Below are 51,596 nucleotides of genomic sequence, written 5' to 3' on the forward strand. Positions count from 1 at the left end.
GAAGCATAACATTTCAAAGATGAGAAGCATGCAACTTACCTGTTCGATGGTTAGGCCATCGAGCTTGTCTTCTATATGCGAAGCAGTAATGGAGCTCTGCGTCCCTTCTCTTCCAACAGGTGGAAACGTCTGTAGAAGATAGAGAGATCTTGTTCAGTCTCCTAAAATTCAAAGGTAGAAGGATGAAAGGAGTCCCTTTTGATCATAAGATGGATCTCTTCTTCCTACCTGTAAGCATCGGATAACAGCTGGGTTAAGCCCTGCAAGCATTTCTCTTCCAAATTCTTCATCAGTCGTCCATGCACTGTCATCAGCTACATGGTAGCACAAATAATTTGGTGAGATTATATATAAAAGACATGAAATCTATCCTTTTGTGCTGATGTTTGTAGATTTGCTTACTGGCAATAACCTGAGGAACTGGAAATTTAATTGGATTTTCCTTGATCACTTTACTGACTTTGTGATAAAGATCCTGCGGAAGAAAATCCTTCAACTTCTGCATCACGAACCCCTCGATGACACGGTTATGTTCGCCATGATAGAGGTCCTTCTTTATCTGAGCAAATGACTCAAAGTTGAGGAGATCTCTTTGGAAGAATGACTTCAACTCAGGGATGACAAAGTGCACGACGGCCTGGATTGAATTCCATATGAACTCTGATAGCTTGATGGGGCTGAAGTGCTCATCCGGCGGGACGTAGAAGTCAAGATTGATGATTTTGTTTCGAGTCTCGGTGGCCCGGTCTTGATTACATAGAGTTCATGTGAGTGCTTCGACAGTTCGAGAGGAGAAAGAAGGCATGCTTGTTGAAACATGAACTTGATATAAAATTCTGAAGTGCAGTGTTACCTTGCTTAAACTGGACACTGTGTTTTAAACTCTCTATTGATCATGTCATCTATCCTCAACAGAATAGGCTTGGTGTTACTAGAAAGAAAAGAACTCTAAGATGTTCCTCAATAACAGCTCGATGAAAGAAAGAGGTTTTACAAGATAATACATAACTCTAGGATGTTCCTCAACAAAAGCTTGGTGGAACAAAAGGTATTTCGGAGTTGGCCTGCTCTTCAAAAGATGACACAATCCTTTCTTTTTGTTTCTATTCTGGCTTATACACAACTAACAGATTGATACCTTTTTTGCTTTCTCATAGGTTTGTTTGATTACAACTGACACTTACAGTTCTGATCTGACAGACTCTCTACTTTCTATAACTCATCATCTCTGTAATTACCAATTCTTTTAATAAAGTCTTGGATAGTTTTTGCCTTCCTTAGAATCAAAAATAAATAAATAAATAAATAAATAAATAAATAAAATCATGTCATGTAATGGGGAAGTCAAGACTCTCATTTCTATTTATAATTTTTCAATAAATTTCTAGTGGGTTCCCATCTTTATTCAAAAAAAAAGAGAGAAAATATTAGCCCTTAAGGCTGGTTGTAGTCTATACTACCAAAGTTGTGTCTTTGCCCTTTTTTCCATCCAAATGTAAAAATTTAAAAATTTAAAAAATCTATAGGAAGAATTGCTCTATTGTTGGAAATACTGAATGTAGGGCAAAATAGTAATAATAAGAAAAAAAAAGTAAAGTTGCAATACCCAAAAATTATACTAAAATAGAAATTTTCGATAATCTTATGAAATGTAAAATAGCTTATTTGAAAACAAGTAAAAAACTGGCAATTAATTATGTTTTTTTTGGAACATCTTCAACAAGCCCTTAGTTTTTCCAGCTATTCTCTGAGATTGATGGCCGTTGGAAAGAATCAACAAAAAAAAGATCCATAATAGAAGGGGTACTGTTTAGCATGGATTAATTTCAGTAGAAGTGGTTCCAATATTTGACATGAAATAAATTTATAAAAGGAGTCTCTTGGATTTCCAAATAATATATAACTATAGTAGAAGCTCTTTATGATTCCTTTAACATCTCCAACTTTTTTAGTCAATGGACAACAGAACACCCCTTTATTCCATGTTAACTTTTGCTCCTCTGGTATAGATTCCAGCTTATCAATGGCAGAAACAAGAAAAGAATGCCAAGACACAACCAAAAACTTTTACAGAGGTTGCCAGAATTTTCATACCTTTACTACTAAGAGGTCGTCCTGTCCTGCCCCTGCGAGGGTATGGGTATTCCTTGGATCCCCCTAACACAGGCCTGACATGATCCTGGCCCTTATCCGGTTCTCCGAGGTCATTGTAACGGTCATAGTCATATATCCGTTCCCACTCCTTCCTCTCCCCTCTTCCATTTCCTCTCAAACTCAACAGCTCCTCTCGTCGGAGGTCTTCCAGAGACGGCGGCGTCTGGCTCGGTAGATAGCTCTGCAACCAAACACATTCATATCATAATTTCATCGGTAGATATGAATTATGACCACCAGAGCCATCAAGCCTCGTCAAAACCATATAAACTGGCTTCATGAATCCTCACAGTTCAACCATAATATATAAGAGTTTAAAACAAGCAAACAAGCATGGAAAAGAAGAGGGGGGGGGTCAGAACAAACAGCATTAGCGAAGAACACTCGATCGGCGTTGGTTTTTTTAAACGGATAGATCCATGAATTGCAATCAAAGTGGATACTGTGGATGTCGTACAACTCCAGTATCACAAATCTAAGGAAAAACTCGTTACGGTCCCCGTTTTTCACCACAATTGCACCTGGTACTCCAAAATCTTCCCCGAGGATGAAGGAAACCTGGTACGTCACTGTCTCGATAACACCATGCTTCGTTTTTTTACCTTTTCTGAGGCTTACTTCTCCAGGACTTAGCTTCCCCCTGCCTGTGTCTGTAGCATATTATAACAAAGAAACGAGCATCAGTTTCCTATTATTGTTTGAGCTAAGCTATAGAAATCTCTGAAACTACGTACTCAAATCAAGATGAGTTCTGCTATACAGCCGGAATGTAGTCTTTTTCCCAGGCTTCGCACATCCAGACTTTCGGGAAATGACGACCGTTGCCTTGATGGCATATGCGTCATGGTTGGTGCAAGGGTATAGGTGGCCAAACTGGGCGCGGAGTTTGGCAAGGCCTTGCATCATCTTCAGCCTTTTGGTTTGATGTCTGAAACTTTAGTCTGCTGCTAGATTTGGGAAGCCGTTGTGTGGTTTTATGGAGGGTACAAGGGTGCAGAGATTGTTTGTTCCTCAAGCAAGATGGGCATATTGGATTAAGAAACAGAAAGAAAAGGGGAGAATCCTGCTCGCTTTAGCTTTACCCTCGCATTGAGGAATTGTTCTGGCTTTAGCTTTACACATGCATCTGATTCTGGCGCTCGAGAATAAAGCCCCCAGTACCTATCCGAATGCTTGGCTTCTTGCTCTTCTGAGAGATTGGCGTTCTAAGCTCTCTTTCTATTTGTACTCTCTACTTCCTTCTTTGTTGGTTGGTGTATTCTTTTATTTTTCTAATAAATTTAGTGGGCCGGGCCCTCCACTCTCTTACAAAAGAGAATGGGAGAGAAGCATTTACGTGGTCAATTTATAACCCCAGATTTAATTGGACATAAACGAATTTAGACCAAGATCAAATGATTGGAATCCACATATTAAATGAGTTGGATTCAAGTTTAATCTATTTTGGCCCATTTAATAATTGGGCCAGATTATGACCCAATTCGTTTAACCTGTTTACAATATATTTAACATGTTTGAAACCTGTTTAACTTGTTTGAACATGTTTAACCCATTTCTAACTTGTTTAACCTGATCTGCTTAATCTGTTTAGCTTGTTTAAATCCATTTAATCTGCAGAAATTCGTCTAATTTGCTAAACCCATTTAACCTACTTGATAAATGGGTTATATAGACCGGGTCGGATTACCTGGTTGGATTCAGATTTGAAATTTTGACTCATTTGATAAACAGATCGGTTTTGAATTAATGAATTTTTGACTCGACCTATATCTAACCCGTCCCGTATTTGCCCCAACCCACTCCGATTACCACCCCTTGTTCTATGGGCCTCTTAGTTCATATCCTTCTCTCACCGCTTCCAACCATTAAAACTTAATATTATATAACTAATATACTAAAAAAAATACTACTTATTTTGATTACTTAAATAAATACTTATAAATATAAAATAATTATTATAATACTATATAATAACTAAAATATTGAATAAAATTATAAGATTATATTATAATAATTATTGTTATAATGCTGATAATGTGATTATATTATTATTATGATGGTAATATACTTATTTAGTAATGAGTCTTTTGTAATCTATATAATATTATAATTATAATAATTATATTTTAATAGCTATATTAATATTATCATTGCCAATTATTATAACAACACATATATATTCTAAATATATATTTTGAGTGGTTCCATGCTTAAAGTACTTTCTCAGTTTATTTATCAAATATATGTTAAAGTATCACAGTACTTTTAGAATGTAGTTACCAAACTGCAAACAGCTTTTAATAAAAACTCTACTTCCGAAAGCCCTACTTCCAAAAGCTGTACTTCTAAAATCTCTACTGCCAACAGGTTTACCAATCACGGCCTAAGGCCCAATAATCGTATCGGTATGTTTCCCTGTGCTATTTACATGCCACGTGGCATAGGATGACTAGCAGTGATTCCGTGATATATAGTCCAATCCTGTCCCGCCATGCGGCTGGCCAACGCGGCAAATAAAACCCAAAGTCCGCCACGTGGGATTTAGCCATTTACTATTTCGAGATAAAGATCACCCAATCTGGGACTTACTTCCTACAGAATACACCAACGATACCAGCCAGCGTTGTCCTCAGGAGCGCGGGAAGGCCCCACTTCTACAATCGAACGGGTCGAACGCTGCCACCACAGCGCCGTCTTTTTTAAACCGTCCGATCTGGATTCTCCATCGAACGGTTGGGTTCGGCTGATGTGATACGAGGACGAATCAGAATCGTACATTCAGGCTGGAATCGACTTCGCGGCAGCTGCAATAAACGAGATAAAAGAGGAAACCTCGAAGTCCTGGTTTTAGGATTCTCGAATCCGTGCGATAGAAAGGGGTAAAAGGATTCGCCAAAAATTATTGGATTTCTGCTTCAATTTTGATCAGGTAAGAAGAAAGAAGCTGCTATTTTTTCTTTAATTTCATCGCAGTTTTCTTGGCGGAATCTCTCGGAATTTTGTTATTCCAAGGGAGCAAAAAAGAAAACTCTCTTCCCCTGTGATTCCGATCCCATTTTGTTCCTTTTCCAACTGGAATTCAAGGGAAGCTCTAGAATTCGAGTTCTTGAGGTAGAAACCGGATTCCTAGCCTTCGGATTGAGGGATGTCCGAGGAGGTTTTATGGTGGAATCATCGAGGCTTGGAGCAGAAATGGAGCGGAATAGAGAGGGCCGGAGGAGAACGCCCTATTCCTTCCGACGTCGATCCCGGGGTGCTGAGCCGAGGGAGTCGTCAGGTAGTCTTTACAAAATAAGAAAGGAATCAATTTGATCATTCCTATGGTCACTTTCTTGATTTTTTTTCAACATAGAATGAGAAGTGTCTTTTTGAAGTTTCTTTTGATCATTGCTTTGCTGCTTGAATTTTTGTTCTAGGTATCTTGGATGTGGAACATATAAGGAACAATTCGATTAAAGAGAAGTTTGGCAGCAGGGAGCTGCGATCGAGCAGTAGGACAAGGCGAAGGCCGTGCTTCAATGAACGAAGAGCAAACCATGGGAAGGAAGTTGCAGATAGAAGCTCTGATGAGAGCTTGGAGGAAGGCGATGAGTGTAACCAGGGAAGGGCAAGCAGAGTGAAGCCAGAGTACAAGGTATATTGGAGACATTTGATTCGCTTCCCGTTTGGATCCATCACTACCTGATCAGTGGGTTTTACTTTTTAGGTCTCCAAAGAGATGATTGGGGTTTCTGTTCCTCGCAGGGCTCGCTCTGGCATGTTCTTCTACTCAACTTTCCTGTCTTTAACTTAATTTTGGACAAATTAAGAATTCAAAATTTTCATACTTTTTCTGAACCTTCGTGTTTTGTTTTTTTTAATTTTTCCATAACTTTACAGCTTGTGCTAAAAGACCTCAGGAATCTTTTGCTGTGCTTCGGCATTCATCTTGTTCCTCTCCTGTTCATAACGGTGCCACATCCAGTTCCTCACCTTCATCAAATGCATCAATGAAAGCAAGAGGGGGAATGGTCAGTGAGCTCCATCTCTTTTTACAATTTTTTCTTTTTTGTTCATAAAAGTATTATTTTTAGATGGATATGAATAGTACTGGTATCATAGAATCTATTTTTGTTTTATATGGGGAAGCAGAAAAAATTCGAACATCTTTATTGTTTATGACTAAATAATAGGCTTATGGCAATCAATTTTATCTATGGATAGTTAGTAAATCTTAAATTTGTGTTCCTTGACTTCCTAAAACTCCACCTTTATGTCACATTTTGTGATTAAGGGAGATAATCATTTTCTGCTTACTGATAGGCAACATGAAATCCTTTATAATTTTTTGCAATTTTTACCATTTAAACTTCCTATATTTCGTGGTTCTGAGCTTTGTGGATGTGCTTAAATTTCAAAGGTTTTCAGCTTTTCTGTCAATACTCATTATTTAGCTGAAACCGTAGTTTCTATTTGAAACAGTAAATGTTGCCATTATACAAGTTCCTTTTCTCCATAAGAAAAATACTTGAAAATTCAACTAAATCTGTATGACTAGTGCATTGATTTCAGTACTTCAATTAACTTTGAGAGCCTTCGCATCATCCAGTTCAAAAGTTCTTTTTCACATTATGTTCCATGGGCTTTATTGCAGAAACTTTCACCAACCACCCACAGGCCCTCAAAGATGTCACAAGTTGGTATTCATTATCTTTCTTTTTTTTTCATTTTTCTTTTATTGATGTTTCTATGTTTACACTTAGTGCTTGTTTATTGCAGCTATTATGATAATAGCTTGTCATAGATAATTTCTTACGCTAGCCAACTTGTCCACTATCATGCAGGTTTCAATTTCAGAAAGTGAAGTTGAAGTTGCACAGGTTCTCTGTGGATTGAAAAAGCCCCGTTCACAACATTCTCCTGCCAAATCAGAAAATTTTCAGAGTGCTCAACTTGATTTCTGTAGCAACCTTTCAGATGAGCGATATGTTTCAATTGTGTCAATAAGTTCATCTCTGGCATCAACTCCCATATCTCTGACTTTATCTTCTCAACCTACCTTTCTATCAAATCATTCAACTATTACCCCTGAAACTGGAACAGGTAAGAGAAATGAGTGGCTACAAAATTTTTCGTTTTTCCTCTTTCCTAGAATAATGAAGTTGTCCCCAATCAGTTTGGGATGATATGGGAATATTTTATTTAAATTCTATCTGGATTCAGTTAAAGCAGCCACTGTAGTCCGTAGCCTAGTTTCTAATTCCTTTTAAATTTTTAATTTTATGACTTCTTCTTTTTTTTTTTAAAGTTTTCTAGCCTCTCCGGGGTTCTAGTATAATCCCTTGTTATTGGTCCCTTAGTTGTCCTGGAAGCGTAAAAATTCAGAACATATGCTACAAAAAATGAGATGATAAAATGAAATCAAGTGAACCTCTTCTATGACTTAAAATGCTTGTTGAATTTTATTATTTCTTATATCATTCTGTTACTCATTACCTGACTTGTATTATTATTTTGCAAATATCAAAGATGCATTGGTTCAATATAATATGAGAGATTTGTTTCATATCAAATTTAAATTCTATTCAGATGGGTTGCATAAAACCTTTTTGTGTTATTTGCTGCATAAGTGGTTTCCCCCCAACTTAATCCTCCAAGTGACCTTTCACAGTTCCAAAGAAGAAGATGCCCAGGAACCTACAATCAGATGATGCTGAAAAACCTTCTGTTATGATTGCCTGCAATTCAAAGCCCAATGAAGATAGCATTGAAGAGAATGACGCCAATTCGCTCCATACTTTTTCCATCATTGAAAATCAAGAAGATAAGAACCTTCACATCACAGAAACGAGGACTTCTTTGCCAAAACTTGAGAAAGAGGTTTTGCCAAATGGCGATGTTTATTCCAGAATAGCAGGTCCATGGGTTCCTCAAAATCCCATTCTTTTACCTCTCCAAGTAGATGAGAAACCCAATTCCACCAATCCTGTATCTGTGTCACCAAAACAGAAGCCTGATTCTGATTTCTTGAAGAAAGATGATGGATGTTCAGGTACTAATTTCCAAGCAGCTCTGGAACAAACTAATCAAATGATTGAGAAGGAAGAAAATCCATCAAAGCAAAATTTACCGTCTTTTCCATCCCTGGATGATAAGCTTGATGTCCATAATAGGTTAGTTAAGACCATTAAAGATATACTTATCCATGCTCATTTCTATCTAATGGTTGTGAATACTAAATGATTTGCGCTTAAAATTTTCCTATTTCATTTGCAGCATTTCTCCAGTTTCTGCTTCTGTGGAGGGTGTGAAGGGCATTAAATTTGAAATTGATATGATGGTAAGCAGCTGTAGCTCTTTATACTTTCAAATTTGTGATAAATTTTGTCATTAGACAAAATCCTAAGAACTTGTTTTCTCCACGGGCTCCTCCTGTAAATACATCCCCAAATTCTAATGGTTTGATGCTTTTGTCCACGGTAACCCTCAAGTGTCGCAGAACAACAATGTGTGTAGATATCTGCATAAAAAATTGGATGGTGTACCTTCTGTCTGCAATAAGAAAATCAATGTTAAATAGGGACTGTTTCAAAAATTCAAATCCTAAGAGGGAAAATGACATAAGTTCACCTTTGAGCAATTAGGAAAACCTGGAAAGCAGAAATCTAATACTCCATCTGCATTTGTTCTTGATACTTATCACATGATTCAAGTTTGCTGTGACTGTGGCTTGTTTTGGTTTATCTTGACACTAACTTGTACAGCATACCAACTTCACAAATTTGGGGTCTAAGTTTTTCTTTCCTCGTGGAATTCAAATACAGGGCCATGTCACTCATGAAAGCCATGATAAGAGCAAAGTAATAGTCAATCTTGCTGAGAAGATGGCAATGCAGGGCCCAAAAGCAAAGAAGGATTCTGACATCATTGAACAGGAAAAGAAATCCCAGATTAAAAAGGAAGCTGCTGAGGCAGCAATCTTGGTGAAACAACCCCTTATCAGTGGAAAAATTAGATCATGTCATGATGTTCATAATCAAAACAAAGTCAATATGATCCAAAACCCTCAGAAAACACCTGAAGGTACCACAAGTCCAGCAGATAGGATGGGTAAGGATAGCGGTTTAATATATTAGATAACTTATCTTGACTGTTTGAAAGTTTGGTTTGGATTGATGTTCAATAATATTTCTCAGGAAAATCCACTGGGATCAGGACCTCCACTTCTACTCCAATTCCGATGACAATTCCTATATGGCCTGGCGGTCATCCACCATTCGGGTACGTGGGTAATAATTGGATTTTTTAAATAAAAAAAAAAATCCTCCTCTGGGAAATGGTTGGAACTGCCCTGAGAGATTAATTTTTCATAGGATAATAATTAGCTCTGGAGTTTGGAGAGAAAGCAGCTCAGCATGAGAGATTTAAGCTCACTCTGTCAGCTTTTGGGGTTTTTATTGCTATCCAAAATTCAGGGTGGTTTCATTCATTTTCCTTGATGCTAAGGGGGTTTAGGTAACAGCAAAGTACTTTGATCATCTTCTTTATGGTCACCATCTGTTCTGGTCTAGTGGTTTTACTGATTTTTTTCCAAAAAAAAATCATTTTCAGGTTTCTGGATTGCAGTTTGCCTATTCCTAGGGCACATCAAGAACCAGAGGAAGGGAAGTCTGCCATTCCATATGTAAAATCTAGGTTTCCTCATCCTGGATAGGCCTCAAACAATCGGCATTTCTTAGAGTTAAAAAAGAAAAATCATATTGATTTGCTAGCTATTATGTTTTGCTAGTTATTATTGTTTCTTTCTTGGTTTCAATTCCACTTCAGTTGAATTCTGGTATTCTATATCAGTCTTGTCTATGGGTGCATACATGTGCTTATATTATTTTGTTAACATGAATAATACCTTAATATAGAGACTACGGAGCAATTACTTGCTTTCCAGGTTGCATGCTGATAGCGGACTAATGGTACAAAATCATTTGTCTACGAACTATCATGCTCAAAGGAAGTATGCCATTTCATCGTTCTTCCTCTTGAATTTAGTGGGAGAACTTGTCCTTCTAAAGTAGATTTTTAGCCTTTTCAGTTGTGTTTGATTATCTATTTTTGAGGAACCAGCTGTGTTGGAGTGTAAGATTTTGATGCATAGTCACTTACGTTTCAATGATTTTTTAAATTAAACTTGTGGGTACTTGGGGAAAAAACCAGTATGCTGTCATTAATTAACTTTAGGCTCCATTAATGTTTGCAGTTGCCATTGTCTTTTTTAATCCAGTGGTGGCATCTCGAGTGTGAATTAGTTTCACCATTTCCATCATAGGCCTCAAACAGCATTGGTGAGGCGTCCTGGAATCAGGTCAGCTGTCATAAAGCAAACACAACACATGCAAACCCCTTAAACACTCGGGTGAAAGAAGAGTCAAGACACTGTTCTATATTAAGGAAACAATGGCACAGTAGGATTCTGAGAAGCACCACTTATTACTAAGGCCCTGTTTGGGGGAGCTTTTGGAGGGCCAAAAAGTACTTTCTGGCCCTTCAAAAGTACTTTTAGATAAAAAATGGTGTTTGGTAAAATTTTCGGAAAGCTGTTTCAGCTTTTGCGGGAAGCTGAAAACAACTTTTGGGAAAAAGCTCCAATTTGGAGTTTTCCGAAAATGTTGTTTTTAGCTTTGTCGGGAAGCTATTTTTTGGACCAAAATATCCCCATTTAAATCTCACTTTTTTTTCAAAACCCTCATCCCACCTCTTCCTTTCTCACCCATCCTCTCCCTCTCCCTCTCCCTCTCTATCTTCTTCTTTCTCTCAACGCCGCCGCCTCTGTTCCTTCTTCCTTTTCTTTTTTTTTTTTTGTTTTGGGAGCTCATGGCTGCCCATGGTGGCAACCACCATGCCGGCCACCACCCATGGCCGGCGACCCTTCTATATTTCAATAAAATAAAATAATAAATAAATAAATAAATAACTAAATAAAATAAATAAAAAGAAAAATAATGAGTCAGTGGCAAATAATCTGATCTAAATAAATAAATAAATAAATAAAAATATTAGTAATTATTTAACCAATTTTATCACTTAGCTAGAAAATTTGTTAGAGAGATAAATGGTCATAAGGATGAAAAATTAATTTACACTAATAATTATAATATTTTATATATTTATTATTATATTATACTATAAATATAATATTATATTACATTATATCATAATACATTGATATGTTATGTTAAATAATTTAATATTATATTAAATTATTATTCTATAATACATAATGTTATAGTGCTATATTAGAATAATATTATATTACATTACATTAATATTATATTATATCATATATTTATGTATTAATACGTATTATATTTTATTATGCTCTGTTGTATAATACTGGTAATGTTCTTTATGGTCATTTTTTGTCACACAAAAGTACTTTCTCAGTTTGTTTACTAAATACATGTTAAAGTGCCACAGCACTTTAGAAATGTAGTTACCAAACAACAAACAGCTTTTTATAAACGCTCTGCTTCAGACAGCTTTACTTCCAACAGCTCTACTTCCAAAAGCTCTACTACTAACAACTTCCCCAGGGCCTAAATAATGAAATAAACCTTGTTCTTTATGTTTCTTCACTTTTAGTATGTCAAAACTATATTGGTGGAAATATGTCTCTTCTCATTAATTAATTGGACTTCATACGGTTTCTAATATCAGAAAATGATAGCGTGGTCAAATTGTTCTTGGCATCACTATTGTTGATCCTACATTTAATACTGTCTCTCCTTGGCAGATGCCTTTTGTTATAATACCACCAAGACGACCGGGTCATTGTACCACACATTGCTTCATTGCCCAATTCATATATTTCCAGCAACAGCTAGCCAAGATCAATCCCCTGTGGCATGCTACTGGTTCTTCTCTCTGTAATGCTAGACCATGTAGCTTAAGTATCATGCCACAATCTGGCACTTCATTTCTTGGTGGCCCTGTTGTCAAGAATCTGGACTTTCTGCCCCAAAACAATTTTGGTCCCACATTTGGTGGTCCTGTTGTCATGAATCCGAAAGCCATAGGAGATCCTAAAATATGCCAGCCTTCACTTCCTCATTTAGCACACCAGGTGAGTTCTTTGGGGTTCTTGAATCTTATATTTAGCCACTTGATTGGAGATTTTATGATTTTATTAGAATGCCTAAAAACAATGAAAAAAAATCTTTGTCTGACATTATTGCGATTTGCAACTCTACTTTTGTTGGTTGTTATTGGATGCTCAGATTCTAGATTGCAATTGGTTTCCATTGGATGTTCAAATTCTATATTGCAATGAATTTTCCTATTATTCAGTTCTTCTGTCTCATTTCTTTTTTTGTTTTGTTTTGTTGGAGAACCTGTTAATTTTGGAGGTTTTGGATGGATAATTCATCAGCTTGTGGTTTTTTTTCTCTTTTCTTTGGGTTAATACAATTTTTTATCTTACATGATACTTATTATTTAAAAAAATCAAGAATTTAAACTGGAAGATATCACTGACTAAATGCTTTTCTTGTTTTTGCCCTTTTCCAACTTTCCAACTGATTTGTGAAGATTTTGCCCTCAATGTCATCTTATAGTACTAATCCCCCCCCCCCCCCCCCCCCCCCAATCCCTCTTAACTACATTCTCCTGTCACCGTATGTCATACCAGGGTGCAACCTTCGTATCCCCAATTAACCATTCCAGAGCAGCAGGACCAAAGGATTCAGAAGATTTTAGTTCGTTTTCTACATCCGGGGCTCCCTGTGCAGCTTCATTTTCGGCAAGTAGCAATTTCAGCAACTTTGCAGCAACGCGAGATCCTCGATACTTTACCATGTTTCAGAGCTGCCCTTTCCCACTCCCACCTGGCTACCATGCCCATCTAAGCCAGCAACAGCAATTGCCACCTCCTCCCTTGCCTTCCAATTCTTCTCAATCCTTTCAATTACAGTCTCAGTCTTTTCAACAATCCCAAAACTCGGCTGCTTCAATTGGGTCTTCATCCCTCATAAAGCACCTCAAATTGCCTCCCTGCTTCCCTCCATCGAAGCCTTTATCAGGGGCTTGCCATAATGAAACTGAAGATGAAGCTGACAGTAATGTTTCTCTTTCTCAGAAGAAGCTCCAACTTGTTACTCCCACTGCAAACATAGTAGGGAAACAACATGATCTAGGTGATTCCCAGATGAGCTTAAAAACTGTAAAGGTAGATAGGCCATTTGAGCCAAGGCAAGAGATTGGAAGTCATCACCATGACCAGCTAAGAAAGTTGCAAAAGCAGCCAACATATCCATTGAAAGCTCATAACAGCATTAAGTCATCAATGCCTAACAAAGTCCAGAAACAGTCTGCACCTTGCATGATATCCCCTAACTCAGCTCTTTCCGCATTTGTTTCAACTGAAGCATCAATGGCTTGCAATGACTGCAATGCACTTACCTACTACAACTCTAGTGGCTCTGTAGCTCTCCACAATACAAAACATGTACAATGTAAGATGCCACTTTCTCAAAAGATGCCAAATCCTGAAACTTCATTAGTGGATGTTTCTAGAAGGAAGGTCAGACCAATGCCACCTGTATCAACACATCCTGTTCAAGCTCAGAGCTCAGCAAAGGCCAAGCGGCCATTAATTCCAAAATCAGATCCTGGCAACCACAATTCAGCAGTGCATGTGATGTTTGCTGGTAGTTCGAAAACAAGAAAGCATATCACCAATCAGTAGTCTCAGTCAAGTTCATCAACAGGGCTTACTATGCCTGGTGCTGTTTCTCACCTTCCAAGCACTGCCAAGCTTCCTTCATTTGGTTCTTTGAGTAATAACCCTGTTGCTGCAGCAGCATATGCACAGGCAACTGCCGCTCTACCTGAGCAGAAACCAACAAAAGGTAAAGGTTTTCCATTTTTTCTTCATAAATTTATTTTGCATTTTGATTGTATCAAATAGTATACATAAATCTCATGGTCAAACAGTAATTATTTGACTGATGGTATGCTATTAAACTTCTAATCATGGATCTTAGTTTGTCTGAAGCCATCATGACTTGGATTTTGAGTTACTTTCTAGTAAAGTTTAATCCTGTAGGCATTGTCTAGATGTTTCTAGGTTCATACAATGATATTTAGTGTTTATTATGTACAAGGTATGCTGAACCGGGCTGAACCGTCTAGTTCACCCCATACCGAACCGAACCAGCGAGAAACCGTATCGGTTTGGCCCTAAATTTCAAAATCCTCCCGAATTGAACTGAACCACTCCGAACCATCCCGAACTAGGCAATTCAGAGCATAACCGATGCAAACCAAGCGGTTTGCACTGGTTTGAACCGGTTCGGCCCCCCTCCTCTTTAGAAGGATTGAATCATGGTCTATTGAATCGGGTGAACCATCCGGTTCACCCTGTACCGAATTGGTAGCCGACTGGTATGGGTCTCAGTACTAGTTTAGCTAACCTTGATTGTGTCACTGTATAGAAGAAAATAGCAGTCACTTTATAGAAGAAAGTAATAACATGTGTCACCGTTGGTTTCACACTATTTATATATTGTGCTACACAACACTAAAACCGTGCATCCACCTCCTTGCAAGCATACATTAAGATACGAGGCACTATCAGGAGATCCGTAGCTAGTACTTCAGTTACTTTTAGTTATCATCTAACAGGATATAGAGATGCTAATGGAAATGGAACACAAATATGTTCTGTACTCTGAAACACTATTTTTGGTCCTTCTAGACTAGTGCAATAACTTATTCTATAGAAAGCATGTTTCTTGTAGCTTAACATATTTTAAACACGTGTGCTGCTACACTATCTAAAGAAACATAACACAAATTATTGTGGACTTGCAATATATTGGATTGAACAAATAATAACATGTATGGCGGGAAACTCTAGGAAATCTTTTATTATTTGATATCAAGAGACACTGGTAGGGTTTCATATACAACATTGCGATTCAATCAATGAAATGATAGAGCGCAAGTTGAGCATTAGATATATGTATGCCATTATAGATCTACGTATGGGCCAATGTCCTAGCATACATGGATAAAAACTATGAGTCAGTACAACAAAGGTCGCTAAATGTTGATATATGACGTACACACCCTACCTTGTACTGACTCGTCAACAGCATATTAGGCATTTTGATATACAGCAAAATATAAACCAACATTTCAATTCTCGCTGTGCGGATCAAGTTTCTATCACCAATGAACAAATTTTAAATAAATCTTAAGTCGGTGTCTGATACATTGCTAATCACTGAAGCCCAAGAGCTTCCTGAGATGTATGGTTATTATATGTGATGGTCACCAGATCTTTTATGGTTCCAGTCATGCTTATTGTTATTTGGCAATCTCGGAATTCTGGATCTGTCCAATATCTTGATCTTATGGTTGCGATTGTGATTATTCACAAAGTATTCACAGCAAAGATTTCTTTGTATATACAATTAAGTCAAATTCTTCAAGGATATTTATGTAACTAATGAGTTATCATTTTGCTCGATTCATCTACCTGGATTTTATATAAGAAAAGGTAGTGTAATTCATTAACCTTTTTTTGTCAATGTTCTTTACTAATGCAGTTTGAGAAAGATGACCATGAGCTTTTGCTGATAGTAGGTCGAGATATGTCGTGCCCAAGAAAAGCAGAAGATGTCTGGAAAGGATCAAAGATTTATACTCCTAGTATGAGGCCACAGTCCTCAGGCTCATATGGGTTCTTAAGTTTATCGGATGCAGTCTATGTCCCATGTAGATTAATCTGTACAAATTTTGTAAAAAAGAAATTTGGTGTCTAAGTGATGGGTAGCTTCATGGCTGTATTAAGCGCGCCCTTTCCTCCCCAGTTTCTTCTGTAATGGATCCTTAAGTCATTTAATACTACATGATGGTTGCCCTGTTGCCTACAGGTGATTGATCTGTGACACTTGATTGTTAGACCTACGACATGGCTACTGATTCAGATCTCAGTGCTTTCTGCAACAAAGATTAGAATCCATGTCAAATTTTTTGGGTAGGTCCAGACTCAGAGGCTTCTTCCAGATCAGATACCTTGTTCCATAATATGTGGGTGAAACAACTTCACCCATTACTCCACTCTCCTTTGATTATTGTTTATCTAACAGTGCATTGAAGCCCATGCAATTCCTAATAGCAATTTTTCAGACCGAGGTTAGCAGTTGCAACAAATCAAATAATTTAACCTGTAAAAGAATTATGATATCCTCAGTTGATAGCTAGTAAAACCACTCTGTCAGCTTTGAGTAATGCTGCACTGAAGTGGCTTGCAGTAGGCTCATATTAGTAAGTGATACGACAAATTCTTTGGGCTGTTACTTACACGAAAAGGAGCAGAAACAGTTCAAGCTTCAAAAGTTAGCACAGGTTTTAAAGGCAACACCTGTTATAGTTACTCCTGAAAACGGCTGATATCTATCTGTTATCCTATTACTACAGCCAATATTTGGCCTTTTCATTAATCATCCTATCAAATAATATTCATGAATTCAGATCTCTTGATCGGGTAAAAAGTACTGTTTTTTATTTTATAAACAATGATGTAATCCGAACGCACAGTTATTTCATCAATCTTATCCATTGCTTTCCAATATTATCACTAATGAAGGATTATGATATGTTAGTTCCTTCCAATAAAGTCCTGTCAGAGGCTTGGACTTGGCTTAGGTGATTTGTCTCAGTTATTTCTGCTACAACGTTAAGTTACAGTTATGGAGGAACGCTTCGTTATAAGAAAATATTACTAATTATTACCATTAGCGAAGTCTCAACAATACCATCATCCCCTTTATTATGAATCCCTGTTGAAACTGTCATTGACCATTGCAACAGTTGCCATGCTTTTATTTACATAAATTTGTCTAGAATGAGGGATTATTCGGTATTAAGATGGTTTTAATGGTTGTGAACTTGGTCTCATGGAACATACTAGTTTTACCAAAAGGAAAAAGGAAAATAATGGTTAATAACAGAAAAGTAATGATAATATTTGCCCAGCTCTCTATTAATCAAATAATAGAATAATTTTTAACTGCTGGCCAAATAAAAAATATTTCTCAGTTGATATAAAGTTTGAGAACGCACAGGGTTTGGTGGTTGCATCCCCACCATGTTCCTTGAAAAAAAAACAACTACTATTTCATATTTTCAGTGCTTCAAGATTTTTTTTTAAAAAAATTGATATTAATTTCAAAATACAACTGATACTTATTTAAATATAAATTATGAAATGATGTTTAGATTAGCATATATGCCTTGTTCATATCTATGTCTGCATAGGACTGGATATTTCGTTTAGGGTGGCAATGGATTGCCATGCAGCCTGCTAACTTGATCCAAACTTAGCTTCAGATATATGATTGGGACTTGCAATATGAAAAATAGGCCCAATAAATTATTAGGGTTGGATTGGGTCCAAACATTATGGGCTCGTTTGGTTCGCGGGAAGCATTTTTCCTCCTAAGAATATGATTCCTGAGAAACAAATTCCTATGAAGAGGATGCCTAGGAAAATACTTTTGGCATGTTTGGTTGACCATGGGAAAGTGACAAATTTCCAAAGTGCTCATGTTTGGTTGGCCATCCACTTTCCTGGAAAAATTATGTATAATTCCTATTATGCCCTTAATAAAAATTAGGTCTTTAATGCCTCTTTAATGCTTCTTTAATGCTGAAGGGGCTTTTTGGGAAAAATAAAAATAAAGTGATTCTCGCCTCATGGGAAAGTAACTTTTCCATGTTTCTCATGGGAAAGACTTTCCCATGAAATGTGGGAATCATATTTCCATGGGAATGCAACTTTCCCATCTCTCTCCTTTGAAAACTCCAACCAAACAAGAGTCATCTCATTACTTTCCCATTGATCACACTTTCCCCCCTTCTTTTTCCGCAAACCAAACGAGCCCGAAATGTGGAAATCATATTTCTATGGGAATACAACTTTTCCGTCTCTCTTCTTTGAAAACTCCAATCAAACAAGAGGCATCTCATTACTTTCTCGTTGACCATACTTTCCCCCCTTCTTTTTCCGCGAACCAAACGAGCCCTATGTCGAAAATTTTATTGAGCAGGTTTTGGATAACATACAAAATGAAGAATTAAACCATAACTGCAACAAACCCAATTATGTTATACTTGTGCATATGTGAGCACCATGATATTATTATTCTTATTTTCTCATATCAGCTGAAAAACAATTTCCATCCCTCACTTTGCTCCTACAAGTTTGAGCTAATACAGATCTAACCACTGCACTTTTTTTAAGGTCTTATTTTGGGTGTTGTTTTATGATTATGAATTGATTATAGATTTACGTTTGAATTTGACATAAAATTTAAGTTTGCCTGTAAATATAATAATATAACCTAAATTCGACCCATTCGAAAACTTCAATATTGTATGAGATTTAACAATTATCATGTACCATGTGCTTCACTGAATGTGTAGGCTGGTATCTAGAATTTTGAAAAACTTGCATGACTTGAAACCTTGTTGAGTGAACAAATTAAAGACATCCGGGCATGATCCAAATCGATCGCTTAAAAATATCAAAACATAACAAAAAATAAAGATTATTATTTTACTATTCTACTCTTTAGGACTTGAATTTAATTATTGCTATAGTAAAATCTTGCATATTCCATGTCTTAGATACCAAAATCGGTTGGAGTGGTTTGTATAGGTAACAAAATAAAAATTACTAGGTGAATTAGATGTATCGTGGATCTAGAATGAAATAAATTCATTTAATAATTCCATCCTAATAAATTTATCTACAGTGATCTTGTGATCCGGTTCGCCTAATAATTTACCGGTGGCAGAAGCTGGCTAGACTGATCGAAGCATGGGAGGGAGTCACCTATGCCAGGAGGAGCCTAGGGACAAAGAGCCTCATTCTGGAGAGAGACTCTTTTACGGTGACCGAGTGGATTCGGGATGTTGGGCGACAAAGAGATGGCCATCCCATTTTCAGGGACATCTAAAGGTTACTGACGAGCTATCGTTCACTTCAAGTTGCTCTTGTGTTTCGAAAGAAAAACAGAACTGCAGAGTAAGTTACCTCTTTTGCTGCTTACCATTCTGGAGAGATTCTTTGGACTAAGTCCGACTTTTACCTTTATGTAGCCTTCTTTCTATTGATGCTGAGGGTAGTGTTCATGATATGAACTACCGTTGTATTAAAAAAAAAAACACCAACCACACGCGAATCCAGCCGTCGACGGATCATCTACATTTCGCTCTGAGATTTGTGCAATGGATGATCCAACGGTCCTTGGCGCGATGTACACGGTGGTGACCCGAAGAGAACGGGGGAGCCCAGAAAGCGCGAGAGAGAATTTGGGATCTAATACAAGTCGCACGACTGGACTTGTCGGGGTAGGGAGAGACACGGGTTCGGAGACGAGGCCGTTGGATGCCTTGAAAGCCGGGATAGCTTTCGACGGCGACGGAGAACTCGGCCTCACGTCGGAGATCGCTTCCGGGAGAGCCATCGGCCTCGTCCACGTCAACATTGTCAATCGTTTCTGCATCCTTGGCGCTGGCAACCTCGTATGCCTCCATTAGTCCCCTTTGTTTTCTTCCGCTCTTTGACTTTTCTCTTTGCTCTTTGATTTTTCTCTTTGTTTCGAATGGTTTCAAAGGTGCGAGCTTTGAGTTGTTTTTGGTCAAAAGTTGTGATCTTGTTCCGATCTAGAGCTCCTTTGGTAGTTTGAGGCCAAAGTTGGAGAAAGTCTCATCTTTGGTTCCCGCAAGATGTTTGATTTTTTTTTTTTTAATTTATCGTTCATACCGTTTGGCTCTTTTCGTATCACACTCCGAACCCGACCGCATATCTGTATAGCAAACTCCATTACTTATAAAACATAATTTTTATGGTTTGCCCAACCACTTCTTCTTCTTCTTTTTTCTCTTTTTCTTTTTTTTTTTTTTTTTTTTTTTTTTTTTTTTTTTTTTTTTCCAATAACATAGCACATAACATATTTTAAATAATTATAACATTAATATGCTTATGTTAACCAAGTATAAAACATACATCATAATTAATATTTAATCAAATAATTATTATTTTAACAAAAATTCGGAAAACATAATTTGAAGCATTAGATTACTTACCTTTCCTCGCTTCGAAAATTCTACTTCAGTCAAACAGATCATATGCCCCTATTTTAATATAATTAAAATATTATAAATTTCATCATCATTTCAAAAGTTAAACAAAGTCAAAATCAAATACTACTAAAAAACGGCCTCATGCTCCCAACTCGAGTCGGTCATATGACAATGCCCAACTGTCCAGATAAGAATTTAACTAGTCCGATGAAGATCAAAAGTAACTAAATTTCAAAAGATAGCTAGAACTATAGTAATAGACCAGTCTACCGCCTGAATACTGAGGCAATTTAGGGTTCAAACTAGGTCATCTTGGATCCAAGCAACAACAAAAATAAGACTTACATTAAAATTTTTGAATCTCTCTAGAGAGAAAAAGAGAGGAAAGAATCTCAGCTCAGATACAGTTAGGTGTCTAGATTTGGTCTGTCGATGGCACGGATGTTTGGCCCGAAAAGAGAGAAGGATTTGAAAATCTAACCCATAAATAAATAAAATAAAATAAATAAATAGAAATAAGGAATTAGAGCAGGAAGAAGAAGTTAGAATGAAGAGAAGAATGAGAGGAAAAAGAGGGAAGGGAGAAGAGGGAAGAAGGTCAGGCCGCGGCCGGGCCCTCAATAAATAATTAACTAGCTCATTCCCTAGTCCAGTTCTAATTCAAGAATTGCTCTGCAGACAGCATGTTTGAAGTAAAATGACAGCAGTAAGTCCTCCATAGATCGGTAAGTGGTAGGCAATGAAGGTAGCCACCAACCACAGGAAATGCAAAAAGAATGTTGTAGTTACTAGTCTATCAATCAATGGCCCTGCACGCCAGCCAACAAAGATTGCCATCTCATTACCCAAACAATGCTGTGTAGCTATTTAAGAATCAAAGTGCAACTCTGATGGTTTACCTAATTTCATTAAAATACTGGTACATACCTTGAATCAGACCATGGAAAAAAATAGAGGCACAATCTGTTTTCTCAGGGTCATTCATTATTACAACAACTGAGCATGCTGGACTCTGACTAAATTAAGCAAGGGAAGCACATACAGAGATAAATATATATACAGAGAATGAGCCGATGTTTCACTTGTTTCTGACCAGGAAACAGAACACTACATGAAGAGGCAGCCTTTGCTTCCTTCTTTTCCTTTGTTTTCCCTTCCTCTCTTTTCTATTCTACTTCCTCTGACACTCACAACCTAGAAGGTGATTAGCAATACATTCTTTCCAGCATCATGGAACATGATTCTACCAACAAGTCAGGCAAGTGGAACAGGTTAAGGGAAGAGGATTTTTACAGATAAAATGCTATCTGGATGTAGGAGGAAGCCCTAAGTGGCCTACCGGTGATGCTCGCACATCTGGCATGTGTTCGTGGACCTGGGGTTGGCATAGGTACAGTGATCACATGCCCAGAGATTGCTTTCATCCAAGCTGCGGCTAGGACCACCAGATCTAGAGCTGGTCCCACCGGCCTTTATCTTTCCACTCTTACTCTTGCCTCCCAGGCACTTGGAGCTCGAAGTCTTGCTGCATGTAGCCTGGCTATTGGAAGAGCCCACATCCTTCAAGCCAGTCTCCAGGGCTCGCACAAGGTTCTCAAAGTAGTTTCGAGTTACACTGTCAGGAAATGTTCCACAAGGCAAGTGAAATGTAAGCTTTCATGCCACAGACACTGTAAGAAAACATTCAGAAATATGAATGAAGGGACGCCCAGCATGTATGAGATGCAATCTTATGTGTCAAGCACACAATGCAATTAAAATTTGAGCATTCGTCTGCACCAAAAAAATTTCTCATAAAAGATCCTGCACTAATAGAAACGAATTTCTTGTCTCTCTCTAGATCATAATAGAAGTCAGAGAGATGGTAGAAGTGTATCTGTGAAAATTTTAGTATCACAATAAAAGGCTTCACTTCTCATGCAAGCTTCACCTGTGTTTTGCCATGATTTTCAAACTGATTCCCACTAATGATGAAAGAAGGGGCAAAATGAAGATTGAAGAAGAAAAGAAATTATGGCTCGAACTAAAATTTTATCCAATTCACCAAACAGCAATTCAAAGCATAGGTTACTTCAAGGTAACTGTATCAGCTTACCTAAACAGAGAAGAATAAATAAAACATCATAACAATAAAATTGCATTTGAATTTCAAGAAGGAATTCTTTAGCTATTGGTATTTGTTAAAGTTTGATATAAATCATTGACCCCTTCCCCAACAGCCTAAGCTTTTGGAGTCTAATGGTAAGTTAACATGGTATCAGAGCTAACAGTCATGGGTTTAATTTCTATCCACACCAATTTTGCCTATTTATTTTCTCGAGTCTTTTCTTGTCTTGACTTGTTCCTGGTTGTTACTTGAGTGGTTCTTGGCTTGCCATCTTGAGTCATTTTTGACTCGTTTATGCCTTTAAGTGCATGGTCCAAGCCTTCACGTGTATGGTCAGGTTGCACATGAGGAGAGTTGTTAAGGCCTAATATATATTATTGACCCCCTTCCCTAACAGATTAAGCTTTGGGGTATAGTGGTAACTAAACAGATATAACATAAAATGAGGAAGCATCCAATTTTTCAGTGCATTAACATATCAAGTATTCTATTTATTTTTCAAATCTATTGTTTCTCATCACATAGACATGAATTTCATAAAAAAAAAGCATTATCCAAGTCAAAAATACCATAATCAAGTTTTCTCGACATAGAAAATGAAGGTGGCTTACCTACTTTCTTGGTGAACCTTCTTGGTATAGAGAAGGAAACTTAAGATATTAATTTAATCACTAGGGCCAAACAGCTCAAGCATTCAGACTACCACTTACAATAATTCACAGATGAGATAGGAGACAAGATTTAAGACTGCATGAACGGTCTATAATATTATGTCTTAACAAATTAGTTTCAGTTTGAACGACAACTTATTGCAACAACTTCCAATCAGCATGGCAGAAAATTGTGCCAAATTTCAGATATGCTGTTACCGAACAAGGATTGTAGCATAATCTTTTTTGAGAAAAGAATAGCAGCATAATTAGTAATAGTGGTTTAGATTTCACCACTAGAGACATTTAGTATTTCATAAACAGGAAAATGATCGAACATCAATAAGCTTGGAGGTGTTTTCCCAAGTGCTTCCCCCACCATGATGAAAAAGAAAACATGGGGGCAGATTATGATACAGATGATTACCCTTTTTTCTACAGTATTGACTTAGAAATGCATTGATTTCTTGTTGTAAGAAGAATCACATTTATGCAGACATCGTTAACAGACTCAGCTGAAAGCTTGAACTCTACCAAATGAATCGACATTTGTCAACAAAAGGATCGGTGGAAGAGCAACAATCAAGGCTCAGAACAGGCCAGTCAAGGTTTAAAACAGATCAAGACAACTAAGAAATAATGCTAAGTTACTGCTGCATGGTATGCATATCTACATAACCTGGTTAGGGATGCACCACCTTTACAATCATGAATAATATTTGACAAAGTAATAGAGAAGAAAGACAGTTAAGTTATACAGTGTATAAACACTGGTAGTCAACTGGACCAATAACCACAAAGAACGGGCCTTACAACTATATTAGGAACAGTGTTGTTGATCCTTCGCATATTATATCCATTAGAAACATCTCATTAAATCATTTCTCACAACTTCTATCCAGCTTCTTAAGTCTACAGAATTCATTCCTATCAAGAGATTTAAAATTCTGTCATAGTTTTAATCCACAATTTCCTAACCCTTCCAGCATCCTTGTACTACGTAGTCGCATCTTAGCCAGCCTTTCCATCACTTCATCAACTGGTCAGTTCCAGCGCCTCCTCTTGGATACTCATTTCAACTAACCCTTGTTCTACCACTCTGTCCCAATATTCCTAATCTAACTGTTGTCTAATCCATCAAATTAGAGGGTTACCCAGAAAACAAAAGGATCATATATTACCAATATAAAATGTATAGGCAATATCTTGAAAAGAACCATGGTCACACATGATGGTATCACCATCCACCACATGGGCAAGGGGGTGGTGGGTTAATTCCAATTGGCGACAGCCATCGAGGGGTGGGATGAGTATAGGGTAGCAAGCGGGAGTAGTCCCTTGATATGGTAAATGGTGAAAGGTAGGGATTAGTCCTCCTAACGTCAAAAAAAAAAAAGAAGATGAAGAAAAAAAAAGAAGCTTAGCTAGACCTTCATTTTTCTGTCGCACTAAAGAGATAAGTCTTGATAGGTCAGGCACACCAACCATAAAACCATATTGATTATCTAACAAGTTTACATTGGACAAAATACCTGGTTAGCCCAGCAAGCTTTGTACGGAAGTCATTGAAGTCCTTCATGGGAGTTTCAGCATCAAGGTAGACTTGGAGCTCCTTCTCTGCACATTGGTGAAGACGCTCTAACCCAGACTCAGCCTCACCTAAAGAGTCAAATGCAGGAAATTCTTTAAATGAGCAGCACACACTCAATAACCAACGCTGATCAGCAAAGAAAAGAAATATGAACCTTGCAAATATTCAAAGAATTGTCTTTTAGCATGTTCGTGCTCAGGCAGGTAATATCCATACGCATATGTCCACTTCAATACTCGTCTACATTCCACAATCTGCATAATAAAATGTCAAACTAACTTGGGCAAAAGTTAAAATAGAATGATAAATGCCACCCTTCAAAATTATTACCAACTTACAGCCTACCTGTAACCAGGCTTCTATTATGAACTTGAGCTGGGACTCAGGTTGGCTTTGTCTGTCGCTCAACTTCTCAAGCTACCAAATTTTACAAGAAATCGTTACAAGGTGCAATCCTTAAAATAAGATCAGCAGGAATCTTTCATCTAAAATTAAAAAAATCATAGATGCCTTGAACATTGAGCATGACCATGCCAGTAGCTTTGGCATTCTCAAAGGCTTTCAAATCCAATTTCTTTTCTTTAAATAGATAAACAGATGAACATAGTCCATTATATGCTTAACCCCCCAAAACACATTATCTTGATTAAGAAATGTAAGTAATTTTCATAACCACTTCCATGCCAAAAAAAGAAGAACTGCAGCAAGATTATGTACCTTTTCAGTTTGCATACTGTGTAGATCTGCAAGTGCTTTCTGCCTTGACTGCCAATAATGGAACGAAAATCTTAAAATCAGTTTGGTAAAAGTGCACTTTAATCAACAGAAGATTAGATGAATTATGTAATACAAAAGTAGAAACATGCATCCATACATCTTATGAATACATAGCATTACTCTTAATTAGCTCAAACAAAAGGAAACATTAAATAGAACATAATGAACAAAAATAAATCATATGCAGGCAAAACCAAACAAAGAAGAAAAATTCATTCTAAAAATAACACAATTCTCTCTGCAGCGCAAAAAACATTAACAAAACGTTAGTATGCAACCAGAACAATTACTGTTACCATTTTCATTTTCAAGAAGAAAATGTAAAAATATCGATAAAGGAAGGAGGTCTTCATTTTATCTTGCATCAAGTTGTCCAATAGATAACAATTCTAGAACTGTGAAGATTGAAAGCTAAGAGTTTCAAGTCTTGATGGGAAAAATAGTGACCACAGCATCATTCACCAACTTCAGTAATCATATTCAATATCTTCAACCATAACGATCAACCCCATCCAGTTATCTAGGGTTAGTTGCAAATAGACCCAGGCACAAAAAAAAAGAACCTAGCCTGACCAGCCCAGTCAGCCTAGCCCGATTTTACTAAGCTCAGGCTGGATACTCGCTCGACGAGTTGGGCCTGACTTTGGGATTTAGGTTTGACTTAAAATCGAAACGGGCTCGGGCCCTACTCTTTTCCACCTGGCCCAGCTAGATATAAGTTGATAGATGACCTATATTTAACATTCTAAATTAAAATCTAGATCCTAGGTTCTAAAACCTAAATCCCTAACCCTCTCCCTCCCCTTCTCTTGTGGATGATGCCCCCGTCAGGCCCCTCCCCTTCTAATCAACTTAGCGGCAACCACTAGCACCACTTTGGTGGCAACCGCCGATGGAACCCAACACTAGGTATCTCTCTCTCTCCCTCTTGCCAAGGATCCAAACAGCCGGCTCCCCTGTCATCTCTCTTTCCATCCTCCTTGCTCTCTCTTATCTCTCTTTCTCTCTACCTCGCTCCCTCCTCTATCTATCCCCCTTCTTTATCCCTCTCTCTCTCTCTCTCTCTCTATCTCTATCTCTCTCTCTCTCTCTCTCTCTCTCTCTCTCTCTCTCTCTCTCACACACACACACACACACACACACACACAACCAATGCCGAACAGAACCACCAACATTGGTTCCAGAAGCAATGATGTCATGTTGGGTCAAGTCAGTCCAGATGGGTCGAACCAAGCATACTTTACCCCACTTACCGAGTTGAGACAAGTCTAGCCTTGGGCCCTACCTTTTTTCACCAGGCCAAGCTCAAGCTGCAATTTTCAAGCCCAAGCCTAGGCTGAGTGGGACATAGATTGGCTATTTCTGTATTGTTATGGTACATAGGCCCAGCCCAAACTCAGGTTCGCTTAATGAATGCTCAGGTCTATTTTCAAACATGGTAGAACTAAGTTATGTATTAAAGGAACCCTCATAGTAAGGGATCCCTCTCCCATGACAACCTATGAATCATCCTTCATGACAACTTTCTATATTAGAATGAATGCAATAAAACTAAAATCTCAAAATTATAGTCCCTAAGTGAATCTTAATTGAGAAAATTCAAACAAAATTAGGCGAACGCAGCGAAGTGGTTAAATTCCTAACTATCAAGCATGTGCATGGCAAGACCATATATTTAATGATATCTTAACTCAATAACTCTAAACCCTTGAAAGTGCTTAATGTATAAGGAACTTGAGCAACGAACTCTAGTGGGCGGCTCTTTAAAGAAAAATCAATATACCGAGAAATGGTACATTATATGGCTAAGCTAGCATGTTTAAGAATATAAAAACATACTATCAATAAAAAGTTTTCAAGTATATCGGTTAAAAATTGAAATGTGTGAAACAAGTTTTTTGAGAAATACGGTGATAATGAGCCACCAACCTCGGGGTTTGAACTCTGGACCTCCACCAAAAGCAAACACTTAGGAGCGGGGTGCCAACCATTGGACTCAAGTCCTCTTGGTGAAAGGCATGACACAAGTACGATGCATGATTTATGTACAAAGGGAAAGGGCATATTTTAAGCTTAAAATATGTGTTCCTTGACTTTGCAGTTGATGCAAATGCAAGAATATAATGGGTATATATACATCATCTATGTATATCAATATTTATATGTATATGGATATGTGGGTGTTTATGTAATAACATAATTATTCTCTAAATGAACTGCTTGGAAGCAGGAACAAGCAAATTAGAACTGGCCAGAAATAGAAATAAACATATGCAAGCAAAAAAGGTTTATCAATAAAATTAGCTCCTCAAAAGGACTAGCTTCATCAAATTCATCACTATTCATTATGGAAGCAGACAGGTTTGGCCCAGCCCCAACCTGCACTTCAGATGGGCTGGAATGTTCTTAGCTTGAGCAGAACTCAAGTAACAATATTCAGGCCCAACTGAAAAGCAGGCCAGGGTTAGGCCAGCAATTTGTGAGTCCAGCGGCCCAGCCTTGGCCAGCTGTCCCATAGTTTTCATAGTATGCTGTATGTATATCGGGTATCTCCATCACATATCTGGCATTAATACAAATTCTATCATTCAAGTAATGTTGAATTGGTAGTTTAGGTAAATTTAATATAGACCAATATTGTAGTTTTTGGTATTTCCAATTGTGGCTGAAAGGAGAAACAGACTTTGATTAAGGAAATGATTCCCCTCTGGCATTAAACAAACTGACAAAGTCTGATTTCATCCTGAGCTCAGATGGTGCACACTGGGCTATGCTTGGGCCTGGGCAAGGTGTCTCCTGATACGGGCTGAACTCAAGATAACTTCTAACCTGACCCAACAAGCCTGATGTGTTCCTATTATTCACATTCCCTTAGAAGCAAAGCAATTGCATAAGCAGAACGGCCCAGCCAACAAGTGAGTTATCCATTCTTTAGTTGCAGAACACCCCTAAATGCAACGTTTACACACAAGCTGAATAAGCATTAATTTCACTATTTAGTTTGGTACCCAACATGCCTGATGTGCACTCCTGTTCTTCACATTCCCTAGGAAGCAAAGCAACTCATTAAGCAGAATGGCTTAGCCAGCAAATGAGTTATCCATTCTTTACTCTTGCTGCAAAACACCCCCAAATGCAACGTCAACACACAAACTGAACAAGTATTAATGTCACTATTTAGATTGGTCTGCAATATACAATGTACAGATTAATACATGCAGCTAGCCTTGATTCTTTTAGTGTAAAAACATGAACAAAACATGTGATGTATAAAAATATGGATTAATATGCGAGCAAGAAAAGCTCAGATTATTAATATCAGTAACTGAAAGATGCAATAAACAAAGAAAAGAAATGTCAAAACTACAGCGTGTGGAAAAGATAGAACATCTGAAAAGTTACTTACTGATTGATTGGTGGCCCATCGCTCATAATAATGTGTGTACCTCTCAAGAGAGTTTTTAGCCATTTCTCTCCTCCTTTCAGATTCATCATACTGAAACCATTTATGAAGTGATAAGTGTGATACTAAGAATCCTTAAGAACTGGAAATGAAGTTTTATGCAATGAGAAAATTAGACTGGTGATTGAGAAGCATACTGCCCCCTCCTGCTTGGCCGCTTCATAACGATTGCAAGCATAGAAACCACCAGTCCTCTCCCCATGTTCTGACCATGCACCAAGACATAACCTGCAATCACATTAAAAGAGCATGAATTTAAAAAGTAAATAGAGTGAAACTATGAAAAAATTTTAACCATTGAGGCTGCCAATTTGAAGATCTTACCAGCAAAACTCATATTTACAAGGAGGTGTGCATGTAATATGCATACACCCCTGGTTTTTCTCTATGGGACGCTTGCACTTTGGACAGGGCTTGGAATTAGCTAATATCCTGAAAAACATAATTAGCAGTACATATGAATAAAAAAGGATAAAAATGAAAAAATATCGAAAAGTTGTTGGAAATAATAACGGACACTAGGAAATTTAAGCATGCAAAAACAAAAAAATTCTGTTCAAGAATCAATGATACAAAATCAGACTTCGAGTACATACAAAGCATTTATTATGCACTCAGTTACGCAACCTCAGACTTTGTACTATTGATTCTGTTAATTCCCATAAAAGAGTAGGTCAAAGGTTAAAATCTAATGCAATCATAAACATAAGTTTCATGTCAAGCAAATGGAAATCAATTGGATCCATGAAAAATGATCTTAAACATCGATCTGGTGGATCTCAGCCCAACAAAGTCGATATGATAACTCAAATCTGATAAAAGACAGAAGACATATAAATAACAAATTAGCATGTGACATCAATTATGAAATCTCCAAATTGGAAAAAATGGAAACATAAAAAAGTAGAAGCTTTGTGGGGTGCAAAGGTGAAAAATCATAATTAAGCACATTAGACTTTTGTTAGCACACTGGGACATGGTATAAGTGGTCAAATAATCTCTTAAACGAGTGATGACAAAAGAAAACTGAACGGGTCAAAAGTCAAACAAAATGCAAAACTTATAATCGAAATGATGAATTATGTTGCAGCACTTAAGAGAAGCCAAAAGTATTGTATTTCAAATTATTCCAGTAAGAAAATTCCAGTGAAAACATATCATTGCAAACCAGCAAGGACAGGAATCATACTCGAGCAACCAGAATATAACTCGCTAGAGAATTTAAAACATAAACAGAAAGGGCGAGATCTCGCTAACAAAAATTATCAAATTTGATCAACCAACGATCTAAAGTTTGAGTTTTAAGTAACAGAGCACCTTGGTAGAGATATCATAGTATATTTTGATCAGCGATCAGTAATACCAGCAGCAGAAGTATAATAGTACACAAAATTTGCACAATGGACAAGATCTTAAGAACAATATTGTCCAAGTCAATCACAACTAAAGGTATAAGGCTAAAGTTCAAATTTTTCGTGTGCCCCACCAGTTCATATTTTCAGATTCTGCACTGTTCTTTAATATCCACTTTGCTACTGTGCTGCAGTCCACAGGCCGGTGAGCTTCTTCGGTACACTGCATGTTTTATTTGAGCAACTCAAAATGTTATCCGATGGAAGAGAATAGAATATTACGGGAACAGTACATGCAAAATTTGTTGGTCTGGATATACTCACATTCCAGCAAAAGTTGTATGAACAATTGCAACAAACATCATAGTTTCCACTACCCATCACAAATTCCACTGCAAAATCACAACCAGGAGCAGGACACCATTTTGTCTATGCAGAAAAATAAAAATTTAAGGTACATAATGGAAAGGGTTAGGGGGAAAAGTCAATTCTCCAGAACATCACAATAAAGCAAAAGCTTGATATATAGACACATTCTGTGATGGTTAATCCAGGAACATCATAGGAAGAAGACACCGATAATGCACAAGTAGCATTTGACAATTGACAGAAATAGTCAAAAGAAAGTCAGAAAAGAATGCCAATGGCTGAAACAAATTAATTACTTATCTGTTCTTAACTGCATTCACATGGAAAAACAATATCAACTCAATAATCATGTGAAGACCTCCCAGTGAGAACCTCAACATGTGACACCATGAAAATGTTTGAATAGAACCAGAAAATGCATATAGGAAGAATGATTTACGATGAACCAATTACCAGAAAATGCATATAGCAAGAATGATTTATCATGAATAAATTTTATCACTCTCTCCTTTATCAGTGCCATTACCAAGCACACATCAGGTAACAAAGGGGGAAAAGTGGATTAGAAATCATGTACCAAAATGAAATAGGCAATGTTACAATTCAAACACAAATGTTTCCATATACCTGTGTTCAAAGGGTTTTGCTCAAGGTTTATTTGATTTTAGGCATATATGGCTTCATAAGGAATCTCGCGCTCATGAAGTGAATTCACATATGAATGAGGCATTGGGCAAGGGGTAAGATGTGACGATCCAAGACCTCATCTAAAAAGACTGGAAAGTATTATTTTAGGTACCCCGATCCTGTATAAATACCCAAGATCAATCTAGTGTATAAATAATGTGGACTAGACACATGCCTACATAGATCCTCACACTCCCCCTATTTAAACCTTGGCATCCTCGCCATGTTAAAGGATCTTATTTAGTCAAATCTAATCATAAACACCATAATTGGCTTGTGGTCAGGCCCAAATACACTTGTATTATAATGTCCCCTCGTCCACATGGGCTATGGGTCGGGTCCACTCTAATACCATTTGTAACAATCCAAGACCACATCAAGAAAAAAAGGACCAGCTAGAAGGTATTATTTGGTACCTTAGCCTTGTGTAAGTACCCAAAATCTACCCAATGCATAGTCAATGTGGGACTAAAAATACACCCGCATAGATCCTCACATGCGCCGGAGATTTTAGAAATATCTCTCTTTCTCTGTTCATGCATGTATGCTCACACGCACACATGGGAGTGTAGAGTGAAGAAGGGAGAAAGATGATATTGGGGACCACTGCTAAGGGGCTTAGATCTCTCTCCATTCCTCCCTTGAGGAAAAGGACACATGCCAAGGAAGAAGACTGGATATCCCTTACACTTATTTTTGTGAACATCATGTCCAAGTGGAACTCAAAGTTACAGAGCCAGATCATCCCATTCATTCACACAATCGAGTTAGACTGGCTCAAATTTCGGGAGAGTGAAGTTCTATGGCTATCAGCCACAAAAAGAACTTGGTACTGAGACTAGTTAGATCAGGTTGGGCTACCGTTTAGTCAAGTGCACACCCAACCGATGATATGTAAATCTAGAGTGATGGTTGGGCGTTATAAATCCTAGCAAACAGGTTTAGATAATACAAAGGAAATAGTAATTGGAGATTTAGGATGATTCCTACACTATAATGGAGTGGAGACATCAAGCAAGAAGCAAGGTATCTGAAAAGTGATTAGGTTGAAAAGCAGGACAAGGGAGCAAGGCTCGAACATTGATGCATGGCTCAAGATCATGAGTCCACAGTACTTGTCCTTTTTTGTTTGGTTTCATTCTTATCCCCAATGGTGTGGTAGTTAATGCGCATTAAAAATGATGTAATTCGACTGTAACATCATTATGCAACAAGAACCTATCAGATGATAGCTAGAAAAGATGAGCCTTTTTTATGCCCGAAAACATTATGTATGATAAGCCAAATAGTTTGTTATGGCGATACTTATGATAGTACTAGTCATCTCTTGGGAAAAACAAAATTGTCAAGTGCTAGTATTTCTCTAGAGGCCTAAAACAAGGATGCTACAAGCAACCTTTAGGTTGACATTTCTCCACTATGAACCATGCAGTTACAGTATATATATTAAGCACAAAGTTTTGTTTGATTTATAGTTTAATATCTTATGAGAATTTGGTGGCAGAATTGAAAAATTCAAAAATAGCCACTGAATACTCCTTCCACCAACGAGCTTAAATTCTTCACTTCATGTGGTTGGCAATCAAGAGAAGAGCACCTAGATGATGAATTGCAATATGAGAGAGATTAGCAAGAAGGTAGTGGCTAAATCACCGATCCTAGCCCCCTACCTTTGCTTTCTATCAACCCTACACACCCCTCTCTTGTGCTACCTTTGCTTTCTTCTTTTAAACTGTTCCTGGAACCAACCAAAGATTTTGACCTAAACATTGCTACCTTTCTTGTCCTATATTCCATCTTTTTCCTTCCTCCCTTTAATCTGCAGTTGTGTTCCACTTAATCTTTTTCTTTGTAACAAACTGAAAATAGGAAAATGCATTAGGTGACAAGATGACACAATGATTTTTGAAACCTTTGAAACATTTTTCCTTAAATTAATTAACATATATTCAACATAAGGATTGAAGTCCCAGTGGGACCACAAGAGAAGTCGAGACAGGGCACCATCCAAGTGTCATGATGGAACCATGCTAGCATCCTGCTCAGCGAGTACCAAGGCATTTGTTGTCCCAAGTTCTAGATGGGGTGGGGCGGCAGCACATCCCATTCCAGGAAAATACCGGGATAACCCGTCACATGGGATTTGAGTCATTGATTCAACATTTAACCTCTTATTTGCAAGCAACTTTAGTTACCCACTTGTTTATAACTTTTAAATTTTCTACACAAGGATAATGACATTTCTCTTTCATGGACAAAAGCATATCATAAAAGCCAGCCTTATTCCACCAATTTACTGGGATAAGCATTATACATCAAAATCAAAATACCATCCATAAAATGGTATTAGGATTGCTTATTGCACACAAGAGCACCTGTATTAGTATCCTTCATATGCAAGTTTCCTGAAGAGCTGCTTGGCTGACGAAGATCTCAAGCATCTCTTTTTCGAATGCCCAAATGCAGATGAAGTATGGACAGAAATTAATGAAGACGAGCCTCTGGAGCTATGTTTGCAGGATTGTTTTAGAATTTTTTTCATAGCCCCTCTATATTGAAACTGATGAGAGAAGACAAACTATTGTGAGGTCAGGTTTGTGCCTTTGGAAGGATAGGTATAACTTGGTATTCCAACGTACAAGAAATTAAAGGAGCAAGATTTTTTGTAAGATGATCATTCTCACATAGAAATATTTTAACATAAATAGGAGGAAAAGGTGTTTTCTAAAGGTTCTGAAACAAGTAAACGGGATTTGCCAAAATCTGTTTGGGCAAAGTTGAATTATTTTATGATAGCTCCATAAAGTGGAGATGATGATACAACAGGCATCAGAGTGATGCTAAGAGATAACTCTGGAAAAGCCAATTTGGGAAATAGCAAATTAGGTGTCGAAATATAAATATCCAGTTTGCAAAATTGTTCGCAATAGGGGATGGTTTGAAAGTAGCAAGACAGAGGAGTGGAAAAGATTTGCCTAAATCAGATTTGCGTAAATCAGATATTTCAAGTATAGTTACTTGTATATTAGGAAAGATAGTTTGGTCAGCTGACATGGGAATTTTCTTGCAGGAAGTTTGTTGTCTGCTTTTGCAGTTCCAAGAGAAGCTAATGGTGTAGCAGATCAGCTTGTAACGAAAAGACACGAAACATTGAGAGTACAGAACAGTGGCTGTGGCAGTAGAGCATCCCTAGGAAGTTAACATATCCAGCCTGCAGAGATCTTCGTAATGGATCTTTTCTTAAATGTAAGTATCTAGTCTATAGAAATCTTTGTAATGGATCTTTTTTGTAAATGAATTGGTTTTACTGGTTGTGACCACTGCTTGAGCAGGGAAAACAACAGTGAACTTATGTTAGGCATATAAATAGGAAACCATGAGGAAAATATAAGTATGCATGTCTATCGCCAGAACTGGGCATTCGCAGATACACTTAGTGGCTCTCTCAACCAACAAAGATAAGAAAACAGCATGCCTCTTTGTGAAAGTGCATGAGCAATTATCAGTCTGAAATGAGCTTTCAGATGGAGTGAAGAAGGTTGCTAAACAACCACAGATACAAGCCCACAGTATGCCTTATAATAACATATAGATGCGTCTATAGGTATATACATCTGTGAGGACTGATAGATTACAAAGCCAATATTCCAGTCTCCAAAAGAGATAAAGAAGAGACCATGCCAGATAAATGTTCCGTTAAGGAAAAACCAAGAAAATCGGGGAATGAAGAGATAATGGAGATTCACCAACGAGACAGTGATGCATATGAAGGCATTTCAATTTTTTACATTTATTTAAACATCTATGCCCACAATCATACAGTGCCAAACAATCATCGAGATGGCAATACAAACGTCCACTCAGCAAATATTCCACATCCATTATAAAGACAAGTGTTTGGCACATGAGATGTGCACAGTTTATTCAAGAGAAAGAAGCACTTGATGGATGGCCTTGATTGTGAGTATTCACAAAGCAAGAGTATTTTATAGAAGGAGGTGGGATGCATGGCCTCACCTGCTACTAAAGTGAGATGTATGGCCTTGCACACAAACATTCAAAATTCAAACACAATGGGCATTTGCATTAACAATGGCACATAAGAACTTGATTTGCATGTTTCATTGACTGTAAAACACAATAATTGAAATGATTATTGGGTCTGCCAGTGAGATCATCCAAAGAATGAAGGGTTTCCCCAAGGTGGACAATGAGAAACATCCACATCCACATTTCTCAAGTCAATATCCTCACCACTACAGAAATAGCTGAAAACACATAATGTAGCATGAGCGAACAATTGCTCAAACAGTTTTCCTTTTTATCAAAATGGTGAAGTTTTGAGAATGAGAATGCAAAAAAGAAACAACAGTCAAGCCTTCATTATTGTGTCAAGTATATATTAACAATGAGTCTGATCTGCCAGATGATACTGGTAAACTCTCTTCTACAATTTTGTAGAATTCTGTCCAATAGGTGGACATGTAGAGAGAAAGGAAACGGATTATTTAACCTCTTCAATTGTGTTTATGATAATGAAAGCTATTTTTCAATCTAAGCTTTTATCATAGATGGCAGTGAAATAAATATAATTCTTTTTTTATTTCTGTCAGATACAAGCAGAAGACAAGAAGAAATGGAAGAGAAGTACAATCTCCAGACTCTACAATGCAAATGCCACATGTACCTTTCTGTTGTCTTCAATATAAGACCTAAGAAGATAGCGTGAGTACTTCTCCTTATCTTCATCAGTAGTTAATACATTAATCATGTCCTGACCAACGGCAGCACTACATGATGGATCAGGGCATCGCAACATTAAGCATCCTGGGCCATCGCCTATCGATGTACTAATATAACCTGCAGGTGAAAACTTGAGATCAACCTTTAAACGATATGTTCAACCAAGGCAAAAAATTAAAGACGACTGCTAGGGAATATATAATGCAAGTCTATGTCATGAACCTTGTCCTGCCCATCTGCATTCTAATTAAGAGTAAACTCTATTTACAGGGAAAAAGAAAGAGGATGTTTTCAGGTACTGTCACAATGACAAAAAGCCCAGAAATGTGTATATCAAAACCCACTAAGATGATCCTGCAAGGCAACAAAAAAGGCAGCTAGTATAATCTGGATTTGGAAGGATGCATTTTTCCTAGGCACAAGGTCTACTGAACCAGCCCGTACCGTACCGGTACCGTCCGTGACCGGTACGATACAACCTTTGAAAACAGTTCGCACCGGTAGGGAAGAAGAAGAGGAAGAAGAGGAAAGAAGAGAAAAAAAAGAGGAAGAAGAGAAAGCAAGAGGAAGAAAAAAGAGGAAGAAGAGGAAGAGTACCGGTTAGCAGTTCGCACCTAGCCTCGGGCCGAACCCCTCCCAAGCAACCCGACGACGGCGACGAGGATCACCCCCCTCCTGGTCAGTTCCTTCCTTGCTCACGAGAGAAGGGGGAAAGAGAGGAGAAGAGAGAAGGAGAGCGACGAAGAAATGTTAGAAGTATGCCCTAGAAGCCAACGTGGCTGACGCATATTTGTAATCTGGGGCACAAATTTGTAATTTAACACTTATTAATAAATAAAATTGGGCAATTTGTTTTTCATTCATGTTTGTATGTGTCCATGAATCGTCCAAGAAATTAATAGATGACATATATTCTCAAGGGGTTGAGAATTTGAGGCATGTGTCATTAGGGATTAATTTCTAAATGCTCCTGATCGATGGATCCATCACGAGGGACGATGATCGATCCGCTGAGATTAGTGCACAGATCACTTAGTCAGATGGACGAGTCTCGAGTCCACGGTGTAGAGACACTGGAGTGATTATGCAAGTATTTGTTAGAGAACAAAGTACTGAGCGTGACCAAAAATAGTAGTCACATGGATGTCTATCCACTCGTCAGTGACTACTTATGCTGCAGTTGTATGACTGGTCCTTTGACCTGCGATGCCTCAGTTATTCACTGTGAGGTTGTTGTAGTTTGACGAGCATGTGAACTTGGGCCTTAGCCATTCGGATCCTTGTAGTGCGGATTGGCTACAGTAGGTTCATTTTGGAATAGGGTTGCATCAAGATGGGATCTATCGACCTTGATAGATTAGAAGTGATCCTATGTGATTTATGAGACTAAGTTCGATAAATTCCTGGCCAGGTATTTTGAAAAAGAGTTTTCCATATCTCGAACTGGAAGTCATATAAATTTGACATATGACGGACGATGGGATTTGATGAAATATCCATAACCTCCATCACGTCGGGATACATGATAAAGGAACTGTATCATACGCTAACTGCACCTAAAAGTTCAGACATTCCATTCTGCTGGGTTGCCACCACATACTGCTAGGTGTCACTAGTGGATTGTGAGACTCGAAGGCATTCACTTGGTGATCAGTGAACCCTGAGAGTAGAACTGAAATCGTTTCAATCCACTGAAAGGAGTTTCAATGATATTGAGATGGAGATCTCAATATGTCTCACTACCAGTCAGAATAGAACCTACGGGGTCACACACATAGAGAATTTAATTAGTCAGACTATCATAATTGTGATTTAGAATCACAATAGAAATCAATCATCAACATGATTGCTGATTGAATTAACCCACTAAGTGTTAGTGAGTTAATGGAAGAAGAATTAAGTGGAATTGATTGCAATTGGATTGCAATTGGGCTAATTTAATGAGCCAAATCAAATTGGATTCGACCCAAATTGATTTGGGTTCATGATTGGGTCAATTTGATTAAACCAAGGATTGTGCGGATTTTAAAAACTACATGTCGTTGTAGGATGAATATGACTTAAGTCGTGTTCACACTATGCGAACTTTAAAGTCCCCATGGCGTCGTAGGATGCATGCTCCCAAATCAATTAATTCTCCTAATGAGATTAGGAATCCTAATGTGGTTAGAAAATTAATCAATTGATTAAGTGGACACATGTCATGCATCTATGAGCACAAGAATTGGACACTTGGCATTAATCCAAGGGTGGGTTATAGTTCCATACTCCTAATAAGATTAGGAGAAGCCCTAAACCCAATCTATAAAAGGGTAGCAAGAGAGACATTCTATAAAAAAAAAAAAATTCTCTCCTCTTTCTCTCCACGCCTCCCTCAGTCAAATCGGCCCTTCTCTAATCAAGTTGCAAGCCAAAAAAACAATCCTCACCCAGACAAAAAACGTGAGCTTTCCCCAGATCCCACAAAAGATCGTTGACAAGCCTGATCCCTAATCGTGGAATTGTGACTTTCGCTCCATTTCTGCCTCAGGCAGGATCAAAACTCTCTACCCGGGCTGACGACGCCGATTGTGATTCGTTTCCTTGGTCTTTGAACCATCAGGTCCCTAAAAAGTCAATCGCTTTCTGGAGACAATAAAAAACTTTCATTCTGCGGCTAGATCTGCCCGAAGTTCAACGTTCGTTAGGGATGAGCTGCTCGGATTGAGGATAACCTCAACCCACTAGTCTGACTGTCCAAAAATCACCCTCGACAAATGGTCGGCGTCTTCTACAGGGGGTGGCTGAGCCATCCTTTTATTCTCTCTTTTAGTAGCCCAGCAGAACCTTCCCTTTTCTTCTCTCTCCTTTCCCTCTTTTCTTCTCCCTTTCCATGGCAGCAAGAGGCTTCCCCTCTTCTTCCCACGGCAGCAAGCATGGTATGCTGTACCGATCGGTACCGGGCGTACCGTACCCGTACCGATGGATACCGGTATCGGTACGCCAATGTCGGTACGCCTGGCGTATCGCATACTGTACCGTACCGACACTCGGTACGCCTATACTAATGCGGCAACGGTACGGGGTTCGGTACCGGTACGGCGAACCTTGGCAGCAAGGGAGATCAAGTTCATCTTCTTCTAAGTGTTGGAAAGAAAGAAAGAAGAAGAACCTAGGAAGAGATCAATTCGCCCAAGGAAAGAAAGAGTTCTTTCCTCCACGCCCAAGCCCATTCTTCCTCCTTCTCCATGGCAGCAAGGGGGTCCTCTGCATCCTCTTCTTCCACGGCATCAAGCCAAGGAAGATCCACGCGCAAAGGTTCCTCCTTCCTCTTCCTCCGTTGCAAGTAAGATCAAAGAAGAAAGGGTTCTTTTTCAAGGAGGTATGTTGCAGATTTCTTCCAATTTATTTGATAGTCATGAGAGGTCTTTGTAAGGAGCTAGCACTCCGGTAAGACCCTATCTCAGATGATTAGATCCTCGTGTGGATACCTGTAGAGGTCGGACACATATGCGGCTTAACCAGAAATCTAAAAAGATCATCGGGCTGCGGTGTTCTACAACTGCAGAATTTTTGAAGATGAGATCTTCAAATTAATAACTTCTGATTTTTGTTTCAGTTTTATGAATCTTAATCAACCCTCCTCAGATCCTAATCTTTCCTCCCTAATGAGTTCAAAGATCTTCTGGATTTGGATCCAAAATTTTTTTTGAATTCTACGATCCAAGGCGCGTTCATACGATGAACGACGTCCTGTTCGAATTCCGCTGCGAACGTCGCATCGAACGGGGCGTAACTCATCAAGAAAGGCAAGAAGGAGAGAAGGTTCGGGAAGGAGGAGGAAGAGAAGGAAAAGAAAAAGAAAAAAAGCCTGCGCGCGGTTCCCCACGCGGGGAAGCGCGCCCACGCGGGATGCCCCGCATGGGCCATTTAATGCAACTTTGTGGCATTTAACGCAGACCTCCGCACGCGCGTCAGCGAGTTGGCTTTTTTTTCCCTTGGCTGCGCGTGCGCTCCGTGGATTTCCCTTGGCCGGTTCGGCACCAGTTCCAACCGATCCCGATGCCCACTGGTACGTCGGTACAGTCGGTACGGCAGACCTTGTCTAGGCACGTGGAACCGGTGCCCACCGGTACATCGGTACGGTCGGCACGGCGGATCTTGCATAGGTATAAATATCAATCAAAGAAAAGATTCAAAAGAATCAAGCGCCCCTCATTCTACAGATTTTAGAACAGTCATTTCATGATTTAGTTAAAAAGAGCTTGTCAGAGGTTATTTACTTGCAAAAATTTACAGTGCCCTCTATATGTAACCTCTCTATATTCAGATGCTATTGTTGTTTTCACTTAGCAATTAATATTTTGCAGAGTATTAAATTGATCCAGCATCTAACTAGTGGGAAAATTATAACTTTGGACACTCCATTATGTCTATGTACGGTGCCATTATTGCAGTATGATGAAGAATCATTCTTCCAAACAAGTCCGAAATATTCAAATAAGTTGTTCAAATATGATATTTTGAGACTAGTTTCAAACAGACAAGTCCAGTCAGTCCCATGAATAACCAAATAAAATATAAAACTTCTCCAACCAATGCAAGAAATTCAACTCCAAGTCAAATAGGTTTTCTTTCTTAAATAGTTCGAATATTAATCAAAATTATTAAACAGCCAGTCTGGTTGCTTCAAAAGTTTTTCTTTGATTCAAATAATATAGAGGAGAAACACATCCAGCTTAATTATTTCTGGTGTTTAACTATATTAGATTTCTAATTGTCCTTCTTTACTAAGGTTAACGACATATAGAGCTTTAACAATGCAGAAGGTGCAGATGACCACTTCAGCACCAATATAAACAACAATGACGTGTAAGAAGATCCAATTAAAAACAAAGTTAACATTACTAATACATCAGCATATAATAATAGTTGAAATAGGACACAACACTCAAAACAGTTCAGTAATAGCTGCTTCACTATCACAATTAATGGATAATAATATAACACAAACATCAGAGCAGTCACATTTTTGGCTCATCGCCTGTCTCTACCGCCCACCTTGCGATCACACAGGATACAGGTTGGGCACTCTATGCAGTAGACAATTGGCATTAGTCATGAATAAATGGATTTGAAGATAAGTGTGAGACAGCAGGACAGAAGAAAAAAGAGAGAGAAAAAGAAGACGAAGAAGAAGAGAGGAGAGAAGAGGAGGAGGAGGAGGAGGAGAAGGCAGAAAGAGAGGGCACTCAACATTCCTTGTATTCTCAATAAAAACTGTCTTCTCAATTAACATAGCAGTAGGTTTATATAGACAACCAAAACCCTAATAAGAGTCCACATAAAAAATAAATTCCATAGTCTAAATAAAATTCTAGAATCCAAATAAAATAAAATTCCTTAATTTTCATATTTGCGTCTAACATAAGGGTGCCTAGATTCCTTATTAATGGACGGTCCTCCATCATTGTGGAGTTTTATCAAAACTATTAATCTTAAAGAACATGTATATTTCACCATATTTTTCTCTTTGCGCAATGGAATCAAACCCCTTCTTGTCAAACACCACATGCATCGTACATATGACTCTCATTATGGATAAAAGGCAGGATAAGTATGATATCAAATACTATGATATCAAAGACTGAAGCAAAGAATAAGTTTGAAAAGCTCTTTAGGAAACCAGATAAAATCTAACAGAATTCTGGATAAACAAACCTCTCCAGCATGCACCACAAAAATGATGGCCACAAGCAGCAGCACTCATGTTATTACGGGGATAGTTTTCAAAACAAATTCCACATGACAGCTGCCAGAAAAGCAAACAGTCCATAATAAGCAGAGAAAATGAATTAAATTATAAACAAAGTTCATCCAAACACTAAAAATATCTTGTCTTAGAGATATAAATTAAATTATACCATAGGTAAAAACAAGATTTGCCGTACCGGTTGGTACCCGTGCATACCGACAGAGGGTGTACCAACACTTAGTACGCTGAACCGGATACCGTACCAGGTGTACCGATACTGTAATAAGATGGTACTGGTACGGGGTCCGATACCAAGACGGCGAATCTTGGTAAAAGCTTAGATAATCAGTATATGTCTGACTTACTTCCCTAGCATTCCGCATTTCCACCGGATTCTCCAACAAGCCAACAACCTTCCGAACATTTTCTTCATCTGCAAACCATTCATCATGCACCTTACTAACACTCCTGTATGCCCCAGAAACAACTATTTCAGACTGAAGAATTAAATAGTCAAAGATTAACAATAAATGCATTTCTCCTGCAAAGATGACAGATAGATAATGTGTCCTATATGATTACCTAAACCTATAATTATCAAACAGAAAGTTTTCAAAAAAAGTTTATAACATTTTGCATTCACAACTTTGTATTATTTCCCTTGTTACATGGGCCCCTTTTTTTAGCCTTAATTAACCACACCCAACATTTAGATCTGGCCATGGTATGACACTTGGATATGGTTCTGTAAGAAGAAAACCTTACGACACTGGAAGGGCCAGCACTTAAATACATGTTCAACAGACATGCTTACCTAACCATGTCATATGCAACCTCATGCAACAGCAATTTTACTAAACCTATATTATTGGCATTCTTTTCGCCAAAATAAGCAAGCTTTTCATTGTTATTACAGATAATTTGATATGATCTTCTATGTTCATTAATAAAAGTAAAGAAACTCTAGGCATTTATATAATATGGTGCTCTAAAAACGCATAAGAAATTATAAGAAGTATGTCGTTAGCCAAACTATTTGAGCCAGCACATCCAATAAAAGGAGAAGGAGCAACAACTGTCTTCTGTTTTGAAATACACATGTTAAAAAGTGCTACCTCCACTATTGGAAAGATGTAAGTGGATTCTAGTGATGCATACGCCTATAGATGTACATATGTGCATATATACAATCACTTAGATTAAATTAAATTGAAGGTAGCTTATCCAACTTGTCATTGAAATACTTAGAAATTTCAATCTGCATTAATGTATCCAATCCCATTGGCTCTTTGAAAAAATTTTCACCTATTTGCATGTCGGTAATGATCTCATCAATATTTCTCCTATAACTTTAGTTTTTGCATCAAACTAGTATCTCCTCATCTAAAAGGCTTGTATATATGATTGAAGGCATCTCAATAGCTTCCTAAAGATTCCACACATCCTCACTTGGATAAATGATTTGTTGATTATAATCTTGAATATATCATGCCGACATAACCATATAGGCTAGTCCATTTCAATCTTCAAGTACTAGTGTATACCCCAAAATTTTAGCTGCAGTAAAATGTGGGCCCAACCAAACAATATCAAATGTGGTGCTTGCTAAGAAAGAGGGATTTATGTCCTATAAGTGTGCATCCCTAATTGTAGGGCAATGTAACTTTGATGTGGGGCATGTTGAGTGCGTTAAATGAAAATAGTGGTATCTGACACAAATCAAGCTAGAGAGAACAAGGACTTCAGACATTCTAACTCCGAAAAGTCCAATCGGTAGGTGGCAAGTGGTAACCGATCATGTAATGAAGCAACGCAAGCAATCACTGGATAGGCAACGAAGGGACTGCCATTGATAACAATGTAGTTTCACTTAGGGCGCCATTCCATTCCTAAGAATGATGGCACAAGAAAACACATCAATAGATTTGTTCAAGCCCTAGAGAGTGTAGGTCAGACTTGCCCTTTAGACTGCAATATCTAAACTACTCCATATCCGTAGGAAGTGAAGGTCCAAACTGTTTGTGCACATTGTCATTGTGCACACACAGCAACCCTCAAAATGGAAGCCTAACTAGCTGTGCGGTTTATCTTTCAACACCTTCCCTCCAAAGCATTCCACACAATGGAGGTTTATCCATGTATCATTTGTTTCCTTTATATTCAAAAAAAAAAAAAATTATTGCACTTCCACTTTGGACGTGTCGACTTTTTATCCTCATCTTCCCTTTTGACCATCTTGGTTTTGCTAGAAATTGTGAAGCCCTCTTTGTTGAGACAATAGAACCCGCATCACCTAGTCAACTGAAAAACAAATCAATGACCAATGCCCTCGAGTCAATTTTATGATTGTTATAGATCGCAATATTTTTATACCAATATTTTTATACCAATATTTTTAAGGTACTAGGTCCGTAGACACGTCATCGCACACCAATACCAATACAAACTATCCATATTATCTATGATACAAGTCCACTCCTTCACTAACATGCTGACATAATCCATCCCAGTGCAGTGCAATATCCATCATTCACCTTCTGCATCACCAGCATTAGTCATCTATCCTTTGTGCCTTTCCCTGAACTGTGCACATCCAATCTCTGACTCCTAGTGGATGAAGCCAGCAGCGAGATTGGTGAAAGGATCTTTGGGGCGGAGGCCAAGGGAATTATTGGTGGAGACAGCAGCAGAATCATAGGACATGGCAGAAGAGGTAGAGGTGGAGGGAGGGAAATTCGAAGAAGCTGGTGAGGAGGGCGACAAAGGTGAACATTGTGGCAAGGTAGTTGATGAGTTCGAAGGGAGACATAAGGCAAAAAGAAAAAGTGAAGAGAGAATAAGCTCTTCTTTCTTCCGAAGTGATAGAGAGAGAGGAGAGTTGCAGAGTTTACATTTTTCCCAAGGAAAAGAAGAAGTCACTAAAGGCTAGATATTTAGAAGTTTGGGATCAGGAGCATCGAGAACCTTGTGCAATGAACCCCACAGCACATTCAGGTAGTGTCAATATGTGCTGCTAACACGTTCACCACTGGGTGCACTATCATGTGACTTGTGGGTCCCATAAGGATCATGGGTCCATATTTGCCCCAACAACATGTCAATTCAATTCTAGGGCTTCAATGCAATTGCAGTATGTGATCACCCTCCCATCTGATGATCCCACCTTCTTTCTCTCCCCAAAGTTCGAAAGCACCTCTCGGTTGAGCTCCACACTACTTGGTAGGATACAAGCCACTTCGTGTCCAATTGCCACTCTCCAAAGTCTACATATCACAACCGTCCATCAGGTAGATCATAGACCAACAAGATATCAAAGTAAATGTCACACCTTTGGACACGATTTATTTTACATTCTTAAGTGGATAAAAAAAGATGACTAGGTGTAGTCTCACAATGGAATTAGGTGTTAAACTCAAAGCTCTACTCTCTTGATCATGATTGAGATTGGTGATGGGCACACCATTGATCTGAGTTTAAAAGACTACAATGCAGATAGATATGAATTGGAAGGCTCGGATCATTTTGGATAAGAAAGGCAATATGACGACACAATATCGGCACTCTTTTGTGTTTTTCCTAAAAGTAAAAAAAATGCAATTAGTTAAATTTAAAGAGATGAATGCAATACATTGGGTCAATTACAATTTTATAGATTTGTTATAAAAACATATTAAATATTTAAAGAGGTGAAAGTAAACTGGGTTCAATTACAATATTTTTTCCCAACTACATTCTTATACTTATTCTATAACACTTTTATGATTTTACAATTTCTTCTTTTTGCATATTTAATAAAATAATAAGGCATTTCAGCCTAGAAGCAATCCATTTGAATCCAAAATTTAGCCTGCAATGCTCATTTAAAGTTGGGCAACCAAACAAAGAAAATATATTTTTACAATAGTAATACATGAGCACATAAAGAAAGTGTCCACTACAAGAACGTAATAGCAACTTGCAGACTAAAAATGGAGTTGATATCAGAAACCTGGAGAAAAATATAGAAACAGATATTCCACTCCTATAAACTGAACTCTCTTACCAGTTATAATGGCGCAGAAGGATACATGCTGCAGATCTTGATATTGAAAGTACAATAGAGACCCTATTTATGTCTTCCTCCTGATGCTGCCGTATATCAGCTTCACTCAAAATAGTATAGTTTTGCTGACATGATAAATCAGCAAAGTGTTTAATAAAGCTAGATAATTATCACAGATGTGCAAAAGAACAAATAACAATACATGGAACATATAGCATAAATAACAGCACATTATCAGTTAAGTTTCTCACATTGAATAATGAATTAAAGACCCCTTAAAAATAAGTTACAATTACTTAGCTAGATGCTTTTATTTGTAGATATGAAAAATGAAGAAATACAATCACATGTAATTAGGTATGATTTTTTTGAATAAGCAATTAAGTAACCAAATGCAAGCATAACGAATCTAAGTTGCTAAGTTCTTTCTTGATTGCCTCAGCTGACCTGGAAAATCATTCCAGCTCTTACTCCTGCTTATAGGTGCTTCAAGAATTTCTAAGGTAGCATACCACAAGTTACTGCTTCCAAGAACCCGTATCATAACCATAACCATCCAACCTTGTCCAAACTATCTCGGGTCAACTATAAGGATCCTCATTTGCCAAGCATTCCTATTTAGTACCATATATGGCCTATCTATTTAACCTTTGGCTTAATCATTCAATGCTTCTTTAACCTTTGCATACTGCATGTCTGAATCAACAGAAAACTTATTTTAGAAATTTGAAGGCTACCATCAAATTATTTGCTCGTAGCAACTACCAGGCATCGGCATATTTTACCTAAAAAGCTAATGATATACTGCCGATCCTAACATTTTCTAGAACTATCCCTTCATTATTTACATGACCATAGTACTCTAACTTTGTGCTGTTATACCGCAAAAACCAACACCTGTCATTGCTATGACCATCCTAAGACATTAAGAAAGTCCAATCTAAGACAGCAAGCCGAGATAGCTCGCATGCTAGAGCCATTGAACCAACACATGCACTACCCAAACATGCTAAAATCCTTCTTCAAACAAAACAAATGTTGTATTTAGTTGAGACACTTGCAAAGATAAGCTGCTGAGCAATAATTCATTAAACCTGTGCACAAAATTAGAGCAAACATTTAACGTTGCTATGATCTCTAAGGTGATTAAACATCAATTCACCATCACATGCCATGCTTAGCATCGACAAAAAGATACAGCAAATATAAAACTGCTAGAGATAAAATAGGGAGGATTTTGGAAGCCATGTGATATTTAGCTCCAAGGAACAGGTAAGTATCAAAGCAGATGCAAATGAAAAGCAGAATACTATTCAAAAGGCTAAGCACATGCCTTGACTTTAAGTTTTATTCGCCTGATGAATGCACTGCCAGACATTACTTGACAATGTCCAGTACATGAAAACATCACCCTTCGAGAGGGGAAAGAAACTAACTTATTGATGAAAAAGAAACATGTGACTTGAAAAACTAACGGTACCATAATCATTTCCCAACACAGCCTTCTGCCTGCTTCGATCAAGGCCAAATGCACTGTCCAAACTCTCAAAATCTTAAATTTATCATTCGAAGCCCATTTTTGAATCAAAATTTTGAGAGAGAAACTACTAACTACCACAAATTTTTCTATTTTGTTCACGATATCTCCTATAGCTACCTCATCCATTAAATTATCTCAAATCCCACTCAAAATCGATACCACCAAAGCCAAACGAGACTGAAGCGAAGCAAGACATCAAGCACGAGCGATCGGCAGAAAAAAAAAAGCCAACTGTTTCCTATCGCTTCACCTGCTGCCGATGGGAGGTGATGTCCTCGGAGTCGTCCGACTCGTTGTCGACGAAATCGTAGTCGGCGTCCCCATCGTCGCTGCCCATCGCAGTCTCCCCGCTGTAGAAGTCGTCGTCCAGGGACTCCAGATCGTTGGCGTCATGCATGTCGTCTTCCGAGTCCATCTCCCCCCGCCGGCCCCCGTTCCCGAGCCCCAGGCGCCCCAGAAACCCTAGAATTCCGCCGGAACGCGCGATTAGGGCAAGAATCGGGAGGGCCGGCGGTATAGGGAGGATCCGATCGAAGGAGCGGACGAGGCGATCGGATTTGGGGAAGAAAATGGTGGGAGATTGGAGCGAGAGAAAGGGGAGAGAAGGGAAAGCGGAAGGGCGATGGATTCCCGAGAGGGGGGCAGCTCGGTTTTGGGTGTTGGATTTTTATCGGAAGGGGGGAATCTCGTGGACATTTTATACACGGGAGGGGGAACAATGGGAATGGAGGGCAAACAGTAACCAGATGTTATTTTATGGCCAGTAAGAAAAAGTGGAAGAGAAGTGATAAACTCACTCCACCATTTTGATATCGTGCGCTGCTTTCTTACCTATGAATTATTTTGACTTACTAATAATTCTTCCAAGTACTCTGTCCAAGCAAAATAAATAACCATAGATAATTAATTAGCCTAAATTGTGCATTCAATGGTTTTGTATTTAATATTTTATAGATAAAGTTTATTAGTTTGTTGTTCTTTAGAATTGTAAATTTTAATATTTTAAAAATTATTTTTTTTCTTTGAACTCTCCATTTTATTTCAGTCAATTTATTCTTGGATGCTAGACTAGGCATACAAAAATATAAAAGTGGAAGAGAAAGAGAGAGATTAGACTTATAACTACATTTTAATCTACACCTAAAACATGCAAAAATTTCTTTGGCTTGAAGCTCAAAGATTATAAATGAATGAGGTTCAAGTCTAGATTAAAATTGAATATGGATCAAGATTGATGTTTAGATCTAGAGTCAATATGGATATTTGGAAGCTCCAGTTCTCTTTATACCTTTACAATCGTGCACTAAAAATATAAGCTCAAAATATAATAAAAAATATAAAATAAAGAGTTAATAAAACTATACAATATATACCATTTAAATTATTAGTTTTAATTTTTAATCAAGTTGGGTTCATAAAAACAAAAAAAAAATACAATATATAATTGGATCATATTAGATTCATGTCCAATAAATTTTAATTATTTAAACCTCAAAATAAAAGATTGTTTGGATTTATTTCTAAATTTTATGCTCGATTCGATGATCTATAGATCTAGGCTAGATTTGAATCATGTATGAATTTGGACATCTAACTGATAATCATAAAATTAAATTATATTTTCATCTTTTCTATCATTATGGATGCCTTTTTATGCTCCCATGCGCCAATTTTTCTTCCTATAATAATTAATTTCTTAGTATTTTAACTTTAAGGGTAGAAAAAGCACGGAAATAGAAATTGTGGAGTGAAAATAACAACTACACGACAGTAAGGTGGGAGAAAAGAAGGTAGATAGGTGCAACCTGTATGTGGAACATGCGATCCTGACCGTTGGTCAAATGTGCCTCGTTGGACCACTATGTCTATGGGGTAGGGACTCCGAAACGTGAAAATAAATGGAAGCTTTGTTGGTGCCGAATCATCGTCATTTTGAAGTAAGATAGAGCGTCACGTGGCCTTGCTGCAATTGGAAACTCTGACAGGAAAAATCTAACAGGTTCACTCCCAGAGAAAATCTAACAGGAAATCTATCAGATGAATGCTTGGGTGCAAAACGTGGTGTGTTTTGCTTGCAGTTAACCATTTAATTTATTTAACTTGTTTCAACTCATCGTAGATCGGATTAAATTACATATTTAATAAAATAGTTAAGTTTGGATATGAATTTTTGATCCTTTTAGTAAACAAGTTAGATTCGATTTGATAGATTGTTGATCTATCACGTATTTGACTTATCTTGTTCAATCCGACTTGATTGCCACCTCGAATTTACTTTTACTATAATCCAAAATTGAGAGCCAAAGTGTTTGCTGAAATGGATGGTAAGTGGCAGAATGGATTGTTCAATGTTCCTTATATACTATCAATGTTCTTTGCACGTAACATAGCATAAGCCTTGCCATGGTAAGGGATGTGCTTTTGGGTGATAGTTACTTTGGAATTTGGATTCCCTTCCTTCATGGATAAATTTATCGAAGATCCATGTTGGCATCGGCATTGTTCATCTAGACGAGCCTCATTGTCAAAGGATTAGCGAAATTAGGGATCGGGACATGGAAAGAGACTCTTCGCTAACTCCGTTTTTAAAATGAATCTAGGTCCTTCATTGCAATGTTGTGGTGGTAGAAACTTTACTTCATTGGACTGGTGGCAAAAGATGAACTGCCTACTGTGTGTAAAAGAAGCAGGGTCTTTGAATAAAGGTTGATGATGTGAATATTCTTCTTGACTGTGCCAAAGTGGAAGCAGAATTCCTTCCTTTCTTTCACACATAAGGAGACTTCGTCAACAAATTGAAACATTGAAAGTGGAATGAGCTGCTTTCACCTCTGCAAATAATGGTTTCCTTTTCCATAAAAATGGATGAATAAAATAAAGACGGAATGCATGTAGGGAGGTTAATAGAGACAGGGAAATTTGGTATGTAGAGACCTATATGTTCAAAACATGATGCAATCGATACAAATACAATGTTGGTCCAAAGGTTTGATCTGGGAATATGAATATTGTTGCATAGTTGCTTGGTTATTTCAGCATGTTTATATGAAACTCTTCGGATGGATTACAAGAAATAATTAAGCAATTTGTTTGGATCCTTGTTAAAGTCTTTATTTAGATGCCTCAAGTGAGCAATGTTTTCTTTTGATGACAACTAGTAAGCAATGTTCACATATAAGTAGAGAATGGCAATGATCGCCATTCAAGGTAGAGTAGAGTTTTGCATTTCAAACACATAAAGGCCAAATGTAATGTGTAGCATGAACCTTAGACAAATTTGACTAAGTAACAAGTTGAGAACATTAATTGGACTCATGTTAGGCTTGCCGGTAATAAAAAAGCTTGGTCTCAGGTGGTGGAGACGAGTATAACAATACAATATTAGGAAAAAAAAATCTATACATTAAATGTTCCAACATTTCGATAAAAATGTCTTTTAGTTATCAATTGAAATATACTTAATAATTAGTTTCACACGATTAATTGGCAAAAATATAATGAAATATTTTTCATGCGAAAGACGAGCATCCTCAAAAGGGAAATAAAGAATGTGATGGAGTTGTGGAAAGGATGAAAGACAATGAAAAGATGATGTAGGTTAAGATAGAGTACCAATCATCAAAATCTCTATCATATGGAGGGTGCAACTATTGAACTGGTAAGGTCATTAGATATAAATCGGTAGCTATAGCTACCTAAAGAAACTCTGATTTGGTCCCCGAGACCCTCCCAACAATTGCAAGGAGAGGTCCACCTTGATAGGGGTTAAGATACTTGAATTCTTTTTGATAAGTATTTTCTGTTTATACTCATAAATAGTAGGTAAAAAAACCTAGCGAGGAAAGCATATCTATAATATTTATTTTCAACAATAAGGAGTAATGGACTTCTGACCATCCATTGGATGTTAATTACTCTTAATTAATGACATATGTGGGATCTAGTAATTTTTATATATGTGCTTGAGTAATGGATGGATAGTTTATTGTATTTATCTATACCAGGTGAGCCTTTTTGCAATCAAACCTAGTGGAACTAAAGTTACCTATGTGAGCCGGTTTCCAAAGGGAAAAGACCCAAGAAATCTCAGCAAAATCTCAATTTGTAAATTTTTGAACCACTGAGATTGGAAGAATGATCACATGGTACTTAAATCAAAACCAAAAAATAATATGAGGGGAGCATATATGAATTGACTCTGATATCTTGCCTTAAAACTATAACTACAACATCCAGATCATTTGGGCCAATCAAGAAC

The 51,596-nt window shown here is 37.8% G+C and overlaps 3 protein-coding genes across 12 annotated transcripts in view; 1 reads left to right on the forward strand and 2 right to left on the reverse strand.

The window, feature by feature from the left end:
* Nucleotides 1-3,329, reverse strand: part of LOC103708564 (probable linoleate 9S-lipoxygenase 4) — a 6,176-nt gene extending 2,847 nt beyond the window's left edge. The window contains exons 1-6 of the mRNA XM_008793547.4: nucleotides 2,889-3,329; nucleotides 2,521-2,804; nucleotides 2,095-2,335; nucleotides 403-747; nucleotides 229-314; nucleotides 40-129 (exon numbers count right to left, since the gene is read on the reverse strand). Coding sequence (XP_008791769.1) covers nucleotides 40-129; nucleotides 229-314; nucleotides 403-747; nucleotides 2,095-2,335; nucleotides 2,521-2,804; nucleotides 2,889-3,060 — 1,218 coding nt within the window. The 5' untranslated portion in view covers nucleotides 3,061-3,329. The remainder of the gene's footprint in view (nucleotides 1-39; nucleotides 130-228; nucleotides 315-402; nucleotides 748-2,094; nucleotides 2,336-2,520; nucleotides 2,805-2,888) is intronic.
* Nucleotides 3,330-4,983: 1,654 nt separating this feature from the next.
* LOC103708563 (protein TIME FOR COFFEE-like) lies at nucleotides 4,984-16,079 on the forward strand. 10 transcript variants are annotated; one of them, XM_026805218.2, is made up of 15 exons: nucleotides 4,984-5,083; nucleotides 5,239-5,431; nucleotides 5,571-5,788; nucleotides 5,844-5,909; nucleotides 6,034-6,164; nucleotides 6,788-6,829; nucleotides 6,978-7,236; nucleotides 7,805-8,306; nucleotides 8,410-8,473; nucleotides 8,958-9,243; nucleotides 9,330-9,414; nucleotides 9,745-9,817; nucleotides 11,921-12,250; nucleotides 12,815-14,033; nucleotides 15,738-16,079. In XM_026805218.2, exons 4-14 carry the CDS (start codon nucleotides 5,873-5,875, stop codon nucleotides 13,868-13,870), a joined length of 2,865 nt encoding a protein of 954 aa, XP_026661019.1. In that variant the 5' UTR covers nucleotides 4,984-5,083; nucleotides 5,239-5,431; nucleotides 5,571-5,788; nucleotides 5,844-5,872; the 3' UTR covers nucleotides 13,871-14,033; nucleotides 15,738-16,079. The 10 variants fall into 10 exon arrangements, with proteins under 10 accessions (XP_026661019.1, XP_008791768.1, XP_026661016.1 ...); XM_008793546.3 differs by having other exon boundaries at nucleotides 5,861-5,909; XM_026805215.1 differs by having other exon boundaries at nucleotides 5,861-5,909; nucleotides 15,775-16,079.
* Nucleotides 16,080-21,149: 5,070 nt separating this feature from the next.
* Nucleotides 21,150-48,026, reverse strand: LOC103708603 (probable E3 ubiquitin-protein ligase ARI8). Its single transcript, XM_039130865.1, has 15 exons — nucleotides 47,589-48,026; nucleotides 45,799-45,923; nucleotides 42,122-42,224; nucleotides 41,723-41,813; nucleotides 35,967-36,139; nucleotides 30,548-30,652; nucleotides 30,358-30,446; nucleotides 29,196-29,303; nucleotides 29,009-29,099; nucleotides 28,815-28,904; nucleotides 25,349-25,396; nucleotides 24,977-25,048; nucleotides 24,786-24,885; nucleotides 24,573-24,699; nucleotides 21,150-21,898 (listed from the first exon to the last, which is right to left on the reverse strand). The coding sequence occupies exons 1-15, from the start codon at nucleotides 47,751-47,753 to the stop codon at nucleotides 21,619-21,621; spliced, it is 1,767 nt and encodes a 588-aa protein (XP_038986793.1). The 5' UTR covers nucleotides 47,754-48,026; the 3' UTR covers nucleotides 21,150-21,618.
* Nucleotides 48,027-51,596: the final 3,570 nt, after the last annotated feature.

Source organism: Phoenix dactylifera, chromosome 10 (assembly GCF_009389715.1).
Source record: "Phoenix dactylifera cultivar Barhee BC4 chromosome 10, palm_55x_up_171113_PBpolish2nd_filt_p, whole genome shotgun sequence".
NCBI classification, from domain to species: Eukaryota; Viridiplantae; Streptophyta; class Magnoliopsida; order Arecales; family Arecaceae; genus Phoenix; species Phoenix dactylifera.

Excerpts from the sequence above, each read along its gene's own strand:
- LOC103708563 (XM_008793546.3), top strand. The coding sequence starts at position 5,317 with ATGGTGGAATCATCGAGGCTTGGAGCAGAAATGGAGCGGAATAGAGAG. Across the intron at positions 5,910-6,033 it reads TCCTCGCAGGGCTCGCTCTG|CTTGTGCTAAAAGACCTCAG; the intron begins GCATGTTCTTCT and ends ATAACTTTACAG. Across the intron at positions 7,237-7,804 it reads TACCCCTGAAACTGGAACAG|TTCCAAAGAAGAAGATGCCC; the intron begins GTAAGAGAAATG and ends GACCTTTCACAG.
- LOC103708603 (XM_039130865.1), bottom strand. The coding sequence starts at position 47,753 with ATGGACTCGGAAGACGACATGCATGACGCCAACGATCTGGAGTCCCTG. Across the intron at positions 41,814-42,121 it reads AAATGCGGAATGCTAGGGAA|CTGTCATGTGGAATTTGTTT; the intron begins GTAAGTCAGACA and ends CTTTTCTGGCAG. Across the intron at positions 24,886-24,976 it reads TAATAGAAGCCTGGTTACAG|ATTGTGGAATGTAGACGAGT; the intron begins GTAGGCTGTAAG and ends TTTATTATGCAG.